Raw genomic sequence first — 72,089 nt, forward strand, 5'->3', positions numbered from 1 at the left:
CAACTTATTCATCCAGGTCAACATGAAGTTCTTGCTTCAGGCCCCATTGAGGATTTGATAGCTCATCGGGAGCATAGGTGATTTGCCACCATATGTTGTTTTGGATGGTAAATATGCCATTCTTTGGCTCTCCTTTTTCATGTATATTCATTTTCAGGTACCGCATCTCTGGATCGTCTTTGCTTGCAACTATGGATCAAAGTTCTCAGGCTCCTTACTCTGATGTCTTATCAGTTCAGTCTGGGGATTTGGCTAACAAAGACCAGAATGGTGGATGTAGCACACAGGTCAATGAAGAGACATTCTCTCAGGTAGATGATGGAAGTGGAAGAGTAAACCAGACTGTTGATGTAGCAGAAATTATCAGACGTTGGACGCATGCATTACAACGCATTCATAAACATTCGCTTCAGCTGGTATGCTGTTTTATGTTATTTTTGTTCACTCAGCTATGTTAGCTTGTTTTAAGAATTGGTCATTAGTGATATGCTGTATCTCTTATAGTTTAATGTCTATGTAGTGTATAATTATGAGTATGATATTTGTTTAAAGTTGTGGTATTGTAAATTGCATTGACCAGTTAGATATTATGCAACATGAGGTTTGATGTTGAGGCGTTGAAACTTGTATTGGATGTTATTCTTTTTCTATGGACAGAATCTTTATTAGTCATAAGCAAATCCGTTCACTTAAAAGTTTTCCATCCTTGGGAGATGTGGACAAGTTATTGGTTATGGTATAGAATCACAAACGAGCAATATTTTGTTTGCACTTTCTAAATTTTATTTAAAAAGTATTTGTAAATTCTAAATTGTGATTCACGGTTTTAAGGAACTGTGGATTGAATGTTGCTAATTATCGGTGTTCAAGTAAGGTGCTAGTATGCAATAATGGATATTACTATTGTTTTGCAGGCAAATGCTAATGATGGAGAGGGTCCTGATATTTTACGAAGTGCACAAGATGGTAGCACAAGTGGCCATGCTGAGTCATTGGCTACAAGTCTTGCTGAGCATCAGCAACACCTGGCTAGCTTTCAGGTAATGTAAAAGACATTGGACATTAACTAGTTCCTTACAAATTCATACTGTTAATCTGATCATAATTTCGAGCAAATTTCAGATTTCTAGTCTGATTAACATCTGGGGCACTTGTTTCTATCTTGTTTTCTATACTCATCAGGTAGGTTCTTAATCTAGTTAATTGTTAGGCTGATGGTTATAGAAACATATTAATACTTGGCAACAGCAAGCCGGTTTTTGAAATCTTCAAGAACCTTAGATATTGCTTAGATTTCCTTAAGTTACCATTTGCTTGGTATTTGGTAAAGAATTTTGTGAGCACAAAGATGAAAATCTACCTTTTGACAGCCCCAAAATGGGAAATTCTCTTCCCAAACGCTGAAGGATGGTCAAATGTTGATGATCTAGAACCTCAAAATCTGGAAATTTGTTTAGTTTATTTAAGTGTTACTTCAAATTATTTGGAGATTTGAGAACCCACTGAACAGCAATATATGAGTTTGTTCTCCTGTTCTGTTCTGTGCTTTGCTTCGAACATGCATGCCTGTTGTGAGTTTACAAACATGCTACCACATATGCCTCTAGCCCTCTACTAAACCATAAATTTCTGCTATGATTTCTAAGTAATCTCTAAACAGTCACACTAAAATATGTTCCTCATAAACCTTGATGCTGTTATAGATTCTAAGTTATCTCTAGAGGAATTCTTTTTTTCAGCATCCTTGTTGATTCCTCATCAGGGATTTAAGTGGTAACTGTCACTTGACGATACAGTTGCTATTTTTCAGTTTCGGCTCTTTCTGTTGCCAATATTCATGGCCTATATTTACCCCAATTGCATTTATTATATCCACAGACTTGATAAATGTGGTAGACAATGCATTCGCGAATACAATTTAAATCCTGCACCTGATACTAATCTTACTTTTTAGATGACTTTTAGTCATTTCTATTCTAATTTCTAGTACATTTCAAAAGCACAGGTGCTTATTAACCAACTAAAGGAAGTTGCTCCAGCAATTCAGAAGTCAATATCAAACTGTACAGAGAAAGTAAATGGCATTTCCTCAAACTTGCCTTCCATGGTCAAGCATCATGGTCAAGCTACCTCACCTATTCAAGCTCAGAGCAGTGGAAGGACCTTGGTAAATGTTAAATTGGTGAATCATTTCTTGCAAACATTGAACACTTGTGCTTGTAGAATTTATGTCTCATTGTTAAGGTATTTTCCTGGATAATGCAGGAAAGTAGCTCTGATGATGTTGGTGACATCACTCCAAAAATGTCAAAGGTTCAGCTTGACAAGATTTCTCCTAGTTCTCCAGCTTTAAAGCTCCCGCAGTTATTCAGCTTAAGCCCAAATTCTTTGGTTAAAAGTGGAAACATGCAAAAGCAGCATACTTTAGCTCCGCAGACCAACCAAATTGAAACTGTCTGAAAGCAGCTCCCTGGACCAGCCTCTTGCAAACAATGGCCTTGATAACCCACCGCAAGGTTTGCTGCTTTTCATGTTCTGAAAACATTTAAATGAGTGCTTGTGACTGTGGTGATTTAACTCCTTTAGTGGAAGATTCTGATTCTCAAATTCACTTTGCAGATACCAATGATTCTTTCGTTCAGAACTTGAAGAGATCTGTTAGGCAAGCTGCACTATCTGTGCCATCCCACGATTCAGAGTCATCACGGGACAGTCAATCTGATGAAAGCTCGGAACATTTCTTTGTACCTATTTCATCATTTAATTTTTATCATGGGGGACCAGAGAATAAAGTTGGCTCCATAAGGAGTAAGAAATTATTTTCAACTCAAAAAGACAATTCCTTGCTTGATAGCCGTGCAAGCGATGGTCGTATTAGGAGTAACTATGATGACATATCACGCATGTTGAACAAGTTGGATTCTCTTAACGATTATGATCCAGTAAACGTATTTCTGTCAGCTGCTGCTTCTAGTACTTCAGCTTCTGATGGGCAGAGGTCTTTTTTTGACTTGGAAGAAGCACAGGATGTCTTTTCTCCTTTTCTGATGGACGCATCCCTCTTATCCGATTCTTACGAGGATTTGCTCGGTATGTTGTTTTATTTGCAGCCTATTATTATTATTATTATTATTATTATTATTATTATTATTATTAAGACATCTGTTTAATATATTATTCAGATATATCCACTTGCTGGGCTATTTGTCTGGCTTGACAGTCAATTTGAGCTGGACTTTGAGATAACTTTAGTAATCCGAGTCAACCAATTCAGATTATCTTTTAAATAATAAATTCTTTTATGTAAATTAAAATTTGAAAATATATAATTATTAGATACAAAAATTTTAATAGTAAAACAGTTTTTCAGATTGCACTTGAGGAGGCCAATATTTTGTGTTTGGACACCATAGATACCTCTCAGCTAAGTTAATCGGACTTGGATATGAGTATTGGACATGGATGGGCTTCAGACCCTAAACTCTAAAGCTTTTTCATGAATTTAAAGTGATCTAGGAGTCATATATCCCTTCCCTTGGTACGTGTTAGATATGAATATTTTAAAGAAAATGAAGAAGTACGAACAACTTAGCCAGCGTATAATAGGATTCTTTAAAGGGAATTTTTTTCTTTTGTTTATCTATTAATTACCACATATCTGCCAAATGTATTATTATTATTATTTTTTGACAATTATTATTATTATTATTATTATCATTATTATTATTAAGAAGAGGGTATGTTTGTGCAGCTCCACTTTCAGAAACAGATACTGCCTTAATGGAGCATTGAGACTGGGGTTTGGACGATTTTGTTGGGATGGTTTTGCTTTCGGGCTCCCTCAGTTAGGGATGTTATCTCCACCACTCTGTCATTGATACCTTGGTTTGGAAGCAGGCCGCTGCCTCCACTGGAATCTTTGAAGTCTTCTCGGCATTATTTTGTAAGTGTAAGAAAAGTTTAATTTTGGTCACACTGAAATTATTTTAGTATCGTATTCTTTTAAATATTCTTCATAATATAGATCATTAGATTATTGAATTTTTTTAAACTTTTAAAAAAATATATATTAAAATGACCCTTTAAATAAATGAACTGAAATGTTAAAAAAAAAATATAAGAAGTATACCACATTTAATTCTACAAAAAGAGTAGACCAAAATTATTACTGTTGAGGGGAGTTGGGTCTCGGACTCTTAACGATGGAGGTATTATGCTCGAGATGTTTATACTCGGTTTTATTCTCGAGGTTTTGTCTTCTGATCTCGAGGATAACCCGAATGGGGTTTACGGAGTTGATTGGGAACGCTTAGGGTCCACCAAGAAAATGTTTTATCATTTTGGCCTTGACGAGGTTCAAACTCGAACCCTTAAAGGGTCTTAAAGAGTAAGAACACAACCACTTAGGGGCTTGGGTTCGAACCTCATCAAGGCCAATATTTTAAAACATTTCCTTGATGGACTTAGGCGTTCTTGATCAACTCCGTGAACCTGTTCGGGTTCTCCTCGGAGTTGCGAGACAAAACCCCAAGGCTAAAATCGAGCATAGACAAGCACAGTGTCTTCATTATTGAGTGTGCTAGACCCAACTCCCCTTACCAATTACCATGAGAATATAAATATCAATAAAAAGAAATTTAAGAAATGAACGTAAAATTTAATTTTGGTTACAAATGAGGGAGAATACTAAAAGTGTTGTATACAATTAAGCTACGTTACAAATGAGGGAGGGGTTGAAGTCAAGTATATGGTTAAGTTGGTGTTTTTAAAATATCCCATATATCTTTATATTATACTAAAGTATTTTAGAGCTTTTTGAACAATCTACTATATTATACCAGAGCAGTCGCAACCAATTCTACACTATCATATCACTTTTATATCATGACATAAATTCTAGATAAGCAAGATAAAATTTAAAATATACTTGGAAAGATAAATCTTAATATCAGTGGATATCTCGTTCTTATGTTCATGCAAAGAGTCGGTAATTTTCTGGTAAGGAGTAGACATGGTAACGTGGTCTATAAAATTGGGTTCATTGTTGGTGGTAACTAATTCATGAATCTCAGCCAAGAGTTTTCTTTATCTTTTTCGCAGCTCCCTGTGGGCATAAAAACATCGAGAAAATGAGAAAACGGAGGCAAGGCATGTAGAAACATCGGTACAACATCAAAGGAAACAAAAAAATTTCTAATTCTGGAGATGATATGTTGTGCGATAGCCAGGTTCCAGTGCAGGCACTGCAAGCCTTGTTTCAGGCTTGAACGCATCCATAATATCCTTGAATGATGCTTTATCATCAGGGAAAGAATTTGCTCATTTTTATATTTGGTTTCTCCCAAAATTCGATTCTCGTGGTGGCAAAACATCAGTCGTGTAATAGAAGGAAAAACATATATATTCTATTATTTTTTATATATAAGCGTCAACTTTAAATTAGCTAATTAATATATATGTAAGATTAATATATCATTTTCAAAAATAAATTTTTTAGACCCTCAAGTAATATAATGCTACAACATATTTTTTAGAATATATGAATAATATAATATATAAAAAACACTAACTTAACTCTTACTACTATTTTTTAACTCTAATAAACAAACTGTTGGGAATTAACCTGTATTATGCAATAAACAAGTAAACTAAAATTAGAAAGATCAAATACATAGAAAAATTCTTTAAAAGAGGATAAAAAATCATAGGCAAAAAGAGATTTCAGTATAATAAAGGAGAATATAAAAGATGGAGAGAATTAAAGGAAAATCCAAATTCACTAAAACAAAAACCCTTCAAAATAAAGAACATACTTATCTCAATCTAAATATTTTTGTTAATTAGAGTTTAGGTGAGAAACTAAAAATAGAGTTTAACTGGCAGAAGAAAACTAAGAAAACTTGGATTGCATGTCGCCACGTCATGACGTGGCTTAATGTGTTGTTGGGATGTGAAAGACTTTTGCGTTGTCGGAACAAAGTTTTGTTGCTCGTTGGGTTGAGATGACCATCGCGTCATTAGGACGAAAGAGTGCTGCTTGCTGGGATGTCACATACTGTTTGGTCAAAATAAGAGACATTTTCTCACAAATCTTCACATTGACTCCTATTTGACCAACTCCCTTGCCAAACCTTATTATGGACTTAATTTGATCTTCATCAGATACTCACCTATGAAAAATAAATAGAATGTCGGTAATGACAATATATCGCAAAGAAAAGAGAAATAAAAATAAAGAACACAGATTTTTACGTGGAAACCCTTTCGGGAAAAAAATCACGGGAAGAGGAGAAGAAAATTCACTATGTCGAATTTAAACGATTACAAGAGGAATAGACTATATCTATTTATAGGCTTATAAAACTATATTCTAATAGGAGTGTAGTAAGATTGAAACACCTTATTCTAATTAATATCAAATAGATAGAGTTTAATAAGGTTTTAAAAACCTTATTCTAAAATAAAATAAAAGAAGTGTAGTTCTATAGGGATTTTACTTTTATTTTATTTTACCATTGTATTTTATTTAAATAAAGATTCGGGTCACTTAATTCTAATAATCTCCACATTGACACGAATTCTCAATGAACATGTTCTTCATCGTGAACTCTCAAGGAACAAGTTCTCCACTTCTTCCATAAAATCTTTTAAGGGTTTAACTTCAACAATGAACACCAACCAAGTCTAAGCAATGCTCGAACTTGGTTATAGGAAGTGACTTAGTCATCATATCTGCAAGATTTTCATGAGTACTAATTTTGCTCACAACAATATCACCACGAGCAATAATATCACGAACAAAATGATACCGAACATCAATGTGTTTTGTTCTCTCATGGAACATTTAATCTTTTGTAAGGAAGATGGCACTCTGACTGTCATAAAATACTGTACTGATTTGAAAGTCTTCATTGAGTTCACTAAAAAGTCCCTTCAACCAAATAACTTCTTTACAAGCCTCAATAATCGCCATGTACTCAGCTTCAGTGGTAAACAAAGAAACTGTAGTTTGCAAAGCAGCTTTCCAATTGATTGCACAACATTCGATTGCAAAGAAATAACCAGTGAGAGATCTTCTTCTATCAGGGTATTCAGCAAAATCAACATCAACATACCCAATGACTCCATCTTTAGTTCTTCCAAACTGTAAGCAAACATCAGTAGTACCTCGTAAGTATCTTAAAATCCACTGAACTATTTTCCAATGTTCTTTATCGGAATTTACCATGTATCTGCTAATTGTACTGACAGCATACATGAGAGATCCCACTGCACTACAGTATGAAACATGTAACATGCACTCAATCTCATCATCTGATTGTGGAGACAAAGCTGATGAAAGTCTGAAATGGGCTTCTAAAGAAGTACTAACAGGCTTAGCACTCTGCATATTGAACTTACAAAGAACTTTCTCAATATACCCCTTCTGACTTAGATACAATTTGCTTGCTTTTCTATCTCTGAGAATCTCCATACCAAGTATCTTCTTTGTTGGTCTCAAATCTTTCATCTCAAATTCTTCACTTAGTTGGGCTTTAATCTTTTTTATTCATCTCAAATTCTTCACTTAGTTGGGCTTTGACCTTTTTTATCTCTCCTTTATCTTTCGATGCTATCAACATGTCATCAATATAAAGGAGTAGATACACAAAAGAACCATCACTGTTTTTCTTAAAGTAAACAAAACTATCAAAGCTACTTCTTTTGAAATTATGAGAAGTCATAAAGGAATCAAACCTCTTGTACCACTGTCTTGGAGACTGTTTTAAACCGTAAAAGGACTTTTTCAGCAAGCAAACATAATTCTTTTTTCCTGAGATTATAAAACCCTCTGGTTGTTGCATATAAATATCCTCCTCAAGTTCTCCAAGCAAAAATGCAGTTTCTACATCTAACTGCTTAAGCTCCAAATCATGCATGGCCACAATACCAAACAAAGCTCGAATCGAATTATGCTTCACAACTGGGAAGAATACATCTGTGAAGTCCACTCTTGGAATTTGACTGTAACCCTTTGTAACGCCCCAATTTTTGGGAATCCTGTGAATGTTGGCATAGGTTTAATTATGTTAGTGGGCCTCTAGAAAGCCCAAACTTAAGATAGAACCCGACAATTTTAGTTAATTTTTGTCCCATAAGAAAAAGGGGGTGAAATTATGAAATAGAACCTATGTGAAAATGTTTGAAAATGCTATAGGCTAAATTGAAGTGGCCAAATAAATAGGAGTGCAAAATAGGAGGATTTGCATGACAAACCTTCCATTTTACATGAAGTGGCCAACCATCATGTTGTTTTAGACAAAATGTACACTTGATATCCGTAATTTATGGTACAAATTGACACAAATTGATAATAGGTTAGGTAAATGTTCCATGATAATAGGTTAGGTAAATGTTCCATGATAATGGGTTAGGTAAATGTTTCATGATAGTGGGTTAGGTAAATGTTTCATGATAAGAATTTCATGTCTTTTGTATTAAAGAATTAAATGGATGAAATATGAAGTTTTATTAAAAGAAAAAGGGTGAAAAGAACAAAGTTTTGTCCATCTTTGTTCATCATAGCTGAAAGTTAGAGAAGAGAAAGGAGAGGAGAAAGCTCTTGAGTATTCGGTCATTAGGAGGAGGAAAATTGAAGGTAAGTTCTTGGTACCTTGCTTCTATTTTGAGGTTCATGAGTTCTTCTTGATTCTACCTTAACTCTTGAAGTATATTTTGATTTTTAGTTGTGTTGTGAGAATTTAGTCATGAATTAAAATGAAGGAAATGATTGTTTTTTCATGTTCTTTTGATGAAAAATGGAAGATAGGTGAAGTTGAGCCAAACAAATGAACATGCATGTGCCTTAGATGCTAAAGGGAAAAATCAGCTAACATGTTGTGATTTAAAATGATGAAATGGAGATTATACTTAAGTAAAATCATAGATATGTGATGATTGATTGGTGATATACATGTTTAAATAACAAGCATGCAAGTTAGGTGTGAAAGAGTGATTTGGTGATAAATCTGCTTGGGACAGCAGCAGTAACGTGACTTTGGAAAATCACCATAAATTGTGGGAGATGAGTTATAAGCTGAATAAATTATGTAATTAAAGCTTATTGAGTCTAGTTTCTAATGAAATAAACAAGAACATATTTTGAAATCTGTACAATGAGAAATTTGATTCGTAATGAAGAGTGGTCAGATTAGTCAAACAGTGAAACATGGGAAACTTTAAGAAAAATCTGGTATTGATTGGCCATACCAAAAATTCTGAAAATTTTATGGATAAAAGATATATGAGTCTATTTTCAAGTAAAACTAACGGCACTTGATTTGGAGTTTCGTAGCTCCAATTATAAATAATTTAGTGACTGTTTCTCAGGAAGACAGCTTGCAGTGAAATTATGATTATGTGGTAAACATTGACAAAAATTTGTTAATGAGTTGCTTATTGATTTCTTATAAGCTTACTATGATCTGTAGGTGTGGTTGGCCGAATATTGTAAGGGGTTAATACGTAGTTTGTATTTGAATAGTTAGATTAACGTGTTAGTAATCCAATTGTAGGCGGTTCGTGTGTGGATCTCGTCAGCATATCGTCGCAAACAGGTGTGTAACTGACACCCTCTCATAGACTAGATTGGCAAAAGCCGAAAAGCCGAAATGCCGAAAAGTAGGTATTTTGGGAATTTACGAGTGTGCGAATGCTCGTAAGATAGTTGGGTTTGTATATTTGGTAATCTAAAGTAATAAACTGCAGTACGCGCGATTTCGTACATTTTGATAATTTGGGCTTAATGGGCCAAAGATCGGGTTCATGGGCCAACGGGCCCAATTCAGTAAGTATGTGCGGTAAGTGTTCTGATAGTACGTAAATAGTTAGGATATGCATGAAAACCCTAAAAGTAGCTAAATTACTATAATACCCCTATGTATGGAAAATTACTGTTATACCCCTAGGTGCAAAATTACCGTTATACCTCTAGGGTTAATTTTGACTGAAAAGCATGACGATCTGATTCTGTATGATGTATGCCATGATTATATATCTGTTGCATGGGGACATGGGTTATATTATGGAGGAAGCGTTCTGGTGGCTATGCCACAAATATCTGATCTAGTGGCTCTGCCACATATATCTGTTCTGGTGGCTCTGCCATGATTATCTGTATCTGGTGACTCTGTCATATTATCTGTTCTGGTAGCCATGCTGCAAATTCTGTGGTGTGTAGCGGTTGGGTGGGTCGAGTTGTTTCCCCACACGGTGTAAGGTTGGTATGGGGGTGTATACGGTTGGATATGGTTGGGTTTCTGCATAAACATGTAATATCTGTTCTGTTCTGTTATGAGCCTATGGGTTTTATTCTGAATTCTGTTCTGGGCTAAGGCCAACTTATTATGTTTCTGTGGGTTGAGCTGATTTAGACTATGATTCGGTTATTTTACACATTGAGTTTCCCCAAACTCACCCCTTTTATTTTCATCCAAGCAGGTAATCCCCAACCATAGTGGGCTTGGAGCTGTAAGGGAATTCGGAGTGGCCACCCGTTCTGAAAGTTTGATTTTCTTCTGGTGAACTGAACATCCTTTTATTTACGTTTGAAGTTTTGGGTTTTTAAATGTAATAAGGCCGCTTAATTATTTTTTATGGTTTTAATATGTATTACTAAGATAGGTATTACTTATTTTAACTGTTGAAATTGGATAGCTTTAGGGCGCGTTTTCAAAAACAACAATTGATTTCAAAATAACACGACAACAAGCAAAGCTTCCGCAATGAAAGTATTTTTCAAAATTAATCACTTTTCTTAAAAATGACTTAATCAAATTAGTTTCCTAGAAATATCCATGACGTTAAGGTGTGGCAATGGCGGTATGCATGTCTAGGATTGGATCCGAAGGGAGCTTGGTACTTAAGCAGTCCGATGGACTCACCACCTCTTTTTCGGTTTCCTACCTGGTGCACAGCTTCCATTCACCTTAACCCTTAATGAATTAATATTTTGAACATCAAGTACGATTTTCTGGACTTAGAATGGAAATTTTTTTTTAACGTTTTTGATGTGGCATGCTGGATCCGGCCATAACTTCTGGGCCGGGTTTGGGGTGTTACACCATTTGCAACAAACCTTGCTTTATATCTGGGTTCTTCAACTCCTAGAGCACATTCTTTCTTTTTAAACACCCATTTACAACGAATAACCTTTTTACCTTTAGGAAGTTCCACAAGATCCTATGTTTTATTTTTGTGGAGTGATTCCATCTCCTGTTGTATAGCAAACATCCACTTTTCTGAGTCTTCACAGCTAATCGCCACAGAATAATTAGATAGCTCTTGGTTTGCATCTATATCTTTAGATACATTTAAAGCATAAGCAACTAGATCAGCCTCAGCATACTTCTTTGGAGGTTTAATTTCTCTTCTAGTTCTGTTTTTGGCGATAGAGTATTGTGGTGAAGAAGCAACTCTATTCTAAATTTTTGTACTAGCTTGAGGTTTAATTTGATGCTTCACTGCTTTTGATTTTCTTTATTGGAAGAGTCTTTAAGAGATAAGTGAGATAGCATAGCAGTTTCACCAAAAACAACATCTTTGCTAATCAAAACTTTTCTATTTTCAGGATACCATAACTTATACCCTTTTACACAAGCTTTATAACCAAGAAAAACACATTTAATGGATCTCGGTTCCAATTTTCCATTATCAACATGAGCATACACAAGACACCCAAAGATCTTTAAATTAGAATAATCAGCCGGATTACCAGACCATACCTCTTGTGGAGTCTTTTTCTCAATGGCAACGGATGGAGATCGATTGATAAAAAACATGCAGTAGAGGCTGCTTCGGCCCAAAACGACTTTAGTAAGTTGGAATTTGACAACATACATCAAATCTTCTCCATGATCGTTCTGTTCATTCGTTCTACAATGTCGTTTTGCTGTGGAGTATGATGAACTGTCAAGTGTCTCACAATCCCTTCTGACTTGCACAGTTTATTAAACTCATCAGAACAGAACTCTAAGCCATTGTCTGTGCGAAGGTATTTTGTTTATTTTCCCATCTATTTTTCAATCATAGTTTTCCAACACTTAAATGCGGAAAACACATCGCTTTTCTTCTTCAGCAAGAACGCCCAAACTTTTCTGAAAAAATCATCAATAAAAGTTAGCATATAATTAGCTCCACCTCTCGAAGGCACTCTTGATGACCCTCACAGATCAGAATGAATATACTTCAACGTTCTCTTCGTGTTATGAATTCTTCTGGTGAATCAAACTCTCTTTTGTTTCCCAAAAACGCAGTGCTCACAAAACTTCAGTTTGCAAATTCCTTATCCATCAAGAAGACCTCTTTTGCTCAATTTTGCCATGCAATTCTGACTCATATGCCCTAGATGCATGCCAAAGTTTAGTAATATCATCATCTAATAAGGAAGAAGAAGCGACAGCTGCATCACCAGTAAAAGTAGAACCCTGCAAAACATATAACTTGACAGTCTTTCTCTGCCCTTTCATCACAACTAGGGAACCTTTGGAAATCTTCAAAATCCCACTTTCAGCTGTGTATTTGTACCCTTTTGAATCAAAAGTACTTAACAAAATTAAATTTCTTTTCAATTCTGGAACATGTCGCACGTTACTAAGTGTTCTGACAACTCCGTCAAACATCTTAACTTTAATTGTTCCAACACCTGCAATTTTACACGAAACATTATTTACCATCAAAACAACACCTTCAGACATTGTTTCATAAGTTGTAAACCAATCCCGATCGGGACTCATGTGGAAGGTGAAGCTCAAATCAAGGATCCACTCATTGCTCACTTTAGAATTGTTGACAGAAACGACTAGAAGTTCACCATCCGCTGTAGTTTTCTACAACTTCAGCTTCACAAATTTTTTTTTGTTGTTTTCCCTTTTGATTCACAACTTCCCTTTTGATCTTATTCTGTAACTTATAACACTCAGATTTAATGTGCCCTTTCTTCTTATAGAAGTTACAAGTTTTACCTTTGTTTGAAGACTTCGATCTACCCTTAGATTTACCGCGAGGATTCCATTCTTGTATCTTTCCAAGATCATCATCAGCATTCAGATATTGTCTTCCACAAACAATGAGACCTTTTCCTTGAGAGTTAGGTTTAACCATAAGATACTTCATCTTATCATACGAAGTCAAAAAATCATAAACCTCATCAATTGTGAGAGACTCGTGGCTATATAAAATCGTGTCTCTAAAGGTTGAATAAGACAGGGCAACGAACAAAGTAGAATCAACCTTAGATCTTTCTTATCATACTGAACCTACATGGCCTTCAAGTTTGAGAGAATTTCTTTAAAGCTGTTAAGTGTTTATGCACAGACGCACCTTCCTCCAAACGATGAGCATAAAGACGCTGCTTCATATACAACTTATTGGTGAGAGTTTTCGACATACATATTTGTTTCAGCCTCTTCCATAATGTAGCCGCGGTCTTCTCCTTCATCACATCCTGCAAAATTTTGTTAGACAAATGCAGATGTAATTGTGTTAACGCCTTTCGATCCTTACGTTTTTTCTCTTCATCCGTTAATATTGAAGGCATATTATCTATCCCTAGCATGGCATCCTCTAGATCCATCTGTGCAAGAACTGCTTACATATTAATCTGCCATACGCAAATCTGGTGTTGCGATCTAACAACAAAATTTCATACTTCAAAAATGTCATTACCGTGATCGAGATGAATAACTCGAAAGCTTTGATACCAGTTTGTGAAAATAAATAGAATATCGGTAATGACAATATATCACAAACAAAAGAGAAATAAAAATAAAAAATATACAGATTTTTACGTGGAAACCTTTTAGGAAAAAAAATCACGGACAGAGGAGTAGAAAATTCACTATGTCAAATTTAAATTATTACAAAAGAAATAGACTATGTCTATTTATAGGCTTGTAAAACCATATTCTAATAGGAGTGTAGTAAGATTGAAACACCTTATTCTAATCAATATTAAATAGATGGAGTTTAATAAGGTTTAAAAAACCTTATTCTAAAATAAAATAAAAGAAGTGAAGTTCTATAGAGATTTTACTTTTGTTTTATTTTACCACTGTATTTTATTTAAATAAGGATTCGGGTCACTTAATTCTAGCATCACCAAATCCAATCAATGCTCAAACTTTGAAACAAGAAGGCTCTTTGTCAACATGTCGGCTGGATTGTTTTGTGTGCCAATTTTAAGAATCTAAACATCCCCTTGAATGATCACCTCTCGAATAAAATGATAATAAATGTCTATGTGCTTCGTTCTTTCATGATGCATTTGATCTTTGGTGAGATATATGACACTTTGACTATCACAATATATGACAATTGCCCCTTTTTCACTTATCAGTTCACTAAACAGTCCCCTTAACCAAATTGCTTCTTTTACTGTTTTAGTATTTGTCATATATTCTGTTTCAGTAGTCGAAAAAACCACTGTAGCTTGAAGTGTAGCTTTCCAGCTAATGGCACAATTCCCAAAAACAAATAGGTAACATGTGAGAGACCTTTTTTGACTTTAAGTCTCTTACATAATCGAATCAACATATCTGACTAAACCTTTTTGAGTTCTTCCGAACTCTAAGTACATGTTAAAAGTACCCCAAAAATATATAAAAACCCACTTAATTGCATGCTAGTGTAACTTACCGGAATTGACCATGTATCGACTAACAACACTAACAACATGTGATATATCGAGACGAGTGTTTACTATTGCATACATCAAACTTCTGACTGTGCTTGAGTAAAGTACTTTTGACATGTACATTTCATCTTCTTCATTGTAACACTCTTTACCTGTCTCTGTCACCAGATTAGGGTTACAAGATGCTACTAAACAAAACCAAACAAAAATGAGTTGTCACAATTAAATTTTCTTTAAAGATAATTTATTAATCAAACATATAATCAAAATCATGATAATCATACATTATCGGAGTTAATTTGAGTTTACGGAAGTCTTAAAACAATTCAAAACGAAGTAGGGACTAATTTGAAACATTCAAGAAAAATATGGCAGGAATACAAAATAGGGGTCACATGGCCGTGTGATAGCATGATGCCGTGTGGTGCAAGGACACACTCATATGTCCTCAAATCGTGTATGGCACACTTCGTGTGGTAGACAGTGTCACAGATCGTGTGTGCGCCTAAATACTTTCAACAATAAGCCAAATTTAACCAAAAATCTCTTAAACCACAAGCCAATGCATTAGACCCTTGAACAACATGATACAAGACACTAAAACATACCAAATTCAACTTAATTCACTCAACCTAATTGTCTAACCAATATGTCTCAATTGGCTCGACAATTCAATCATGAACAACAACCATTCATTACCATTCATGCCAAGATTTTTCATGCCTAAATATACTGATACAATCATCATTTCTTTCACAAAGATATCAATAAGCAAAGTTCAATAAGTGACATAAAACATAAGAATCTATTTTCACAATTTAAGTATGTCTTATTTAACCATGCCTTTAATTATTTCATACCATCCAAGCCATTCACTCCAAACATCAACAATTACCAACATTCAATATCAAGTCATGTTATTACCTAAACATACATATAATGCCATTCAAATATTAGCTAACAACTTCAACTTACTAAGTGTCAATTAGGTACCAAACACTTGATACATCAAGGGTACTTAAAATCTTATTCATAATTAAAGTACCAAAACATGATCATTAGCTTGCAAGTGAACATCCTATATACATGTCAAAATATCATATATCTTCCTTTCAACCAACTAATCTAACTTTCTACAATTTATCATCCAAACATTTCAAATTTACTTAAATAAACCCAACTTTATCAACCAAGTCTTTTATTCATACCATGACATCATATTACCTATGTAATTGCACATTCTAAATGCCATTTCAAATACCAAATGCACAATTCAATCCATCCGCTATATGCATATGTTTTAAACTAAGCATATTCCTTGCCATACTCAAGTCAACAATATTTTCAAGTCATATCAATATACTAGTGAACCAAAACAACTTCTAAGTACATGCCACACATAACTAAACCTAATACGATCAAAAGACTACAAAACCAACACCGAGATAGTGTGAGTTTCTTAACGATCCATCTGACACGTTCCGTAAGTTGACACTACAGGGAAAAAGAAAACAAGGGAGTAAGCATTACAAATGCTTGGTAAGTTTATAGATATTTAAAACCAAATAACTTACCTCAAATTATAATTATACCCTATATGTTACTTAGTTTGGTAAAGTTTGCCTATCATGGCAATTCAAATACCAAAAAGGTGAGTTCAACATTAATCATACTATATATTAATCCAATCATATAATATTTCAATTCACTTAATTCAACATTTCATTATCATTCATAAAACAAACAATCATTTAATCAATTCATTATCTTAATCACATCATACAACTTATTTACCTGTAATACATCCCATTTCAAATTAATGTCAAACATTATTTTTCATTTCATAATTTGAATTTTCAATCAAATTGATATTAAATTATATAAACTTCATTCCCATTTCATATCAATTCATCTTTATACCAAATATATATATCAATTGTCAATTTAATGTCAATTACTATTTCATTTCAGAATACGAATTATGAATCACATTCCATCTCAATTTCCAAATTTATGGATTCATTGAACATAATCAATCAATGTTCCCAACTTATTTCACAATTTCATATTCCATTCCATTTCATGTCATTTTTCATTTCAAATATCAGATATTTCGCTTTTACCATTTATTTCCCTATTAACATGACTCAGACTCGGACGAATACACAGATCCAACCAACACAGCAGTTTGACACCTAGTGCCACATTAGATAAATCTGAACCAAATTGGCACCTAGTGCCTCATCGACTCATAGTCGAAGTAACCCTGAACTCTTTATATGCTATAGCATGCCAACTATATCCGACTCTACCCAAACGGTTCATAATGTATTCATTACTCAATTTATTATCAATCAACATCTCAATTCACATATATTTTCATCATTGAATCAATCAATTAAACATATATACATACATACATACATACATACATACATACATACATACATACATACATACATACATACATACATACATACATACATACATACATACATACATACATACATACATACATACATACATACATACATACATACATACATACATACATACATACATACATACATATATACACATTTTTCATATATATTCAATTTAGTCATTATCACTATCAGTTGGTCTAAATAAGATCAATTAAGTTCATTTCATCTCATCATCTCATAATATATTCTATTTCAATTTAATTTAAAGTCAATTCCGTAATTATTTCAATTTTCAATTCATCGTATTCAATTTAATCCTCTCACTCACATTTTTGTACCAAATTATAAACAATTAAAATTTCAATTAAATATAATTACAATTATAATTCTAAACACATAACCAATTAACAAATACATATCGTATGAACTTGCTTGGTTAAGACAACAACAACAACTTTTTAAAAGGACTAATCAGGAATTTTTGTTATTTCCTCGATTTTCTTTAATTTGGTCCAATTTCCGATCTATTCAGTAATTCAATTCAATTTATCAATTCCAAACATTTTATATCATCCTATTATAAGTATATACCATTTTAATTTTATTATTTGAATGCCTACAAAACTTTTGTATTTTATTCAATTTAGTCTCTAAAACTGAACTTATCATATCTTTCGAATTTGAACTCCAAATTTTGAATCCACTTCGATTATGTCCATATGTAGCCTCCTATTATCATAATTTACAGAAATTTCATACCAATTTCAATATATTCACAATTTAGTTCCTAACTCAAAACTAACAAAATTTACTTTCATTTCTAAGTTTCCAAATCTACCATTTTCTATTAAAAACATTTAAAATTCATCAATGACAAGTTTTAAAATCTTTAACAGATTTAAAAATAAAGATACGGATTAACTGAACTAATTGTAATGATATCAAAAACATAAAATTACGAAAAATAGACCTCAAAAATACTTACATGCATAGTTGAAAGCTTGTCGAAGCTCTCTAATCTAAAAAATGGTGTTCTTCAATTGGAAGTAAAGAAAATGAAAGAAGATGATTATATATATATTGCTTTTATTAACTTTAACCTTTTTATTATTTTATTATAACTTAATTTAATATAATATAATTAAGAAAAATGTGAGCACTAACCGTACAAACATTTAAAAGATGTTAAATTACTACATTAGGACTTAATTAATTATTAATTAAGTCATTTAACTATTATAAATCAATAGCGATAAAGTTTTACGATTTTTACGATTTAGTTCATTTTTCTTAATTAACTATCAAAACATTAAAATTTTCAAACGAAACTTCAACTCACCTGTATAATAGCTCTGTAAATATTTAATAAAAATATTCACGGGCTCGATTTACAGAAACAATGTCTCAATACCTTATTTTCCAAAACCACTTGACTTTCAGTACGCATCACTTATACCTTGACTAGCGGACTAAGTAATAAAATCTATTAAACCACGGTTCACTATTACACTATAATTAACTCATAAATATTAATTAAATATATCTATAGACTCTTTCGTCGGAATTGTGGTCCCGAAACCATTGTTTTGTCTATTAAAAAACAAGCTATTACATTCATTCTGTGGGGAATCTGAAATTGAGAGTTTAAAGTGTGCAACTAAACGAGTGCTTACTGGTTTTGAATCTTGCATCTTAAATCACTCAAGTATCTTAATGATGTACTTTTATTTCGATAAAAACAATTTCCTGAAATGTCTATCTCTTGAAATTTTCATCCCCAACATTTTCTTTTCTGCATCTAAATCTTTCATCTTGAACTCAAAGTTAAGTATAGTTTTAAGACGATCAATTTCAGATGAATTCTTAGCCGCAATCAATATATCATCAACATAAAACAAAAAATATATAAAAGAACCATCATAAAGATATTGTAGGTAAACACAACTGTCATACTTACTTCAAGAAAACCTAATACTCTATGAAAAAGTCGAACTTTTTATATCACTACTGAAGAGACTGCTTTAAATAGTACAAAGACTTTTGTAAGAGGCAAACATGATCTTCTTTACCATCAATTTTTATTAAAATTTAATAAAATCAATCTATTTTTATATTACAACCAAATTTTAACTGTATATTTTTGTGTGTATGTGTGTGAAGTTTAAGATTGAGATTTATTAAAATCATTCTATTTTTATAAAATTCTAGAACCTTAGATGATCTTTCTCCTAAAAAAATTTCAAACCTTTAAATATTAGACTCTTAAACCTTAAACCCTAATATACCATTTTCCCTAAAATAATAATTTTTTTAGTGTTAGTAGAATAATAAAATTCTAAATTTTAAATTCTAAATTCTAAATTCTAAACCCACTACATCATAAACTATAAACCCAATTGGAAAAAAATGGATAATATCACATTTGGTACTTATACTTTCATATAATGTTTAATGCAATACTAGATTTTGAAAATGTCTAATATTGTATCTGAGCTATCAATATGTATTTTATTATGGTACATGTATTTTCATAAAATATCCAATGTAATACTTGTACTTTGAAAATGTCAGTGTGGTTTTTGAACTATCAATATGTGTTTTATTTTAGTACTTGGTGTTAACACCGTTAATGAATTGCTAAACCAACCATAAAAATTCAACACGTAGAAACTTTTTTTTCCAAATCAAGTCCACATAAATAATATAATGTGATTTTTTTAAAAAAAATCAAATTAAATTAAAAAACAAATGACTCAGCGTATGATTAATAAAAAAGAAATAAATGTTAAACTTACATAAGAAAAAAATGCCATATTTTTTATTTTAAATGGTAATATTCTCCAAAGAGTTTTCCATTTCATACAATATTTTAATTAATTTTTAGATAATATTTTTTATTATCTATGCAAATGTGTTTTCATGTAAGTTTAATATTTACTTATTTTTTATTAAATATGTTTAGTTATTTTTTTAATTTATTTTTTTCATATAATGTTTATAATTCATGTGTACTTGATGATTTAGAAAAAGATTTCTATGTCGAATTTCATCGGCTAATTTAGCAATTCATTAACGTTGTTAGCAACAAGTATCATAACAAAACACATATTGATAGTTCATATATCACATTAGACATTTTCAAAGTACAAGTTGGATATTTTATGAAAGTACAAGAACCAAATGTGACATTATCCCAAAAACCAAAAACCTTAAAAGTAGCTATTATCATTTATTAATTTTATTGAATTTGTTATATTAATAAAAAGGAAACTGCTCGCTAAATCTAATAAAACAATCACTTCTAGTGTCTTAAGGCACTTAGCTGAATTCAACAAAGTTATAAAATAGATACCTCAAGAGAAAATTGCTCGCTAAGTCTAACAGAAAAACCACTTCTAGCCTTTTAAGACACTTAACTAAATTTTGCAAAGTTACAAAGTAGGTATTCCAAAGTGGATATTGCTCATTTAGTATATTCATACACTTCCAAGAGTAGTGATCATGTGTAATTTGATGATTGGCATTTCTTGCCAACCCTTCACCCATTTATTAATAATATGCGTGTACTTATATTTTAATTTTAAATTAAGCAAGCAATGTATCTTGCCAGTACCTCGCTCATATGCAAGTAATCTTATAACTCTTTACAAGTACGAGATTAGTAAAAAATAAATAAATGAAAAAGAAAGAAAAAAAAGAAGCGCCGAGCATACAATATAAACATACAATATAGAGACTTAATTATTTATTTATTTATTTCGAATACGATCATTTTATAACATTTCTCTCGATCGAGAGGACAATTGCTATATATATAATATTATTATATAAGTCTCATAAAAAACCCACCAATCACATCCTAATAATCCTATGACAACTTAACTAAACTAAACCATCATGACCAAGGGTTAGGGGATAAAGAGAAGAAGAAGAAAACAACAGAGAAGGGGACTCTTCTTCCCCAAGCTTCATCTATTCCTAATCTTTCTCTCAAGTCTCAAGCTCCCTATAAGAAAACCCATTTTTTAACCATACATCGGTCACCACCATTGGCTCTTCACTCTTTCTTAAACAAACGAAGTGAATCGACAAACGTCATTACAACCTCAATCTTATCTGATATTTACATCAACATAATTAATCAACACCATATCATAAATCATAAATCTATTTGAACAAAGTATGGTTATTATTATTGTTTGTTATTTTTATTTAATTAATAACACTAATTATGATTAAAATTTTATTAAAGAGAATTAATATGGTGTTAGAAAATAAAAAATACATAATTTTAGTGAAATCATCTTACAGTCCAACAGCCTTTCACCGAAAAGACACGTTAAAAATTCGCTAAATTTTTTTAGGTTTAATGATAAATTTAGTCATTAATATTTATAAGTTTTATCAAAATGGTCCTAATTGTATTTTTGAGTCTTTTTTTTACCATCAATTTTTGTTTCTTTTTTCAAATTGTTTCTTTTAACAAATTTGATAAAAATACCGTTCAAAAAGTTAATTGGATGATGTAGAATTTTATATGTAAAATATTTTTAATAAGGTATAATTTATTATTTAGATAATTCGATAAAATAATTACATGTTGATTTATTAATTATCTTTTTAACATCTCTCAGCAATCAAATGAATGCATTCATTTTGAAAACTTTTTTTAGATAATTACATTTATTTTTTTAAATTAGGATTTAATTTTTTAATTTCATTTATGATTTATTTATTTTATTATTTTTCATATTTAATTATCTTATTAAGTTATTTAATTAATAAATTACATTTCATTGAAAATATTCTACATCATCCCTGTTAAATTTTTTAACGGTACTTTCATCATGTTACAAAAAACAGTTTGAAAAAAAAAGTTGATAGCCAAAAAAAGTTAAAAAATAAAATTAAAATCATTTTGATAAAATATATAAATATTAGTGGCTAAATTTGATATTAAGGTTTTTTTTTTTTATTTGTTAAATAATAAAGTTGGTAGTTGCATGCATGCATGCTAGCCAAGTACAAAAACCCATCATCCACCTCAGGCGCGCTTCTGCCCTTCCTTTCTTTCCTTAATTCTTTCTCCTCTAATTTGCCATTGAAGAAAAAAAAAATGAAACCCCTGAGATTTCAAGTAAGACCGTCCCAGATTTTATTAGCCCTAATTACTCAATTCCCCTGTGGAAATTTCAATTATAATTAAAAATTTTCAAGTTTCAAACTTTCCCCTTCCAAAACCATTAATTTACCTCAATATTAAGTCTTAACCAAAAAGAACAAAGAAGTGTAAACCGAGCAAGAAAATCCCTGAAAAATCAATACCCAGAATTATCTTTCTTAATAAAAACCATAAAATATATATATATTTTTTTCATTTTGTTGGTTGTAAAACCAAGACATTTGAGGGAAATGCCAAGCGTGGCTGTAAAACTAAACAGTGTATTCTTCAAGTTCCTTTTCAAACGGCGTTTGCAGAATCGGGTCCAAACCCCTCTCAACGAATCCCACAATCAATACGGTATTACAACCCGACCCGAAGAATCCGTTTCCGCCTCCAACCCTTCTTTCACCGACGGTGTCGCCACTAAAGACATCCACATCGACCCTTTCACTGCCCTTTCTATTCGGATCTTCCTCCCTGAATCCTCCCTTTCCCCTCCCGAGCAAACCGGCCCGAAAACCAAGCCTAAATCTTCCCAACAAGTTTACCCCATTTCCCTTATTCAACGGAGGAAGAGTTACGGCCTGCTTAATATGGAAGCTCCCAGAAATGATATGAGAAGAAGCAGCTTCGAAGGTTTAGATTTAAGATCCGATAATAATGCTTATCAAGGTTACGCACCATCACCTCAAAACTGTAAAAAGTTACCAATAATGTTGCAGTTTCACGGCGGCCGTTGGGTAAGTGGAAGCAATGATTCAGCAGCTAACGATTTCTTCTGTCGAAGGATAGCGAAATTATGTGATGTTATAGTTGTGGCGGTCGGTTATCGGTTGGCGCCGGAGAATAAGTATCCGGCGGCGTTTGAGGACGGATTGAAGGTGTTGCATTGGCTAGGGAAGCAAGCGAATTTAGCAGTGTAGTAAGTTGATGGGGAGTGGGGCTCGTGGTGTTGGAGCTGAGTTTACAAAGGCTGAAGTTCAAAGACATATTGTGGATGCCATTGGGGCTTCCGTGGTTGAGCCATGGTTGGCAGCTCATGGAGATCCTTCAAGGTTTTAAATTCCTTTTTTTTTTGTACTTATATAAAATTTTGATCTCGGTTGCATTTGTTCTTGCTACTGATTGATTTGGTTGAAAAAGGATTTTGTCAAGTATAATTTGATGGTGGCATGAATGAGATGTTTTGATCATTGATTGTGCTTGTTTTTGTTATATTTTATGTGTTTGATGTCATTTTAACTACTGATTTGATATGAATTTGTTGTTGTTTAATTTATTGATTGCTGTGGTTAAAGATATGTATAATTTGATCCGAGAAGTTTGAGTTTATAACCTCAAATTTGTAGGTAGTTTTGATCTATATCACTCAAATTCGTTTGTGAGTGTCAAAGATAGATATGTGTTCGACATGTATTTGGAGGGTTTTAAGACCATATCCTCATTCTTATGTTAGGATATGTGTCGGATGAGGGTCTCAAATCAGGTTCTTTAAGAGAAATGAAGAGTCAGATTTATTAAGGTGATCGGTTGTAGATGTGACACACATTCATTTGCTTTCATTATGGAAATGTGCCTTATAAGCTTGAATTTGAAATGAGGTTTGGATTATAAACGTTTTGAAAGTAATTTAGATTGGATTTGTAGGGTCCTTGTGGGGTCATATTCCCATATCCATATTTAGATATATGTCAAACACGGATATCAGACGTGGATACTTCAAAAAAAAAAAGAGTATCAGAAAGAGAATAGATACCTTAAGAATCTGCCATTGGTTTTTGGCTAGAGTTATTTCTTCCATTAGGTTGGGTGCTGGTTGCTCAATTACTTATCTAAGGGACCTCTTTCGTTAATAGCTACGATTTCTAACTAGACTTTCATGTTTTTATCCTCTCATATCGTTCATGCATTTGAGTCTTCTTGAATTGTGAGCAGATTCATATACTTACCTTCGCTTGAACATGATATTCAATACTTTTTGTTGAGTCATTTATGCCTAAAGTTTCTAATTTGCATTGTAAATTGCCATATCTTTCTTTTCACATGTTATTATTGAAGTCCTTCAAGAGAGTATATGTTCAAGAGTTTGAGTTAGCTCTTAATGTCTTGTTGACAGTAGATTGTATTGTTTTCTCTATTGTGTCTTTCGAGTGATGTTATTCCGATTTAAGCATGAGTGTCAAATATGGACATGTTCCAGACATAGCTATGTTAATTTTTCGAAGTTTTTCACATATTTGTGAAGTTCTTGGTACGTCATATCCTTATGCCTGTGTTTTGATAAACATCTGACATGGGTGTTGGATACTAGTACTTTATGAAAAATGAAAAATTGAAATAACAGATCTGATCAATAAACTTCTGATCATAATCTCTGGCGTTAGTCTAGTATGTAGTTGTCATGCAGGATGGAGGCATCCAAATAATGGAAATTCATCGTTGAGGTTTAGGATGAATCTATCTGAACGAGCCAAGTTTGGATGAGCTAAAATATTTGCAAATTGTGTTTGCGCTGCTTTTCTCTAATGTATTTTATCCCTCTTTTCTATCTTGCATCCATACATTATATTTTTATTTTACCTAATCTTGAATTGTGACATTGTTGAAACAGATGTGTTCTACTTGGGGTAAGTTGTGGAGCGAACATTGCAGATTATGTGGCTCGGAAAGCAGTCGAGGCAGGCAAGCTTTTCGACCCTGTCAAGGTTGTAGCACAGGTCCTCATGTACCCATTCTTCATTGGAAGTGTCCCAACAGTCTGAAAAAAAGTTGGCCAACACTTACTTCTATGACAAGGAAATGTGCACGCTTGCATGGAAACTCTTTCTTCCTGAGGAAGAGCTCAGTCTGGACCACCCAGCTGGCAATCCGCTCATCCCGGATAGGAGTCCACCACTGAAGCTCATGCCTCCGACACTGACCATTGTAGCAGAACATGACTGGATGAGAGACCGGGCTATTGCTTACTCAGAGGCTCTACGGAATGTAAACGTTGTTGCAACTGTGTTGGAGTATAAGGATGCAGTTCATGAATTTGCAAACCTTGACATACTTCTAAAGACCCCTCAGGCTCAGGCTTGTGCCGAGGACATTGTAATATGGGTTAAGAAGTACATATCACGTCGAGATAATGAGTTCTCGTATTAATTCAGAGGTTTCAAGTGAAGGGAAAAAAAATTGTGGCAGTGCTATTCGGTTGAGAAAGAAAACGATGCATGATTGCCTGTCGGTTGGTCAGTCGGTCATAAGATTGGGTTAATGTATTGCATTTTTTTTTCTTTTACTAACCCTTCTGATAGTATGTACCCTCCGTCTAGGAGTTTATTGGATGGTCTATTTTGTTGTTTTTGTATAATACATAACTTTTCCAACGGAAGATTGGTGACCGGTGGGGATGCGATTACTTATTTTGGAGTGCTGCACAACACGTAGGGATGTAGTCAGGTAATAATTTATTTTCCCCTGTGAATTAAGGTGTAACTATTTATTTCTCAGTTGATTGTATAACAATGGGAACTTCTCCTTGCAACCATCAAACTTGTGACATATAGATCTCTTTGCTATACTTTTATCTCTTGGTAGTGGAAAACTGGAATAGTCATCCAAACTCCTTCGAAATGTGGATTTCTTAATTGATTCATATTCTTTATTTCTTGTAAGGCATTTAGATTTTGACGCATATTCAAATACGTGTAAAATCACGTTTTACATGTATCCGTAGGATTAGTAGAAAATTGAATATATCTTCGTAAGATGCAAATGTGTAGGCAACACTTTCGTAACATGATGCGTTTGCAAATTATACCCAGTTGTCTCCAAACATTAATGTTAGTTTAGATAATGGATGATTAATTAAGGGTAAGGGCAGACCAATAAGTTCTTTAATATCAAACCTACCTACGTTATCCTGATTATTACAATAGTATCTGTCAGCTAAGAATTTATACGTACATAAATTAGTAAACATTAATAGAAGATTATTTGTCTTATAAACTTTTATATAATAACTTTTAAAAGTAACTTCTAAAAAGATCTCTCTTATAAAACAAAGACAAAAATAAAATAAATAAAAATTATGTTAAGATACATTTTTTTTCACATGGGTTAATCGGGGAAGGGTCGAAACCCCCAAAAACAGAACAGCCAATTTCAATATGAAAAAAAAATAATTAAAAAAAAAAGGCTAGAAAAACCAATCTCTCACTCCTCCTCTTTGCTCAAATTGAAATGCCAAAACTAGGTTTGATCATGGCAGTCACAAAAAATTGGGCCCTGCCGTTTTAATAGTACAACAAAAGAGTTCCTTCTTCCCCGCCAAAAGCTCATTTGCAAAATGGATGAGGGATTGGATGTACCTGTAACTCCATTTTTGAGGACTCGACAATGTCAGCTCATGTAGAGTTAATGGTGTTTTGTAAGTTTTCGAAATGTGAGTTCAATTTTAGTGTCTGTGCCAATGCCTTCGTCTTCCAAACCGAGTTGCTCCTGTCCATGCTTGTAAGATACTCAATGCAAAGGAAATGATCCCGATGGCACCCATGGCGTACAATACTTTATAGGGTGCCAGTTCCATACCAGAGAGATAAGAGTAAATTCCGGCAGTTAGGTAGATCAAATTCAGTCTCACTTCCTTACCCATGATGCGTGGAAGGGGCACTTCAGAATTTAACAATGACTCCGAACTAAAGATACCGTGAAGAATCAAACAAATGCAAAGGAACGAATCTAGGAACCTTGGGAAGCTCTGATGCATCCCTATTCTCTGCAATCGCAAAATAGGTCCCACAAGATGATAAAAGAAATTTAAATGGATGCATTTTTGTGAAAACTCAAAAAGGGAAAGGCATTACAATTGGCCAAATCCGATACCTGCAACCAAGACACCAGAGAGGGAACAAACATTAGTGTAGCCAAAATATGCAGCACCAGTAAGCCATGCCGAAGGTGGAAGATATCTTCTTGTGTCTGAATATAACTTGAGCTGTTTTCTTTTGAAGGGGAACCAGGTTTGGGTTTGAGTTGCTGAGACAAATAATTGTCTTCAGTTTTGTAATCGGATTCTTTTTTTCGTGCATGGCTGCGCAATGAGGCTGTCAAAGAACTGTTACCAAAAAAAAGGAGTAACACTTAATATCACCTTAAGCATGCCTGCAAATGCATTCAGTATTTACCAAAAGATGCAAAATAAAATGCATGCAGAAGCTAGTGGGTTGTAAATGCTAGAGTCCCGACAATCCAGAGTATGTTCAAATCTATGGAAGAAGTTTTTGAATACTACATTGAAAAGGAACCAATACAATGGGAAGGATAGAGTTAACAGGAACTTACTTGCACAGCGAACTATGACAACACAAAGCATGAGATAAGAGCAGTATGAATAGGCCAAGTGCGGGATGTACGAACATAGACAAAACAATTGCCGCAGATATTGGAACAAATAACGGATTGGCTCTTAGAATCCTTACAACCTATTTCCAAAGTAAATCAAGATCAAAATAGTATTTATGTAAGGTATTGACTGTGCACATAAAATTAAGACAAATGGCAATAAATCTTTAACTACCAGAAATACTCGTAATCAATATATATGAATTCAATTACCCATGCTTACAAGTCTCATATACAAGTGGTACCTTTCCATTATGAAAATTTGAAAGAACAATGATTCATGCAGGGTTGGAACTTGGAAGTGGAATGGTTGACATGGTCCCCATTTAGAGGCACAGAAAAGCAAATATACTATTTAACCAGAATTATACTTCTAAAAGTTTTGGTATATGCAATATGATATTAAATCCAAATAATTTGAGAGATTGGAGCCTGAGAAACTAAGTCAGTATAGATAGTTGAGGTGAAGAGTTTACCTTTAATGAAAAGAACCTCGAAGAAAGATTCATAAACCAGTGAAGAAACAAAAAGCCAAAGTTTCCTTCCCATAGTTGCCACCTGGAATCAATTAAACCTTTTATATAACTACAAGGTAGTAAATCAAAAAAGCAATGAATCTTATATGCTTTCTATCTATGAGAAATCACACAACTCTATCAAAAAGAGATAGAATTCCAAAAAATTATAACAGAAATTGGAAGTAAAATAAAAGATAAACCTGTTTAACTTTTCATTCTTTTTTTTCAAATATATAAAATATTTGTTTGTTCACAAAATATATCAACTTGACATTCAGGTGATGGTACAACAAGAAAGGTAGAGTTTACCAACCTTGTTTTTATGAAAACATGTAAATATGCAGCCACGTAGAAGACCAACTGGGATACCAATATCAGTAGAATAACAATCCCATTCGCCAATAGGTAGCAAATTATCGACACAATGGTGAAGCTAGAGAATGGAGGAAATGGTTGAGATACTAGAAAGGAAAATAACAAGGAAAGCAAAATGGGGACAGCAACAAAAGGCAAAAACTGGAATGGCATTCTTAAATTGGACTCCACAGCTTTCAGTATAGAAGGAATCGGCCTTGCATGTGCTTGTCGCATCAGAGCAAAAAATACAACAGCAACACAGAAGCCAGCTATCTGTATGAGGAGTTCAATATCATATAAATATCATGGAGTGCAAATAGAATATAAATCAAAAAACAGTTGACGATGGTGCATATGTCTGAAAATCCACTACTATAGGCTATTATATAACATGCTTCCAATAATTCATTTCATGCACAGATCTCTCGGACATCTAATTCTCTTGAGAATCTCACCATGAACAGCTTCTAGTTACAGATCCACATTGTTACATTATACTATTTTCATAAGAATCTATAGGAAAACATTGGCATTTACAATTGTTATAGATAGAAGACTACAGCACAAAATTTCAGTGCCAAGGAACACACCGTGAGTTATCAAAAGTAAAGAACCAGGTAATACCATTTGAAATACCAGTATGTTCATATTGCACAAAATCTTCACCCAAGTGAACTCAACTAGAGGTCATAGCATTTCAAAGCATCATTCAACAAATTACTTTTTTTTAATCATCTTTGGAACTAATAGAAGCTAGCATCTAAATCCAAAACCAAGAAAGAAAACAATTAGCATGAGGATTAGATTGGAGCACCTGTGAAAAATATAGAAGCCAAAATCTGCTAGCCGCAGAGGTTACAGAAACAGCTATGCTTGCCTTATATGCACAATGAGGGTCAAGCTGCAGTGGTATCAGGAAGAAAAAGAGCTTTGAATTTTAAGAACAGAACAACTGAATTTTGAAATGAAAGTAACACTTGCATGCAAGAAAAGATATGGCTCACCAGTAAAAAAACAGTAGTTTTCTCTGACCCAGTAGAAGTCCAAAGTGCTGGGGAAGAATCAACAACAAGAGTCTCGCTGTACAAATTAGGAAATACATGGAGACCTGATGTAGGATCCCAAGCAAGTGCTACAGGTGGAAAACAGCGCAGTTTGCACAGCTCTGGATGGTTCAGCAGAAAAGAGAGTAAAACTAATGAGTACAGAATCATGAATCGAAAAGAATAAGAAATATTAAACTATTTAAAAGCCAACATGAAAACATTAACAATAGAGTATATCCAGCAATCATAAACCATAGCAAAAGTTTGCTGGCTTAATAGGTGGCATAAGAATCGGTGACCAAACAAGCTTCTAGAATCTCAGAATTGCATTTAAAACAAAAAAGATGTTAAGATTCTTACTATTGTTTCCATTATCGCCAGCTTCATCAAGAAGTCCAGAATCTTTTATTCCACAGCCTGCAGTTTTCAAAGAAAAAGTAACAGGCAAAAGGCCTAAGCTAATTGCAAATGACATATTGAAAGCAAGGGGGTGGTCCTCCTTCAAGAAGATATCCTGCACATTGTTGAAATAATAGACCAAACAATTTTCAGTTGTCTTTGAGGGTGAAACTACAGTAAACAGGTTTTGTTCAAGTTTCCAAACCCTAGAAAGCTATATGGCTGCATTTCAGATATTCACCTTATGGGAGTGTATTGATAGAAGCATCGATACATGAGTAAAGTCGATTTCCCCTTCATCTGGATTAAAGAACTGCCCAACTGCCATGGAAGTGGCTGGTGGAGGCCTGCCTGAAATAGTCTGAGCACCACAAAGTCACTGCACACAATTACTCAAATTATTCTGCACTATACGTTAAATGAGAGAGCAGCACAGCCATTTAGAAGTCCAGGAACAGAAAAGAAAATATGAAAAGCCTAACATTTTGGCATACAAAAAAATATGCATCATTCACATGCATACTAAGATTTGGTCTTCTGAATTGGCTCAAGTTTGATAGGCTCCACCATAGGTTGAAAATTGGAAAAGAAAGAAAATAGTAATGACTAAAAGGTGTTGCCACACATCCATCCTTTTAGATTTCACAGTTTAGCTTTCTATTCCTTTACTGTAAGGGAAAATGCTTTTCAAATATAGATAGCTAAGCACAAACCTATCAAAAGTATCTGACGGTTTCATGATGTATTCTCATAGAGGTGAATCCTTAAGATGAATAAGCATAAAGAGACAAACAAATTTCCAGAAACAACCCTAGTCCATATATAGTTGATGTTGTAAAAGGAATGTTACCGGACGAGGTGCAACTGAGATAGACAGGAATCTGAAGCCATGCATTTCCTCAGGACCCAAATGAAGTAAAGCAGATGGAGGTGCTTGCTCAGTCTGACTTCCAGGCTCAACCTGGTAGCAATGAATTTAAAAAAGAGTGACAATGTCTACCAAATTACTGTTAAAATCAGAAGGCTCAATCAGTTGCTGATCCTATGCAAACAAATTTACCAACAAAATTTGCTATTAAAACTTTGAACTTCCCTAAGACTATTTCAGTTTTACACGTAAAAGAAGCAAGAAACCTGCAACAAACTCGCAATAAGTTCACAGAACAAACAGCAGCCAGGGCAAGCGATAATATATTTCACCAAATAACAATGTCAAAAAGTACAGTGCTTCCTACCTGCCGTGGTGCCGGTCCTGCAGGAATTTGAACCATCTTTGACGTCACTTCCAGAACCCTTTTACCGGCAGGCAAGTCTGAAGAAGATTTCCCTTTTTGGGGCCATAGATGAATTCGGACTCCAGAACAAGGGGCAAGGTTCGTCACAAATATGAAGTGGCTTTTTCCATTTAACCCCTACATATAGAAGTAAAAGTAAATGTAAGTGAAAGCATTGTCTATAAAGACATAAAATACAGGAAAAGGTGCAAATTATTATTTTTTTTGCCTTTTTTGGGGTGGGGAAGGGGGGCTGTCAGGGTGTCAACAGATTAACAAGCTGAGGCTAAACAAGCAACAGTGGAGCAGTTTAGTAAAGTTTTGCATCTTAGAAGTAATTTCTGCCTCCAGGAGATAAAAATTTGGGCAATAGAAGGGTAGACATTGCTTATGCAAAAATGCATTCAGATGTGATATAAAGCTTACCAATTTCTGTATGTCCAACCACCGCCTTCTTCCATCCATGGCCAATATGGTGACAGTGGTTGTCTGAATATACAAATCCCTCTCAAGGATATCATCATTCCAGTGAAAACTGCTAGGACAGTCAGACAAGGTATGCACTTCTGAAACTGCAACATGACATAACATGTCATAAATTACAATCATCAGGAATCATGTTTTACCTATCATTTCAAGAAGCAGTTCTTGTTCAACCAAATGTTAGTAAATTCTTCTCTAGAATAATTATCATGCAGATATATTTCAAGAAAAGAATTCCTAAGTTTTCATAAAAAATTAAAACTGTAACATTTATGTCCTAATGGACAGATAATACCAGCAGTGTCTTTTACGTCCTTAGCAAGAACCTGAGCTGACCAAGGTGACTGAGGCTGCATCTTCCAATTGAAACTTTGTGGTATTCCACTATGAAGCATCTTTGTGAATATGGCGAGTCTTTTTTGAGTATCAGGAAAAGGCTGCCCTGTTCTGGAGTCTACCAAACTAAGCAGGGTATGTGAAGCCTAAATGAAACATTTACATTCAAATGTCAAGAGCAGAAGTGCTATTAAAGGCTGAAGCAATGTGACGATTTTGGTCACACATCATACCAAAATGGAGGTTCCTAGTTCAAATCCCTCTCCCAACCTAACTATCCAAGAGAATAGAAAGAAATAAGAAGTGTAGAAAGAGATATTCAACTTACTTGCACAACGAGTTGATTACACCATAAAATAGTTTGATGTTCCATGGATAGCCATACATTTTTCATGCTTGTACTGCTTATCATAAATCCATGAGTGGGAGGAACAATACCATCAAGGGATTCTAATTTTGAGCGAACCTGCAGTCAGAAACGAAAACAGGATACACACGTGCACTGGCAGTCAAGATTCAACATTTCAAACAAGATACAGTTACAATTAAGTCATAAAGCACCCTTTCTTTTTATTCAAGCAAAAATCTGATCCAAACGACACAGCAGAACAGAAATTGGAGACATACTTGATAATCATTAAAACCACCAGAAACGGAAACAACAACAACATTAGATAGTTTTGGGCCAGACACATAATGCCCTGTCCGAGTGGTTTGAACCTCATATCCCTTTCTCCATTCTTGATTTATACTTTTATAATAGTCACCCAGGGATGGTTGCAAAGCCAGAGGAGGTGATCTGGATGGAAATAGCAGATTATTAAAGGAAAAAACAAGAAAATTTATACAAAATGATAGACAAGAATCCCAAAGATCTCACTGGTGAGTGCTTGAAAGAGTTAGAATAGTCTCAACAGCTGATCTCCTGAGACGGGGGTGGATTGTTGCAGCTCTAGCAACAAAACCACCCATTGAGTGGCCAATCAATATGACACTTTTAGGCAAGCTACCAGTTGTTGCAGCACCATCACTTTCACGGGCATCATGGGATTCTTTGTATTGGTCCAGAATCTGCAAGGATAGACTTATTATCAATGAACCTTCAATGATAAAATTAAGCAAAATAATTCAATTCTTCTATGGCCAGGTAAGACAGTTTCAAACAAACAAGCATGTCAATATTTGATGTAATAACATATTGCGTCACCATTTTACTCTCAAAATAACATTTTTCTTTGCTCTCATTCCATATATATATACATATATATTATTATATAAAAGAACCAGGCATACTTACATCTTTCGCTCATGCAACAAAGATTCAGTCAATTTATCTTGTCAAGGAATTTATCACTTCGAATTACTGAAAGCAGATTAAGTATAACTGTGACCTCACATAGCTATGTACAAAACATTCAAGGTTCTGTGCCAAATGGCAATACTTAAAACTAAAACTGAGTTCACACACTCAGTCAAATAAAGAAGTTCAAATGATAAAAGCAATACCCTGTGTATAGCATATACTACATATTCAGTGTGCTCTTCAAGTATCCGACCATCCATTGCAGAATGTTCACCTTCAAGATCCACAGCAAACCAGTCTAGCCTGTTAGCATATTGATTCGGTAATTGAATGTCAGCAATTTCCGCATTCCCTCCCTCCTTATAAGCTAGATAAGCTTCTCTATAGAATGTACGTTCAAGAGGACCTCCTTGATAAGCTCTATCACATTCAGCTGCCAAAGACCTCACCTGAAAGACAGACCAAAACTTGTGAATTGTACACCATTTGAAGCCATTCACAAACAGAATAACATACTTATGAGTTCCTTTTGCATCGACAACAACAAAGCACGCTAATACTAATGACAGTTGTAAAAGAAGGACCTTGCCTGTTTGTAGCTACCACCATTGCCCGGAATAAAAAGAACGGGAATTCCATTGAGCTTCTTTAAGTGTTCTGTAAAGTCAATCTTTTTCCAACCTTCATGGTACAAATACAATCCGTATTTCGCAGACGACACACCCTCCGTGGTGGATATCGGGATATAAGTAGGATACATATAGGTCATAATACAACCATTTGATATGGGCTTCAATAAACCATACAAAGCAGCTACACCAATCCATATCACCGCAACCACAAGCATCATTCCTCTCAAACTAGGCCTAAACCCTCGCATTCTTGAATCCTCGTTCTTATTATTATTCCTTCTTCCATTTTCCATGTCATTCAACATTCACTTCTCACCAAAAAAACAAAATCTATATACAAATGTTAAAAAATAATCAGCCTTAAGAACACCATATTTTAATAAACATGCAAAATTTAAACTAGAAACAATTAAATATTTTTATTCAGCTTAATTATCGGCAGATCTACTTCATAAAACAACTTTTCAACTAAATTAAGCTACTTAATTAACTTAACTGAAGCTAATTTGAAGAAGAAAAAAAAGTTAGAAAAACTAGTTTGACAAGCTAAAGATTGTAAAAGCTAAAAGAAGGTTTCAGAAAATTAAGTAAAAGTTGATCTGATTTGAAGATAGAAAGTTGAGGAAAGCTTTGGAGAAGTAGAACGAGAAGGGAAAACCTGATCGGAGAAGACGAAACTGAACGTCGTCGTTTAACCTTCGAAGTGTGACGAGAGAAGATCGTGAAGTTGAAGCGAGTCAAAGACAAAGAGAGAGAGAGAGCTTTAAGTTGAAACGAGACGACAATGGAAAGATGTTTCTGAAATGTGTATTTGAGAATTTCCGATCTCGCTGGGTTGGTTTTTGGATCTGGGCCCCGTTTAAGTGCCGGCGGATCTGGTTGTTTCGGTTTGATCCGGATCAAAAGGTTAAACTGTGCTGGGTTAATTGTTGGATTGGGGCTGGTGAATCACAAAATCTTTGTAAAAAGTAATTAATAATATTCTATCCAAAAAATTAAATTTCATGAATGGAATTAAAATATTCTAAAAATTTTCATCTCCAGATATTAACTCACTAGTTTCTTAAACCTTGTCCCTTAATTTTATATATATTTTTTATTTTCAATTGTGGGGATAAGGATGGAAAAAAAGACAAACTGTTTATAAAGCAAACATGGGGTTAATCCTTGGATTCTTACAAAGAGCGCAATTCTAACGAGGGGTTAATCCTTGGATTCTTACAAAGAGCGCAATTCTAACAATCGTGATTAAAATTCATTATGAAATTAGCTAAAAATATTTCGGTCTCAAATCACATCAAATATATATACTAAAGTAATATTAGGGTACAGATTTAGAAATTTAGGTTAGTGTCATAGTTACATGTCTATCAAATAGCATGTATAGTTTACTACATGTGTATATACTTTTATTTAGGTTTAAGTTGAGAGAATGTAATTTTGGGAAAAAATTGTACAAATTCTTTAAAAGATTTAAATTATGTTAAAGTTCATAAGTTAAAAAGAGTAAATTTCACGAAAGATTATACAATTTATTTATAAGATATAATTAGGTTAAAGTTTTGGTCTAAGATGTCAAGTTGATTTCAGGAATATATCTTTGCTTGTGATGACCTTTTAGTTGCCTAGGGAGTATTACTTTGACACTGAAATCGTTCAATATGTATGGGATGTTAAATTTATTGTCCACATTCTGATTATTTCTCATAAGACAACCGATAAATTAATTTGAAACTTCATTAAGGGGTTTATAAAGTTAAATCAGGATATCATGTTGCCAACCGGCTATTTACAAGGTGCTCCAACTCTAAATTGGAAGCTTCTTTTGAAGTTAAAAATTCCGCCGAAGGTTAAAGAATTTATGTGGCGGGTTTTACAAGATGTTCTTCTAAGGCTAGGCTTTGTGCTAAGGGAGTGGATATTTATGTCAATTGTTCTATATGCTCTAGTGTGGAGGATCCTTCTCATGCTTTACTGTCATGTCCTAATGCTGTAAATTGTTAGTCTCTTTGGCACCGTATGGATTCTATACGTGATTTTTCTTTGATCACCTTTTTTTTAAAGGATTGGTTGAACATTATCTGAAGGTTGTAGTGGAAGAGTTCTGTGTGATTTGTCGGTAGCTTTGGTGGGTGAGAAATGAATTGATTTGGAACAATATTGTTGTGCCTCCATCGACCATCATGTACAAAGCTCATAGTTTCTTGGTTGACTGGCTAGAGGCTCAAACAGTTTGTACAGGTTCTCAACGTATTATGGATGGCACCGTTGATAACTCTAGCCTTCACCAAGGAATGTGACGTTGTTGGGTTGACGCTGCAATTTTGAGTACGAGAAAAACGAGGTGTTAGTATTGTTGTTTGCACCATGGGTGGTAAGTTCATCATTGCTATTGTGGAATCGACAGAGGGCTTCATTTCACCGAGGGCCGCTGAAGGTCTTGCACTTAGAGAGGTTTGGAGTGGGTTGTTGCTAATAGGGTGGATGGAGGTATTGTTTTCACTGATGCAAAGGAGGTGTATGTTGCCATGAACTACACAGAGGAGTACACTTAGGAGGTTTTGAGGTGGGTCCCATATCTTCATGGTTGAAAAATCATTGCAAACACCATCCTCAGAGTCGGCTCCCCTCAAGTCGATGCCCACTTTAGCATTTCCAGATGCATGCTTTTCATGCAACCTAGAAATGATATCCATTGGATTCAGTCCAGCATTCTCTGCCAAGGTTCTTGGTACCAATTCAAAACTTTCACCAAACTTAGCAATGGCATACTGATCCAATCCTGTTTCCTTAGAAGGATAACTCTTTCGGTCTTCTCGCCAACTCAATTTCAGTAGCAGCTATATGACTATCCCTGCACATTGCCTTACATGTATTCACACAATCATCAACGGCTGTTTCAAGATCATCCAATATACTATCTGTACTTCCTCGCAAAACCACGGCGACAACTTTGTTATCACCTTCTTCACTTCTTACAACAATGACCCGAGAACCATCGATTCCCTTAACCAATATCACTAATTAAGGGTGAGTATCAAGCAAAAAGCGATTTAGCTTTCTTTGCTTTATGATAAGAGGCATCTCTTCCATCAACATCAGAATCAAGTGGGGTAGTAATGGTAACCTTCCGGCTCAAGTCGTGACCATCAGAAATATCATCTTCTGCGTTTGCATCTTCTACAATAATTTCTTCATTTAAACTCTTTGCTTCATTCATACTCACACTTAATTAGTTATAATATATCAATCTCAACTTTCTTATTTCTCTATATAGATCATATTTAATTGAAGAAACCTTACAGCAACTAAGAAGAGGCTAACCCCTAATTTTTGCATAATGAAAACAAGACTGGCAAAAAAGAAACAACAGTAAGGGTTTCTTTCATCATAATTTTTTTTTATAATCCATTCTAAATACCTTAAAAATAATTTGTGTTTTTTTTTCAAATTTAGGCAAGTTATGAATCCTTCTAAATACCTTAAAAATTATGTATTTTCTTCATGCTGAATGTGCAAATGCAATGAAGAAATGTGGAGATCAAGCCAAGGAAAACTTAAATATGAAATTAGAAATTAGAAATATATATATATATAGAGTAGCTATTTTCATGTTTTTTCCATTTTTAGATATTATATTTAATTTAAAATAAGACAAAGGCGTATTACATATTGTACCTTCTTCTTTTTTTTTATTCTTTTGTGTTTGAAATATCAACAATTTGTTTCAATTTTCTTTTTAGACTTTCTCATGTTATTCCTTTTTAGATGCTTTAAATATTAAATCACTATTTCACTTTCAAATTTAATTTTTTTATGCACTATTTATGATTTGGGGACCTAAAATTCAAATGAGGTTCAAATCTCTTACCCATGACCCAGTAAGGCCCTGTCAGTAAGATGCGTGCAGGTCTCGTAGAAGGAGTTTATTAGGGGAGCTCGCCACTACGTGCAGGTCTCATAGAGAAAGTTCGCCAAGAGAGCTCGCAAAGATGGTTCGCAGTCCCAATTCACATATGCTAAGGAGTTCGCAGGAGAGGGCCACAAAGTGTAGTTGGCAGAAATAGTAGTACATGTGTTTAACATGTCTTGAATCCGCTCAGAACATCAATTTTATAAATAGTAACATATTTAAGTACTCGATTGTTTTCTTCAATTAAACATGACAAAAAATTACTGAGCAACTTTATAAACCATTGATATAAATTATTTGTATACAAACTTAAATGTATTATTATGCCTTCCATTAACCATTGTTTTATTCACTGTACAATCTTGGTCAAATGTAACATCTATTCGAGAAATTATTCCTACCGGAGAAGAGAGAAAAACTATTTTTGATTTAGAGATTCTAATTGTAATTTTACAACAAGAATCATAAGTTTGCAGTGGAAATGACAGAAAAAAAGAAGCAATATTGAATTAATTTAGTATACCTCAATTTTTACAATAATGATCTTTTCGTATATTTTATTTACGTTGTGTTTTATTTTATTAGAATAAAATTGTTCCTTTTTTCTTAATTTAAAAAGAAAAAAACATTTTCCATTTGATTTATAATATTAAATTAAATAAAGTAATCATTTTTCACAATTATTATTTTATTAGAATTTATAAATCCAATATATATATTAATTCTAAATATAACTACTGGAAAAAACTATGGGTCACATAGTATTGAAACTACATTTAATTTTTTTTAAATAACTAATTTATTTAATTGTAGAAATGCATGATTGATATTAAATAACATCTAAACAATTAACATATAATAATTTAACTAATTACAAACTACTACAAAAATTGGGAAAATGAGAAAACACATAACCTTATGTGATTTTTTACAAAATTAATTAATAATTAAAATGAAAGTGTTAAAATGAAAGTCAGGATGAACTTAGTAAAAATTTAATTTTGGTAACCTAGACTAAATAGTTTACACTTTAAATTATATATTTTCTATTTTGGTATTTAATTTTTTATTTGTGATAAAGTAATGAAAATGATAGTTGAAAGTGGGAAAAAAGTTTAGAAAAGTGAGAAAATGAGTTTTCAAGCTTTTTTCCCTTTTTATTTGCTTAGATCTTAAGACTCTCCGTTTTTCTGTTCATTTCTGATCAAACGAAGCAACATAAGAAAAAGGGAAATGGGAGATCAATTGGCGAGAGGAGAAGAATTCGAGCAAAAAGCAGAGAAAAAGTTAAGCGGGTGGGGTTTGTTTGGCTCCAAACATGAAGACGCCGCCGAGCTATTTGATAAAGCGGCCAATTGCTTCAAGCTCGCCAAATCATGTAATTTTTTGCAAAGCCTTTCTGTAACTTTTTTTTTTAAAAATCATGTTTGTTTTCTTAAGAAAATGATGGATTAAACTTTATCTAAGAAAATGGAATTTTCAAGATTTTCTGATTAGTTTTGCGATTCCGAAACTGTAATATAAAATTTATAGTTATTTCCTTTTAACAAAAGTTTTCTGTTTGTTTATTGAGAAAATGTTGGACGGAGAATGGTTGGAAAGAAATGAAATATTCGAGATCTTTTGATTAATGTCTCTATTTAGGCGACCGGAATTAGGATTTGGTCGCAATCGATGATATTTATATTATTATTCTTCGTAATTTTTATTTGTTAATTGTATTGTATTTATTGATTAACTCCGATTGCGTCATTGCTTTAGTTCAGTTCAGAAAACGTGAAAATTAAGGTTACTTTAAGATTGGAGTATTGATTAATTACTTTATAATTCAATTTAATTCCGATTGCGTCACTGTTTTGGTTCAGTTAGAAAATGTGAGAGTTTGGATTTCTTTAACATCGGATCATTTATTAATTACTTTATAATTCAATAGGTATTTGAAATGTGCTGAAACTGTATGCTTGGCTCTAATTCTTATCCTCTTTTATGTTTTTCTTTTCTCAAGGGGACAAAGCTGGATCAACTTATGTAAAGTTAGCAAATTGTAACTTGAAAGTAAGCCCTTCGGTTCAGTTCTTAGTAATTAACTGTTATTTAAGATTTAGTTTAACTCCTTTGTTTTACATATCTATAGCTAGAAAGCAAACATGAAGCTGCTCAAGCTTATGTTGATGCTGCTCATTGCTATAAGAAGACAAATGTAAAGGGTGAGTCTGGAGTGCATGGTTTGATCTAAAAGTTCTGGAATTTTGACTTGATTAATCTGTGACTCAATTTTGTTCCTATGCAGAGGCTATATCCTGCCTGAAAGAGGCAGTGAACATGTTTTGTGATATTGGAAGGCTCAGCATGGCTGCCAAGTATTATAAGGTGTTTTTTATCCATTAATATGCGAGTCTTTCAAGGGAAAAAGGAGTTTGTCATTCATTGTAATTGTTTATGTATATGTGGTTGCCTTTCATTTTGGTTGGGTTCATAATTTTTTCCTAATTGTTCATTAGCAATGTTGCCACTAGAGTTAAAGCTCCCAAGCATCTGTGCTTCTCATAAGTCTCGTTTAGCATTCTTGTTGGTACAACTTATAATGCCAGAAGTTATGTTTCACTGCAAATTTGATGCTAAATGGTAAAAAGTTTAGGCTTCTGTGTTTTAAATCTTGGTTTGACAATGCAAACTAACATGCTAAGAAAAATGAAGCTTTTTTGGTTTGGAAGCTGGATTTCGAATAAATTGATTATTATCTTTACATCTCTAAACCCATATTATTTTAAGCATATTTGTTTTTGACATTTTGATTCCTTACAACACTTTTTCATTGCAATAGTGAACACTTGGTAGTTTCTAAATCATAATGTTTCACCACATGTTTTAACACCTTTTCCAACACATGGTTTTATAATCTAAGGTTTTTTTCCCCCACAGTGAAATTAAACTAGCCCGTAGTATCGTTGAACATACATAACCATAACTTTTCATGATGTTATTTACTGTTATTCATAGACATGGGTGCTTCTTTTATGTGCAGGAAATTGCTGAATTATATGAGTCTGAACAGAACACTGAGCAGGCCATTGATTATTATGAAAAGGCAGCTGATTTCTTCCAAAATGAAGATATATCAACCTCTGCCAACCAATGTAAGCAGAAAGTTGCACAATTTGCTGCTCAGATAGAACAGTAAGCATGTTCAACTTCTTGTAGACACTGTTCTTGCAAGTTTTAGTCTTCTACCGTTGTCAATGGTTTGTAATCATTGATGGTGTTTTAATTTGCTAAGGGCTAGATTAGCATTGTTATTGAAAAATGCTTTTAAAAGTGCTGTGGAAAGTTAAAATATCCATTTTAGACACGGTATTATAAAGTAAAAAATAAGTTAATTCAAATTCCTTAATTATACATGAAATATTAATTTTACATACTTTTAAGCTATTATTATAAATTGTTTGTAAAATCTAATTTGAATATGTAAATTATATTTTAGATATTAAAATCACATATAATCATAATTCTTGTTAATAAAAATTTCACGGAATTATTGACTTAAATGTAAAATATCCTTATTTCCATATATATTATTATTACTACCACGATGCCATGTTTTCATTATTTTGGTACTAACAAATGTTCAATTTAGTATATAGTACAAATAGAAGAAAATTATGGTACCTCATTGTTAATATTATGACATACGAAATATAAATTTTAGATACTTTTTAAGTAATTAACTTAAATTGTTTATAAAATTTAATTTGAATAAACAAGTTTTATTTAGAACTTATAGTTAATATAAATGAGGGACAAATTTATATTTTGACACCTAAATTTGCTTTTGAAAAGCCAAAACTTAGAAAAAAAAAAATTTGGCTTAGCTTGAAAAGCTATTTGTTTAGTATTGCTTTTAACTTGAAAAGCTGGTTTGGGTTGAAAAGTGCTTTTTAGCTTCAATGCCAAAGACATCCTAAGACAGTTGCATAAATACAGAATGACAATTTTCTTAACAGCTCTGCTTATGATATTTCTCCAGATACCAGAAAGCTGTTGAGATCTATGAAGATATAGCACGACAGTCACTTTCCAATAACTTGCTGAAGTATGGAGCTAAAGGACATCTTCTAAATGCTGGCATTTGTCAACTGTGCAAAGGTGATGTTGCAATCACCAATGCATTAGAGCGGTATCAGGTTGAATTTTGGCCCTTTAGAAATGATAAAACCTTAACCTTTTAAACTTAGTTTGGTTATATTAAACTTATGTATTTTATGCATTTCATTTCTTCAGGAACTGGATCCAACTTTTTCTGGAACACGAGAATATAAATTTTTAGCTGTAAGTTATCCCAAAGAAATGCTTATTTCAGTTTATAATTTGTTTTTGGATCACAAAAATGTGATTCTGTTCTGTTCTTTTGCTGCTTAAATATGATTGATCAGTGGTAGCATGTTTTACCGGTTGTTTTATTTTTCCTCTTATCAACCTTAATGTGCATTGACTAATGATATATCCTATCACTGCCTTACCTCTGGACAAAAAAATTCTTAAGTGTATTATATAATTCATTTTCTTTAAATGATAATAATTTTTCAGAATCTAGTTATTACTCCAAAATAGAGGTCTTACAATACTGAGCTTCTGCTTTTTGTGACAGGACATTGCTTCTTCCATTGATGAGGAAGATGTCACGAAGTTTACAGATGTTGTCAAGGAATTTGACAGCATGTCTCCATTGGTATGTCAATTTCCATTTCAAATGTTTCTTGGATGAACTAGTGGACTGGAGGTCAAATGAATTAGACCTTCAGTGGTGACTGAACTGGTTGAACTTGCTTGTTCGCTTAAATGGGATTTTAAATATTTAAAAAAAATGATTTTAATGCTAAATGAACATTAAATATAGTAAATAATTAATAAAGATGTATATTTGACTTAGTGGTATTTTCTTTAATATCATCAAGGTTCAAATCTCATCATTTAAAAATGAAAATAAAAATATATTCTAAACTAGTTCTCTACCGTTTTCTTTTGCTTGATTTTTACCTGTTGAACTTTCTTTTTACTCTTTCAGCTAGTGAATGGTTTCATAATGTACTGGACCATTGGTTCTTGGTCCAACTGGTTCAACAGGCTGGTCCATCCAAACAACTCTGGGTTGGAGTAATGTTCAACCCATTGGGTTCTGGTTGTGACCCCTGAGATTACAAACTCTAATGTGCTTGCTGTTTCCTTGAAATATGCTACAGGATTCTTGGAAGACTACCCTTCTACTCCGTGTGAAGGAAAAGCTGAAAGCTAAAGAAATGGAAGAAGATGATCTTACCTAAAAGAGGTTCATGTAATAACAGTTTTGTTTTTTCTTTTTCTTTTTATCTTTTTCAAAATTGATGATTGCTTTGTGTTATGGAGTCTTTATCTAGTCATACTCTTTAACTGTCCCATGTGACAATCTGTTTATGAGATCTTTTTCTTGTTTGGCTTTAAATTTGAGAACTATTATGCTGATTATTGGGTGAAGTTGGGGTTTGTAATCAAAATACTGCTGATCTTTGCTTTGATGTGTGAAAGGAGGGAATCTAAATGGAGAATAATATTGAAAGTATATAAGCTGGTTTTCAGGAAATATGAAAGAGCTAGGTAACCCTTTTGGATCAACTACCCTTCGATGTCATTGAAACGAATTATCATTGTTCTAGAGAGAAATCATGAATCCTACATCAACTGTGTACTAAATTTCGGTAGACTTTTTTGCATATAGATTGTAAAGCTTAATTGAGACAAAACAAGTGATACTTTGCAGGCAGGTTGGTGTGGATTATGATGGAGTACTAGCAATGTGTTATTGAGAACAGTGGGTCTTCTTGGTCTTAGGAAGGAGCTGTGAATTTCACATTTGCTATGAATCGAGTTTAATTGGGAAAATACGAAGGTTCACATTAGTTTTAACTTGTGAAACGCCATTTGTGGACAAGATAACTACGCTTGATAATTTGAAATAGACATCATCATTAGACATGATAATTCAAAATAGACAATATCTTGCAAATTGGTGTGGTATAATTCGCAAATCATGCAAGTACAGCATGCTGTGTTGTACATATGTATGATGTTCATTTTGTCGTCTAGCTAACCAAAAGTCTACAGTTTGATAAATTTCAATATGCAAAAGATTATGGATTTACCATTTATGAGCATGCTGCTTAATTTTTAAGTTACGTTCGGGAAGCATAAACTCTCTCGAGCCAGGACGTTCTACAAAAGGAGGGATGCGAGGTTGCAACAGATATTGGCAATTCTGAAATGTATGCTTCGAATCCTACGATAGAGAGGAAAAGAGGAGGACAGATCTAGTAATGAAAAATCAAACTGGATTGAGCAATCAAAAGTTGGTTCGAGATTAATTTGTTCAGTTTGGCACACACTAAAAAACTAAAAAAGAAAAAATGTTTTTCAAATTTCGAGTCTTGCAATTTATACGCATTGTTCAACTAAATTGTTTCAAAAGTTAATCTCAGTCAATTTATGATACGAGCCTCCAATGGATGGCTATGTGCTAGGACTTCAGATCACCCTAAAAAGTAACGGTTCTAAAAAAATTATCAAGTTTGAGTATTCTAATACTTGATTTAAGTAGCTTGAGTTTAATCTTATTTAATTATTATCGAAAATTTTTAATCAAACTTGAGTAAAAAATTGATTTTGAAGTCTAGTATAGTACACAAATTTTGTGTTGAAAATATTACTTGAAAATTTTGAAGACAAATCAAATAATTTATCAAAATAAAGTTGCAGGATGTAATTTTCTTACAAAGAAATCATTTTATTCTCTTTCTTAACGAAGTTTTGATCGAAAGGTCATTGAGACTTAAAATTTTAAATAAGTTTAAAGATATTCTTAATCGAAATTGCTTTAAGATATAATTTAGTTCAATTTCAAGCATCTTTGAGATTTGATCTTAAATTGACAAATTTGCTTTAGCATCGTTGAGACTTTAACTTGAACATGAAATTGCAAAGATGCTTTGTCACAAGCCAAAATATATATAGTTGTGACAAACATGTAAAACATGTAAGATTCCTCAAAAAAAAAAATCTAATTTCTTCTTATTATTCCCTTTTTATTCATTGTTAGTTGTTTATTCTTTTTATTACTAAATAATTTCTGTAACATTGGTATTAGAGTCTTGATCTTAGTTTGTCACCGAAACAATGATATTTATTGAAGAGGATGCTATCGAGATGCAAAAAATACTTCACTAATTTAAAGTTAAGTTAGATAGCATTTTTAATCAATGGAGAATTGACTAGAGAGATGATTTGGGTGCAGTGCAACAAAATTAAGAAAATGAGAAAACCAAGGCAACCCAAGTGTTTGATGAACTGCTAATAAAATAGTGAACAAGGTAACCATTATTGAGAAGGTGTTTGAGAGAATCAAAAGATCATGTAATCCTATCCGTATGTTCAAAGAAAAGTTCAACATAGATTTTGATAAAATTGATATATATACTATAACAATTCCCCCGTAAGCAAAGCTACCCGAAGCACTAGATTACGTCCGAAACGATGCAAGTACGAGAAAACTGAGTCAAGAGATTGTTGGAGTGCTCTGAAAGATTCTAAAAGTTCAAATAAGGGATTGGATCCTTATAGAACCGTGTATAAGATTCCGGATGCTCTTGAACTCTCCACACTTATATAGCATTTAATGGGGTAGTTGGGAAAGCTCTAAAGGACATTGAAATGAATCATAACCGTCAGATCAAAAGCAGCTTACCTATATAAGTAGGGGCTCCATTCCTCATTTGTACAAGTTAGCTTTTCTTGAGTAATATACTTTATCATTCTCCTACATTTTCTCTTATTCTTCTAATTGCTCTTTTCCTTGTGTGCTTGTCCAAGCAAGAGTTTAAAGGCTGACTTGGGCCTTTCATGAACAATCAAGGAAGTTCTTGTGAGCAACAAGAAGTTGAAGGGAGTGCTCGTCCCACAGTCAGATTTGATTAGAGTATACTTGGATAAAACAGTCAATTTTGATATTAAAGGTAAAAACATCTTACCTATAAGGTCTATTAATGTCAAAAATATCTTATTTGTTGCTACTATAATACCCATAGTTCGACTCCGTCGTCGAACTCAAACAATGGAATGTTATGAACAAAAAGGACACTTAAATGACACAATTATAAGTAGATTCAAGTTCACAAACAGTTAATAAATAATCACAAAGATGGTGAAAATTTCATCAGATATATATATATATATATTCAACTAATCCAAATAAAATAATTAGTATAGATTGCATAATCACTAAAATGCTCCAAAAATAAAAACAATAAAAATTACATTTGTAAATGAAAAAAAATAAAACAATCAAAATTATAGAAATGTAATCGAATGTTGGGGAACTGGGATTACCCTGAATATATTCACATATGACGAAATAGTTTTAGAAAACTAGTTCTCCACTTCATTTTTTACATTTTCTCTTCCACTGCTAATTTTATTTATTAGTTAGACTCACAATGAGTAATATATTTTAGAGTTGTGATCTGTAAATTAATTATAGTTCTAATTACTGGCAAAGAAAAACAAAACAAAGAACTCCTGCTAAAGAAAAAAGATATTTGCTATGTTAAAAAAAGATGGAAAATAAGCAAATGACATTAAAATAAACAAAAGAAAATAAAAACACCATTTATAAAACTAATAACAAGAGCTTTATTTTCCGCCTGATCTAAGAACAGTGAACGAATGAAAACAGATTTGCATGCAGTACATTACATGCATGCAAAACCATTAAAACCCTCCATGAAAGGGCATATCATTTGTGGAAGCTTAAAAGAGGAAGCATCCGGCGACAGCGGCTACACCACCAACGACGGCTGAGGCCTTGACAATAGCGGCACCGGAAGTACCTGGTTCTGGTGCGATATCGCTGGCTGGAGCGTCGGATAGAGAGCTATCTTTATTAGGGACCTCAGCTTCTGGTATAGGAGGGGATTTGGAGGCATTGGGGGATTCAGAAGGGGACTCCTCTTCGTCGCTGCTGGTTGGGGCGGAGCTTCCGTGGCTTTTGCTGGAGCTGGATGGGGCAGGAGCGGGAGGAGATTTGGAGCTGCTTGAGGATCCACCGGAGGATGACTTGGGTGCGTCGGAGGATTTCGTTGGTGATGGTGGCGAAGGAGGGGAGCTGCTGCTGCTACTAGAGCTGTTGTTTTTGCTGGAGCCGCCGCCGGAGGAGGGAGATGGGGAGGATGCGGAGGAGTTCTTGGAGGAAGGAGGAGAGGGAGTAGGTGACTTGGAAGGCGGAGACGCCCCCCCTTTAGATGGCGATGAACTTTTAGGGGACGGCGACGGCGCTGAATCCCCCGCAAACGCCACAACAACCGCCATGAAAACGAGGGCAGCAACGAGAACTTGACCTGCCATTGTTATTTCTTTATCAGTTGCAACGATTGGTTTCTTTTTTTTTCTTCTGGGAAACCAAATTTAGGGTGTTATTGAAAAGCAAATTATGCAGTAGTGTCCCTAAAATTTAAATATAGGAAAAGAAAAACACTTGAAATAAAAAGCTTAAAGCTTATGAATTATTTCAATGGTGATCTGATTTATTTGGTATAAAGTCAGTGATATATATAGTAGCTTGGAGAGCTTAGCAATGGCTTAGAAATGCAACACTTTGTTTCAGTTCAGTTGATACTTGACCGAGTTTCATGGGTGTTTTTGTTGGGGGGTGGGGGTGGGGGGAAACTGAACTTTGCCAAAAACAAGCATTTACTTTTTCTACAGGTTATAAAAATTTAAAAAAATTAAAAAAAAAAAGAGAGAATTTAATCTTATATGATTTTTTTAATTTTTTTATATAATTTATATTTGCTTAATCGAGTTTGGTAGGAATTAAAAAAATATTTATTTATTTAATATAAAAATTAATTATTAAAAAATCTATTTTCATAGCTTAAAATTTTTTTTCTTATCCAACTTTTTTTAAATTATTTCATTAAATATTAAAATATATTTTATATTAATATATTTAAGGAAATTTAAATAAACTCTTTCTTAATTACTAAATCCTAATTTTGATGCTCAATATGAGATTAAATTTAATTAGATCAACCTATTGATGTTTGGTTAAAAAGTTATTAATGAATGCCTATGGTGGATTTTGTAACGGGTGCCAATAGCTTAAGTTTGACCAATAGTATTGGAAGGGCTACGAATAAAGTTCGCACTATACCGAAGGTACAGTTAGAACTTGATGGCCCAACTGTGGATAATAACAGCTAGAGAATTCAGTTAGAGATTCCGAAAACGTCGTACAAATCAACCCTTTTAGGGGCTTCATCAAAGAAGAATCATGATGGTTTTCTGGAAGAGGATTTTACACTTTTGGATGGTGATGTTGTTACTGAAGTGATTGAGGGTGTTCCGTCAATTATGTTCTCTAATAAAGTGCATGAGTATATCCAACGACAAATGGCCAAGACAGTTATTGTGAAATTGCTGAAGGAAGGATTTGTTTTAATGTTTTGTTGAATAAAATCAATTTACTGTGGAATCCTCAATGTCAGATCCAACTCATGGATCTTGAGAATTATTTTTATCTGGTTCATTTACAGGATGAATCTGACTATAATAAGGTATTAGTAGGAGGACCGTGGGTGATTTTTGGCAGATACCTAACTGTTTAGCCATGGTCACCAAATTTTACAACAAGTCAGAGTGGTTTTGAGTCGTAGGCTGTTTGGATAAATTTACCTGGACTGCCTGAAGGTTATTATTCAGATTTCCTCATAAGGGTGATTGGTCAGACAGTAGGTCCGGTGGTGAAGCTAGATGTTCATACGGACTATGCTCGTAGGGGACGATTTGCGTGGTTAGCAGTTTGTGTTGATTTGAGGAAGCTGTTGGTGTCGAAGGTTCGAATTAATGGTCGTCTTTAGTGTGTTGAATACGAAGCTTTACCAAATATTTTCTTCCAATGTGGTATGTACGGACATATAGTGGACGTTTGTCCTAGGATTGAGACAACTTCATCAGTGGTGGAGTCAGGTTGTGCTTGACTAGTCATGGAGAAATTAGGTCTTGAAAATAAGGTAAAGAATGAACCCTATGGGTCGTAGATGGTGGTGGAGAGACGGAGAGGGCGTAATCGAGATTTCAGTAAGGGAAGAAATGACATTTTTAGAGGTCTTGCTGGGGGATCTCGCTTTGAGGCGCTGGGTGTTAATGAGGGAGAGATTTTCGCAATGACTGACGAGATTAATGGGAATGATAAGGTAATGGCTGAGGAGAAGACTAATGGTGAGAGGGATATGGGGTTAGCGTTTCTAGGAAAATGTATTGAGACAAAAGAGAAGTAGGCCAAGCTAAAGGATAAGGGGAAAAAAGTGGTGATGGGGAGTGGGCCAAAGTCAACCTTAAAGGTTTTAAAGCCCAATAATGGAAGCCTGGGTATGAATATTGGGAGGGGTGCTTTTGATAATGGATAGAAATTGGCCCAGGTGGGTGCCACTGACAAAGGGAAAGCTATAGTGATGGAAAAAGTGGAAATTTCAACTAATTTAAATAAGAAGAAACATATAACAATTCGTATTTTGAAGAAAGAAAAAATGGGAGTTAATATTGACAAAGAGAATGAGATTTTTATGTTTGGTAAAACGAGCTCTCCCGTAGAGCAACAGTTGCGTGCTAACACTGCTCGTTATAAACAGCAAGAAAAACCACCTGATGAGGCTCTTGGGATCTAGGAGCAGCAATCGGTTGATCTCCAATTAGCAATAAAAGGGTTAGTTTGCGAGCTTGAAAGGAATCCATAAAAAGATGTTATGGTGTCAGATTCTCAAGTTGTTGAGGAAGTTATGATTATGGGCAACACTGATGGCATTGAGGTAAATTGTCAGAATTTATTGTAGTCCTATTTCGGGTTTGGTTTATAAATTTCCTTATTTTTATGAATACTAAAATAATTTATTAGAATTGCCAAGGAGTGTGACACCCTTGTTTTTATTATTTTGTTAAAGAATTCAAGAAGGAGTTTTTGCTAGATTTGTTTTATCTATTTGAAACCCAGGTTAGTGGAGCTAAGGCTGATGGTATAATTGTGAAAATTGGATATCTGAATTCTTTTAGGGCGGAAGTAAATGGTTTTGCTAGGGGAATTTTGTTATGTTTGAATGAGGATTTAATAGTGGATATTTTGAATATTCATTCTCAGGTAGTGCATGTTAAAATCCATAGTACGATGAGCTCGGATCATTTCTTTTGTTTTATTATCTATGCTAGCCTTTATGTTGCGAAGGGAAGGGAGTTGTGGCATTTTCTCAGCTCTTTGGTTGTTTCGGTGGAGGAACATTAGATGCTTGCCGGTTATTTCAATGCTATTCTTGATGAATGTGAAAGAATAAGTGGGACTTCTATTTTACATGTAAGTTGCAAATGATTTAGAGAGTTTTTGTTCAACAATGCTTTGCGAGATTTGGGTGCTAGTAGTACCAAGTTAACATGGTGTAGGGGGTTTGTTACAAAGACTTGACAAGGCTATTTGTAATTCGGAGTGGGATTCGTTTTCACTAGATTGTTCAGTGAGGAACCTTCACAGAATGAAATCTGATCATAGACCGATATTAATTTCTTTTAAGTCGAATGTTAACAAAGGTTTAAGGCCTTTCCGTTGGCTTGCTAGTTGGATGTCTCATATGAATTTTGGCAACTTTGTTAATAGTAGTTGAAATGCTGAGTTAGCCGTTGGTGATAATCTGGAACGCTTCTAGGAATTTGTTAAGGAATAGAACAAACAGGTTTATGGGAATATTTTTGTATGCAAAAGAAAGATGATTTCTTAGATGGAAAGGGTTCAAAAAGTCCTTAAGGTTCGTTATTCTCAATCACTTCATAGATAGAAGCATGAACTAAGACAGGAAATTGAGGAAGTTTTAGCTTATGAGGAGTTGTTGTAGTTTTAAAAATCCAGAGCTGAATGGTTAAAAAATAGGGATAGGAATACATCATATTTTCATAATAGTATGTTGGCAACACAAAAGTGAAATAAAGTTGAAGGTTTTCTAGTGGATAATAAATGGTGTGTCGATGAAGATATGTTGAAACAACATGTGGTGCAATTCTTTAAAGAACTTTACATAATGAATTATGTGATCAGTGGTGTTTTCCCTTGTCGAGGTAAATTTCTTGTGTTATCTTATGATGAGACGATGGCTCTTATTTCAGTGGTTTCGGATAAGGAAATATGTAGAGCAGTGTTTAGTATGGCTCCTTGAAAAGCCCCAGGTATGGATGGCTTTCAGGCTAGTTTCTTTCATGCTCAAGGGGAAATTTTGGGACCATCGGTGTATTCTTTTGTGAGAAACAGTTTGGGTAGGCTGTGGTTAGGTTAAAAATTGAATAGAATGTTATTAGTTTGTATCCCGAAGACACTGGCTCTGGAAAGAATCACTCAATTTCGACCTATAAGCTTGTGTTCAGTGGTGTATAAGATTCTTACAAAGACAATTGTTAACAGACTAAGACCTATGATGATGAAATTGATAAGTCTAAACCAATCAAGCTTTATTCTAGGTAGAGACATTGTCGATAATATTATAGTGGCACAGGAGGTGGTGCACTCTTAGAAGAACTTTTGAGGTAAAAAATGTGGTATGATCATGAAGATAGACCTCGTAAAAGCTTATGATAGAATTAGTTGGAATTCCTACGAGATACTTTGTTAATGGCAATAATTCTTGAGCAATTAATTAATGTCATATCATTGTGTTTCCTCTTCTTCACTCCAGGTATTATGGAATGGGACTCTAACTGATGCTTTCCAACCATCACGTGGTATAAGGTAAGGAGACTCTTTATCGCCCTATCTTTTTGTCCTTTGCATGGAGAAACTTGGGCACCTTATTGAGAAGGCGATTGTGAACGGGAGTTGGAAGCCTTTGTTCCTTTCAAGAAGAGGGTCTGCTTTGTCTCATATTTTCTTTACTAATGACCTTATGTTGTTCTGTGAAGCTAGTAGGGATCAAGCTGTTGTGGTTATTAGTATTCTGGAAACTTTCTATTACTTTTCTAGGAAAAAAGGTTAACAAGTCCAAGTTGCAGGTTTTTTTCTCCCCTAATACTCCTAGTTTGGTTACTATGGTGATTTGCGATAGTGTGGGATTCAACCGAATGGATGATCTTAGATGTTACCTTGGTATACCATTGTTTCATAACAGAGTTACTGTGCATACTTTCAACTTTGTTGTAAAGAAGGTTAGGCAAAAACTGTCTGGATGGGATGCGAGGAAACTTTCGTTAGAAGGACAAATAACTTTGGTTCGGTCAGTTCTTCTTGCTATTCCTAGCTAATTTATGTATATTGTTCGAGTGCCTCTTTCTGTGTGCAATGAAATTGAGAGACTTGCTCGTAATTTCATTTGGGGAACAACTAATAATACAAGGAAAACTGCACTTCTTTCTTGGGAAGATTGTTGTCGGCCTTTGGATAGTGGTGGATTGGGTTTGCGGAAATTATGTGATCAGAATAAGATTTTCTTAATGAGACTTGGTTACGGTCTACTTGCGAATACTGATTCTCTATGGGTTCGAGTGTTACGGAAGAAATATAATGTACAATGGGTGCTTCCAAACTCTATCTCTCAAAGCAACTGTTTATTCATATAGAAGTCGTTAACTCGGGTTTGGCTAAAAATTGTGGATAATATTTTTTGGTCAATTGGCGATGGTTGTATGACGAATTTTTGGAATGATGTAGGGGTTAGGAAGATGGGACCCTTGCGAGATATTCTTAGAGAATTGGATCAACCTTTTGCGTATTTGTGACTTAGTGACTGAAAATGGTTTTGGGATTGGGATCGTCTTACTAATCTCGTTCTACGTCACATTATTCAATAGATCGCAACGATCATACCTCCATCTGATGTGGCAGAACAAGATTGCTCGGCTTGGAAGCGGATGGAAAATGATGTATTCTCACCATCAACGACTTACAAGAATCTCTTTAGTTTAGTTTCTGATGATGCTGCTATTTGGAAGATGATTTGGAGAGTTTGGGTGCCTCAAAGGGTACGTGTTTTCTTATGGCTTTTATGGCATAATAGATTATTGACAAATAATAAGAGAAGACATAAGCATACTACAGTGGATGGTCATTGTTCTTTGTGTATTGATAGTTTGGAGATAAGGATTCATGCTTTTTGGGATTGCGCTTTTGTTAAGACTATATAACGAATAGTGGTTCCTCAGCAAGCCCATGCTATTTTCTTTTCTTTTTCAATGAGGGAATGGTTAATTTGAAATTTTCAGGATCAAGGTAATCTTAATTGTGATGAAATGGAGTGCCAAACACTGTTTGTAATCTTGTTTTGGCTATTTTGGAAGAATAGAAATGAGTCTGTGTTTTTTAATATTCACAGGAATATCGAGGCTATTATGGATACAGGCTACATGTGGGCTAGGAGTTATCAAGATTTAGATGTGCAAATGAAATCTTTGGGGACCATGAGGAGTCTTTCGAGTTGGACTCCTCTTGCAATGGGTTGGATAAAAGTTAATTCAGATGAGGCTGTGTCGAATTTGGAACGAAGGGCTTCTATTGGGAGTGTTCTTAGATATTCAAATGCAAATTGGTTATGGGTCTATACGATGAGTTTCGGTAATGTGTCAGCCTTTAAAGTTGAAACAAGAGCGATGTTGGAAGGATTATTCTTAACTTGGGATAAAGGATTTCAAAAAGTTGAAGTTGAATGCGATAATGCTTTGTTGGTTAAAGTACTTTTGTCTGGTGGAGGAGTTAGTAGTAATTTAGTGGAACTGCGGCTGTTACATCAAGTATTACATCAGAAATAGGAGATTCGTATCCAACATATCCCTAGAACTTTTAATCGTGTTGTTGATCACATGACTAAATGTGCTAATACAGGTAGTTCTTTGATATGTTTATTTAGAACCCCTCTGGGTTCAGTCATGAACTTGTTGGGAAGAGATCGCAACAGCTCTATTTCCTCTTGATTATGGTTTATCTAATGTAACAGCTTAATGTTATCTTTTTCTACAAAAAAAATCCTATTTTCGATAACTCTAGTTATAATAGACTTGGGTCAACTCTAATTACAGTAAACCTTGTCTAAAGGTAATTTTATGGGCAATATGATCAACAGTGTCAATTGCATTTGGCACTATGCATGTAACATAAGCTCCCCTTATTGGTAACTTTTTGAAACAAAATACTTGGATTGTGATATTTGTTGATGGTTTATATATATTGGTTCATTTTTAAAGCTTAATCCATTTAAAATAATATGTGTTGAAGATTAGATCAAATTGGATCAGGTAATTGGATTTTTTTTAATTAAAAAGATTGGTCAGATAACATGGAAATATATTTTAAATATTTGTGACTTATCTTGGACTTCATTAGGATATTATTGTTGTTGTTGTTTTTATTGCTAATTTGTTGGGGAGAATGATTATAATTGATCTAGTATGTTAGCAAGTTGAAAATGCATATATTCATGAGACTTGTATAGGGTTTGTACTGAGAGTTTTAGTAATTATCTGTTCACTTAGGAATCTTACTTTATGAGTACATTTTTGTAAGTAAACAAGTGAGTCACTTAGTTTACAAACTAAGTTTTTCATGATAAAACATAGATGAGAGAAATTTGGATATTAGATACAAATTAGGTTGTTATATTAGAGTGTGATGGGACTTAAATCATTGAGTGTACAAGGTTAAAAGATAGTGAATTATCTCTCTAGACAAGTTCTTACAGACATAGGGAACCAAAACTGTGTAAATAATTGCATTGTGTTTATTGTTGTTCTTTCATAGTACCAATCGCATTTGTCATTGCTCTTAGCATTATTCTCTTATTCTTGCAACTACAGACTGTGTTCTTTCAAATTGGTATCAGAGCCTCTCAATTAACATAGCAAGCCGTTTTCCTAGTGTCAATACTTGCTTGAAATGGAAGGATCATCTATGCTTCGACTTTTTATGTTGGATAGTACTAATTATAACATCCAAAAAACCCTCTTAATTGTAATAGTGTTATTTTGGGTAAATATGAGTCGAATTTTTCAGAATAATTAAATTATGAAATATTGAAATTAGTAGAGAAAGTAATAAGAGACTAGAGAAATGTGAAAAAAGTGATATATTGAGAGATAGTAATATGGGATATAGACTAAATTGTAAGATTTTGCAAAGTGTATGTGTCAAAGTGAGAAATTTAAACTATGAAATGATTAAATTGAATTGATAGATGTGGAGTGCATTTTTTACCAAAAATGAGTGAATAATTATTGATATTTTTAATTAAAGAAAAATAATGAAAATGTTGTCCCTATGATAGACATTAGATCACATGGAAAATTAAAGATTGAATCCAAGCCCTTGAAAGTGGGATTTGATGGAGAGATTTTATGCCATCATACTTTTATTTTATCTCATAAAGAAATATTGACAAAAACTTATGATCCTTAGATTTGCTTGAATATATAGAATCAATCTTAGCCATAGAAAAAAAAAAGGTGATGGATAAGTTTTTATTATTATGTTGTAATATTTTATCTTATATTGTTAAATTTGAAAATAACACAAAAGTGATCAATATCTCCACCCCTGGATTAAAATCATTAAAGTTAGATTATTATATTATATTAAAATATTCTATTTATTATTTTAATTAGATATTATATTGAGACAGATGAAGAACTTTTCTTCATCATTCGTTTTCCCTCTCTCTTGCTACTTCTATTTTCATGGAAGGAAATTTTTCTTTTCTTTACAAATTAGTCCTCCATCACCATTAATACCCATAACCTAGTAAACTTAATTTTAATATTGAAACGGTGTGCTCATGATAGATGAGAGAGAAAATCAAGTTTAGGTAGAACTCAGAAGATACAAGAAAGAGGTAAAGAAGTGGAACCAAGTGGTTTAGACAAAGATAAACAAGTAGCAAAAGATTGAAGAGAGGTACGAGAAGGCATAAAAAGTTCAATCAAGTAAGTCCACCTAGATTTCTATCTTACCAAATTAAATTTAAGTGTGAATTATGTTAAAATAGTTAAATTGATTTTTATATGTTTAGTTCATACATGATTATGATACTATTTAATGTGATAGAGATTAAGAGAAGTGATAACATGATTTGAAAATTATTTACAAAGTGAAGATGTTATGTGTGTGACTTGACGTCAAATGTAGTAGTAATTGTGGCATATTTTCACATTTAAGGAGCTTGTTTTCTAGTACTTTATTATAATTATTGCATTTTCAATAGTTAGTAGTTAGGTAGTAAAAGTTAATAAAATAAGTGTTTTACACACATTTTATGAGTGTTGGTGACCTATTAGGCCGACACAGGCCTTAGGTAGTTTTAATCTATTAATTTGAGTGTGCAAGATGCTGAATTTAGGGCCCAATGGACATAGGAACTTGGGACAAGTGATGCACAAGCTTCCTAAGCCACTAAAGTACAACACAGACTCAAGAGCTCGTATTTTTATCATCATGTCACGTCATACAATGTCATGACATGACATAGGACCAACGTGGAGCCTAAACTTTTCAAGGTTATTTTCGTTCGCACAATCAACCTTATACAAAGACCTAGGATGTGCTGAAGACTTAATTAAGGTTTCTAGTACTTCTATAAATAAGACCTTAAGGGTTTGAGGTTATTCAGTAGTCTTAGACGCATCCAAAAACCCTCGTAGTTTAAAAGTAAGATTTAGATTTAGATTTCTTTTATTTTCTTAAACACTTTGTTCTTTTCTCTTTGAATCCATTTCGATCCAAGATTTTTTTTATCCAATCGAAGTTATTTAGTTTACTTTCTTTTTCAAGAGACGAGATTCGTTTTCCCAATCGAGAGATTCGGTATTTCGCTCTTAATCGATACAAATCAAGATTATTCTATATCTATTTTCTCTTTTGATTTATTCGTGCTATTTACATGTTTATATAAATTGAGTTTGAGATTATGAATACCATGAGTAGGTAATAATTGGTTAGTTAATAGCTAATTCACCCTAAACCCCGAATCCGAAGTTAATTATGATCCCTGGAATGAATTAATCTTCCTAAATGATTTAACTGGTTTAGTTGTTTGTTTATTTATCTTAGTTATTTAGTTTCTGATATTTATCTCTTTTATGATTTATCGTGATATAAAATTTAATTATTACTATTTAGACTTATTATTGTAAAGAGGTCTTCAATAGATTTAATTCATCCTCTCTTGGGTACGATCCTTGAAATACTTTTCTGTGTTCTGTTCTAACACAATACTATATTACAATTTGACCCATATGCTTTATTTCTTATTTTTTTAGTGTAGTATATTTCAATCAAACGTTCACACGTTTGGCGGTAGTCAATGTGATAAAATTTTGTAGTAGATAGGACTAAATTGTAAAGTGTATAAAAATGACTATGTGAATTGAAATAAATATATGAAGGGGTTTAAGTGAAGTGTCTCTATGAAAATGAATCAAGTGCATAGTGTTGATGTATTGATTATTGAAATTTATGTTAATAAGATTAACATGAAAAGTGTGTAAAAGTTTTATTTGATATTGAATTTATGAATGAATTTGATACAAATATTATTATCATTGCTCATGTTGGAAAGATTAAAACTTGTTGGATATAGATGGCATGTCATTAGTAATTTTTAAGCGTGCTAGTGAAAGTGGCACTTCGATAAGTTAAAGTGATCGTGGCTCTTCAGTGCAACTTCATGATTTTTTCACTCATGACCTTGCACTTTGGTTTTCTATCGTGATTAAGCACATTCATGCTTATATTTCCAATTATATGTTGCATATCTTGCTTGTTCTGTCAAGTCTACTATGGGCCTACATTCAAATGGTAAAGAAATTGGCAAGTGGAATAGTAAGTGGAATTTTAGAAGTAATTATGTGAAAGCTAAAGTTATAATGTTTTTTTTAAATTGATTTATTATTTTACGTTAACTGTATTTACATGATAAATTAAATAAAGTTAAGGTAAGCTTGAATTCTCTAAGTACTTATTTAAGCTAAATTGTAGCTTAACGCATTATTTTCCAACGTATAGGTAGAGACTTGAGCCGAAGCTCTAAAGTGAAGATATCATTTCAACTCATCACATAACATCTCAAAGCTTGGAAGAAATTATGGCTTTAATCTTTTGTCAATAGATTATGGCATGTACATATGTTAAAACAAAGCATGTGTACAAGATTTCTAGTGAAAATAATTGAAGAAACTTGTCATTTTAACCTTACAAACTTAGTTAAATTTTGTTTGAGTTATATGTTGTATTATATAATGTTTTGATAGAGATTTATGTTGTAGAATATTTAGAAGTGATGTGAAATGATTGATGATAGTTTAGACTTGGTTTTAGATGTTTCAAACATGTTTAAAGTAATTTGTCATCAATATTGCAACATCAGAAATTAGTGTCACAACATTGGACATGTAATTAGAGTAATCTGCCCCCAGTGTCGCAACACCAGAAACTAGTGTCGCAACATTGGAGCATTCTACCTTCAGTGTTGCAACACCCATTTCCAGTGTCGCAATATTGGCCCTATTTACCATATTTTGACTCGAATATGCCCCAAACGACTCCCAATTGCAATCAAACTTTAAAGGTAGCTTAGAAATTACTCAAACTACTTCATTTAAACCAAAATATTTTAAAATGAAGTGTTTAATATGATGTCAAGTTAAGTGGTCCTAGTGCCCAAATGTGGCATCCATTGCTCAAGTTATTTGTTCAACCCGTATAAGGGGTGTTACACCAATTATACCTACTAGAAGAAAGAATGAAGGAATTCATCAAGTCAATGGATGAAAAAACTTGGCATGTTGTAATTGCTGTGAACTTACTTAGACCACAAAGGAAGAGAAATTAGCTAATGCTAATTTTAAGGTGTTAAATGCAATATTTTGTGGTTTGGACTAATAAGAATTCAAAAAGATATTCAAGTGTACAACTGTCAAGGAGGCTTAGGATATTCTTGAGACTACCCATAAAGAAACTAATACCATAAAGTAATCAAAGATGTAGATGATAACCATTAAGTTTGAGACTCTAAGAATGTGGAAGAAGGAAACTATTGGTGAATTTTATGCAAAATTGTGTGACTTATCAAATCAAGTTTTTGCTCTTTGAAATGAGTACTCAAATTCCAAACTTGTGAGAAAAGTACTTAGAGCTCTTAAGTAGAGATTTTTCATCAAAGTCGCCAGCATGGATGAGGAAAAAGACATATTGATAGCATGAGAGTAGATGAGCTTATTAGATCTTTGTAGAATTTTGAGCTCAATCTGGATGAGTCTAGAAGAAGCAGATCTAAAGGAGAAAAAAGTATAGCCTTACAAGTGATAGGAGCAATTCAAACTGATGGTACTACTGCTATTGAAGAGTTACAAGAGCAAATATCATTGCTAACTAAGATCTTTAATAATGCTTTCGAGAACCAAGCAAGGAAGAACAAAAAGCTTGAGATTGTCAAGAACTTCATTTAAAACAAAAGCAAAGGTGTTTTGATCAATGAGGAATTCATTAAGGAGAAAAGTAAGAGTTCTCAAAGTCATGGCACCCTTTACCCAGTCTGATCAGTGTTGTCACGATGACACGTTCTTTGCAAAAATTACAAAAAAATAATGATCAAAATCAGTTATTCATATAAAGAAAATTGCTTAAAACACTTTACATCATTTTGAAAGCCTTAAACACGTTTTTAAAATTATATTGAATAATGTTCTAGGTGTTTGGATATAACAAAAACATAAATTTGGTTTTCGATGACCCATGCGACTTAAAATGCACGCTATTAGAAACAAGAGAATAAAGTTCTTAAACTCAGTGCCAACTATACACATTTATTTTTTTATACAATCATTTAAGAGGTCTTAAAAATCACTTTAGACCATTCCCAAAGTCTCATTAAGAAATGAGAACGTTTGGTCATCATTCAAAACCATTACGAAGAATAAAAACACTAACTTTAGGATTCAGGGGGGCATGTATAGATACATAGTCCATATGTATCAATACCTTGTCATGATATTATAATAATTTAACAACTAACTTGCTAAATACTGATACCCAAGTATCTATACTTCAAGGGACCTGAAAATTAACTTAAAAACACGTCAAATCAATTTCAAACATTATCAAATAATATCAATAAATTCTCAATATTTTATAACATTGTCAACTCAATCTCATTTTGTAAATATGTTCAAATCTATTTCAAAACTAAAACTTGACTTAGAAAGCACTAAAGTAACATATGCATCATTGAAAACTACATCAAATTTACAAACTTTAGTATTGAACAAACTTAACCTACGTAAGCCACTTTAATATAATGCAAATGAAAATACATTTGTTACTTCCCTAAGATGTGACGTGATTTGGGTCAAAGCAAAAGCCAACACTTTCTTCTCTTGAATCTCAATCTATGGGTTTAAGTTAACGAACGTTAAGCAACAGAAATTGCTAAACCAAAACTAAAATCAATACTCATCTATTCCTCCAAATTATTACTACTGACTCTAGGCATAAGTTTCAGGTGAACCAATTTCGAAACCCAAACTTTGTATCATCAATTACTATTATTTTTGTTGCACCTAAATATATAAGAACACATTTAAAAATATAACTATTCGATCTAGGAGTTCATGTAATACTGGAAGCTGCAACTTTTGGGGGATAATTTTATTTTTAAAATTGGAATCTGTTGTTTAATTAGCTTAGTTCATATGTATTCTGATGCAGAATTATTGATCTTTTCTAAAACAAAGAAAGGCTACACTCCTTTAAATCAAACACAATTATTTATTAAAGTCATAGAAATTATATAGCAAACATAAACATTTAAGCAAGGGAAGTGAAAATCTGAAAGCAAAGTCCAGATTTTGAGTCCCATAGGAACATCAATTATTTAGTGGCAATAGTAGCATATCTGAAAAAAAACAGTGATCTTCAAAATATATCCCATCTCAGCTTGCAAACAGTGAGTCTGGGATGGCTTGTTCATCATGGCAGCAAACGAAAGCAGTATGTTTCTCCATGACGCGGTGGCATTCCGGGCACCTTATGCTTTCGGGTGCCTTCGTGGTGGCCAGAAACTCAAAACGGCAGCACGGGTGAGCCACATTGTGAAGCTGATCATGGTACTCTATGAATGACAAATTAAAACCTTTCTCTGCAACATTCCCTCTCCATTTAACATAGTCAACCAAGGTAGGCAAAACAGTTGTGGAATGGCCATTCACAAGAATATTAGACCCTTCACTAAGCACTGCCCATCCACCTTCTCTGCCATAGCTAAGCAGCTTCTTTATTCCTTGCACTATTGGGTCGAGGTCATCGGCTCGGCCTAATTGAATCTTTGAAAACATCATACTTTCTAACCTGGTCCAGAAGAACCACACCATGGCCGGGTCTTCCCAACAATGGCTAAGCTTCCTCTCTTTGATAATGGCTGCCACTTTCTTCACTTGCTCCCTTTTGTTGCTTTTTCCCACATAAACCATCTCCAGAGGAATGCCAAATGCGGAAGCAACCGTGCGTGCTGAGGCTACAAATTTGCTAATCCACTCGATATCGTCCCCTCCGTATAAGAAAATGTATTTCCCATCTTTAATCTGATCAAGGTTAAGTTCAAAATCTCGTATTAGTTGCATGTAGTATGTATGTATGCAAGCATATACGTATGAGTAAATTGTGCATGTATGTACCCAGTCGAGGATCAACGGGTCAATGCCGTCGATGAGTTGGTTGAGCTGCCATGTTTCTTTACTCCAGAGTTTTTCTTCTTCGTAACTAGTGAAGGGGAATGCAGCGCTTCCCCAAATCCACATCATGTGGATTGCATTTTGGGACAGCACTTTGCCTCGAGGATCTAGGACCACAAGGATTGGCTTGGTCCTGAAGTGCCAAATCTCCTTAATGAACCTCAAGACAGGCTTCTCAATGAGCAAAGGGTCCTCCACTGAGTACCACGGCATGCTGCTCCTTAGGGCCTCGAATCTGGTTCGTGTTTCCTCACTCAATGGGACACCAGAATGTTCCACAACCGGGATCCAGACCACCTCATAGTGGCTCTGCATCCCTGCTTCATGCATCCTGGTGTCGCTGTATATCTGCTCGAGAATCGCAAGCTCGTCTCCAGAGAATTCGAGGCTTGAAATTAGCAAGAGCACATTTCTCCTTCTCAGAACCTCTAGGCCAACCTATGCCACAAGATTTTGAGACATATCCGACAGTAAGCGCCAAAGATGGAGGAGGAAACTGTTATAATTCAGTAAGGCAGCCAACCTTTCTCCTTGTAGCACCGTCAAGAAGCGGCAGTTTATCGTCCCCGGCATAAATCAAGGCCTTTAGATGTTTCATGTTGTCTATGTGCGCCACATTCGGATCAAAAAGCTTCAGAAGCATGTGGAAAGTGTCAACATCTTTCTTTTCCTCTGCAATTTAACAATGATCAAAATAATGTCCATGAGTAGTTATTTTCAATCAATTTTTCAGGTTTTTGCAATTGCATTATCTAAGAACATCCGGTCCTGTATATTTCAAGGGGCTAATTACTAACCGATATGTTGGTAACATAAATTCAGCTGCTTCCTTAGATGTTCATGTATGTTCTGGAGTTTGTGAGCCAACGTCGACAACTCCCAGGACTCTGTTGCCAAAACTCCATACCTGAAATTCAAAGCAAACCGACTTAATCGAACTAATTATAATCTTCAAAAATCATCGCCATGCATGATTAAGCATTTCACATAAGATGAACCAGCAAAACATACTCATGACCCATGCTAGTGAGGCTAGAAATTTGAGTTGCACAAGCCACCATGCTCCGGATGGTCCAATAGACAGCGGTTGGGATAAGGGTCATGGCAGAGGCTAATGCCGGTGCGTCTGGTGAGATGTACATCGAGGGGAGATCCTTGAACTCGACAACACATCTGGTTACATCCATCATTGTCCGAATCAAAGTGTTGAGCGCATTGAACCGGGGTTTCAACGGAGCTGTGTGCTCCAGAAGTGATGGCAGTTGCTTCAAGATTGCCATCGACTTGGCAAGCTGGTTGGTCGAGTAAATCTGAGCAAGAAGCCAGAATTCTCCATAGTTCAAGGCAAAGGCTGATAGAGATAGCACCAGCTTAGCATCCCACGCATAGCTTGATAGAAAACTGAAAATCGCAGTTGTCGTGGTGTGCGGGTCGGAACCTCTCAAAGCCTTGTAGGATAGCTGGCAAACAAATTCAAGATGTTAGAACAATTGAATAACAAACACAGCATATGATTTTACTAAATAAATTCACAAACCTCGCATGCGATTCTATCGATGGTAAATGTAAGAGCTTCAAGCATAGCTATATAATTTGCTTGCTGAGCCTTTTCTTCCATTTCGATTTGAACCTGAGTACCCTGCAGTAAAACAAAAGGTAATGTGACCATTTTTCGATCATTTGTTTAGGTGCCTCATATGTTATACCTTGATGATGAAATTGACATGCTTGGTGGCGCGATTCAGGATGTCTTCGACCAGATAGAGAAGAGGCCGAACATCAACATCTCGGCCATCGGGTGCATGGGTGGCCAAAATTTGATTCATCATCACATGGTCATCCGACATGGTTAACATGCCAGCGGTGCGGTCACCCCTGATGAGTGCATGAGTAGCACTAGGACTCTTCATGAGTGCCTGGCCAGCACCAGGAGTGGCAGTACGTAGCTGAGTGGTGGAAGTAAGATGGTCATGGTTGTGGTTTGCTGGAGCTGCACCATGATCATGGACCTGCGGCTGAGCAGCAGCAGGCGCAGGAGCACTAGCGGGATTGTGGAGGGGTCTGGGGATTGATGGGTGAAATGGACCAGGGTTTGTCAAAAGAGCCATTGGAAAATATTACAGAAAAAGAAGGTATGGTTTGCAGAAGTGAGGATGGGGCTCTTTGGTACCATGAGAAGAAGCCTATATATAGCCATTGAATAAGGAATAAAGCTTGCATGAATCTACTTCCTTGCTTCGAATCCAATTAAATTGTGAACATGATGCCTGCAACTTTAAAGCTATCTTACCATGTCCCACCTCCTACCACCTGTCCATTTTTTTTTTATATATATAATGTCTTTGGTAACTACAACTATTTCAAAAAGAAATTTTTGTAGCACTTATTTCATTTATAAGCCTTAAAATTGAAACTTTATTTAAAATCTCGAAACAAGCCAACACACATTGATATCTTGTATTACTTTATGTCTGGAACCTTGCTTTTAGCTTTGAAGGTTGATTGATCTTAGTATCCTTCAAGACTCTATGTCGGGCATAGGATAAACTGAGTTTGGTAGCAGCAAACATGAGATGGGCTATGCTGTTGTTTGCTTCTTTACTTGATTCAGTTCTTTTACGTGTGGCAGTAAGATATTTGATTCTTTGCTCCTTCATAGGTAACGTCAAGAAAATCATTGTTTAACCAAATCTAGCATTCCTAGTAATATTTGATTTTTGCTTTTAATATTTGTTGGCAAAAAAGAAGTCATGTTCTGATTTAATTTCTTTAGCTACAGAGGAAAGGATAGTGAATTGCAAATATTGGAATCCAATTTTGAAATCTATTTGAGGTTTATTTATATTATTTAAAGTATATGATTTAAATTTAATAATAATAATTTTATTTTTATATTTGAATTAAGGATAGTAAATGTTTAGAAAAATCATATTCTAACATATCTAAACACCAAAGCAAGCTTGATTCTTTTGGGATTTTGACTACCCTAATGCTCAAAAACAGAGAGGGGCTTATTCAATATTGTTTTAGATTTTAGTAACGAGAGCCCCGTGATGGAAATTACGAATCCATGATAAAAGAAGATTAAGTAGACAGGCAGAAAGTATTTACTCTGCCCTTTACTGGATTCACCTAGATGAAAATGATTGGAATTTTCACTAAACTCTTCAGAGGAAATTTTGGGTAAGAGAAAGTAGTAAATAAGGAATGATACATTTGCTTTTTTTTTCTTTGTTCAAAACACCTTTTGAATAGTCTTTTTCTTTTCTTTTTTTTTTTTGTAGAGAAAGTAGTAGTGAAGGGACGTCCATCTTAGGAACAGCTACAAAAACAAAACAAAAATAAATGCAGTGCATGGCTAAACGAAAAACTAAACAGAAAAAACAGAAAAAGAAACCGTCCATCGTCAAAAACAAGTCCAGCCTTCAAATTGGGAGATTCACCAGCTTAAGACGATGCATAGCAAAATGGGGGAGCACCCAGCCAAATCCGATAAACCCAAGCCACCCAAAACCAAGAGATAATGACCATTACGTAAATGATGTATAATGAACTGTAAATATTGATAGAGTTAAAAAGAGAATGGCTCCACTAATATAGCACGTCAGCTACTTGAATAAAAAAAATTATTTTTTCAATGGTGCCAAGAGAATGGCGCCACCACTATTTTACATGTTAGACCTTTTTCTGCTTTTTAAATTTAAAAAAATATTATTTTATTGGGTGGCTCCATTTAGAATGGCATTACTAGTGTATTGTACCTTTTTTAATTTAAATATAAAAAATAATATTTTATTTAGTAGAGTCATTCTCTTTGATGTGACCAAATAATTAATATATAACTCTCGGTGACAGATCAATCTAAGTTGAAGAAAATTTTTTTAATTATATTTTGTTAGAGGATAAATGGGAGAGAGATGAGGAGTTTTTTTATGTTTTTGTATTTTTTTTAATTTAGTAACTTTTTAAATTTGAATGTATGTTTTGTTTAAAGATAATCCAGTGGAGCTCCGACACCGGTAAATTTAATGGTTATTTTCAGATGCCAGTTATTTATTCGGTAAAAGGTTCAAATTGGTTATATATGTAACACTCCTTACCCGTATTCGTCGAGGCATTACTAGAGTTTAGCAAATTAATTTTCCGTTATTACAAGTTAAATACTATTCATTTACCGAAACATGTCATGACGTCCTTTAGATGGGCCTCCAAAGCCAAAACATCCGGGACTAAACCGGAATTAAATCGAAACCATAGGAAATTTTTCGCAAAATCCCAAAGTTTTTTTTTAATTTTATAAGCTCAATATAACAATTTTATAAATATCTAACATTCCCTGCAATTTTAAAACCAAGACCAATCCAAACCAACCAATCCATTTCAACCAATTTGATACCAAATCATACTTCTATTTTAATTATACCCTTTAGCATATTCATCACTCTTTACTTTAATACATGTTCATTAAACAAGTCTTAACATTTATTTAATCATCAAACCATATACATGCCATATAAATCACAAAGAAAATTTACAAAAGCTACCAGAGATAATCTGGATAGTGTGATCCTCAATGTTGATCTGATCCTCTGTATATTTTCACGTCAATCTACAAGAGTTATTGAATACGCTCAAGTAAGCTTAGTAAATTCATAGACATAAAACATAAATCTTACCAAATATTCATACACTTATACAATATACACAATTATTAAGTTCACCTGTCAACCACAATCATTGATGAGTTCCTTGTATAAACTCACTACCACTTATTCATTTACTTTAATTCTTTTGGGCCCATTTGTCACATAACATTATTAATTAAATTAGGGAACGGTTACGGAAAATTGAGTACTTCACTTCCACCTTACAATAGTATAACTACAATCTTGCGTATGATCACTTATCATTTTTCGAAGCCATAGCCCTGCCACGGTCTCACACGGATCTCATTTATCACTTGTCACTTGTCACTGATCAGATAAGTGTAGCTGAGGCTACCACTTATCACTTGTCACTTGTCACTGATCAGATAAATGTAGCTGAGGCTACCACTTATCACTTGTCATTGATCAGAAGTACTCAAATCCGACGCTCCACTCAATTTGATCATTTATTCGATTTTTGCATTGTTATTTTATTCTCAATTCATCAATAAATATATCTCATCATACATTATATAATTCATAAAATTAACACTAAATCATTAAATTTTAAGCCATATGAACTTACCTGGGTTGATTTGCAAAATTTGTGAAAGTTCAGGGACTAATAACTAATTTTTCTTTTCCTCGACTTGCTTCGGGTTCTCAATCTATCATTGTAAAATCATTCACCTATTAGTATTGACTTCACCTTCACTCTATTTCACATCCTTAATTTTTATAATCCGCTTATAATTAACATTATCTATAATTTCACTATTTATTTATGTATATTCAATGTTGTTCATATGTTTCATAGTCACTAAATAATTTTTATCTTGAGCTACAGAACTCCAAATTAGGATCCGCTAATTTTCTATGAAACTAGACTCACATATCTTCTTATCATAAAATTTTCAGAATTTTTTGTTTTGCCAATAAGTAAATTTTATTCTTTAAAGTCACCCCTGTTCTGTTGTCTGACAGTTCTGACCCTTCTTCACTAAAAAATAATTATCTCCTGGTACGGACTTTGGATGATGTTCCCATTTATTTATCTTGAAAATAGACTCATCCAGGATTTTAAACATATAAATTTAAGCCCCTAGTTATTTTTCTCCAATTTGTGATGATTTTCCAAAGTCAGAAAAGGAAAACCCAAAATCATTCAAACCTTGTCTCACAGAATTTATTATATCTCATGATTTACAATTCTGTTGCTTACATCATTTCTTCTATAAGAAACTAGACTCAATAAGCTTTAATTTCACATTTTATTCATCCTCTAATTTGATTTCTACAATTTTTTGTGATTTTTCAAATTTAGATTATTGCTGCTGGCCAAACCTGTTTTAGTGCAAAATGTTGATTTCCAGTTTGCCCCAAATTTCACAGTTCATACAATTTAGTCCTTACTCAACTAACCTCTCAATTAAGCTAATTTTTCTCAATTAATACTTTACCTAGACATTATAAGTTATTTAAAAACTATTTAAATTCAGAATTTCCACATAAAACCCTAACTTCAAACTCTTTTACCATTAGGTCTCAAACATTCACTTTCTATTCAATTCTTTCAATAAAATCAGCATATAAACAATTTAAAGCTCTAGTTCCATGCTAAATCATCATATAGTTCCAGAAAATATTCATAGAAACTTTCAATTTTTTTCGTAGAATAAAAAACTAATGAATTCAACAAGTGGACCTAGTTGTAAAAGTCATAAAAATAAAAAAAAATCAAGAAATAATCAAGAATTGAACTTACTTGCAGTAAAAATATGAAAAACCAGCTTAAGGGAACCATTCTATAGTGTTTTTTCTAACGAGAATGCAGAAAAATAAAGAGAAATCTAGATAATGTCAATTTAGTCCTAGCTTTATTAAGTTACTTAATTAGACTAAATCTAGATAGTGTTTTTCATATTTATCGTTTAACAAAACATACATTCTAATTTTTCCCTTAATTCTCCTTATTTTCTTGTTTATTTCATGCCCTTGCCGTCCAGCCCGAATAGACCTTGGGTTTATTTTCCTTTTAAACCCTCTTTCTTTTATCATTTAAGCTATTTAATCATTTCCCATAATTTTACATTTGTTACAATTTAATCCTTTCTGTTCAATTAACAATCGGAATTTTAAAATTTTTTGACAAAACTTTAATACTAACTTATTAACACTCCAAAAATATTTATAAAACATTTATGGCTCGGTTTAAAATTTTGAAAGTCTCGATACCTTGTTTTCGATTCTAATTATTTTAATATTTATTTCTAGTATACTATTCACTATTTCAAAAATTTTCCTAACTTCACATTTAACTTATACTCACTAAATTAATAATACTTTCTACTCATTTTTCGGATTTAGTGATCTCAAATCACTATTCCGACACCACTGAAAAATTAGGCTATTACAATGTAAGTGTTTTCATTAGCTGTGGTAGGACAATAACATGTTCAAATTGGTTATGCAACCACGGGTAGTGTAACACCCCCTACCCGTATCTATTGCCGGAATAGGTACGAGGCATTACCAGAGTTTACTGAATATTTTCAGATAATTCTGAGTCATTTATTATTCATATTTTGAAAATAATCATAACGTCTCTTTATTGGGCCCCCGAAGCCCCAAACATACATTAAAAACCAACCGGAATTAAATCGGGATCATAAAAAAATTCGCAAAATCTTAAATTTTATTTTCATCTAAGTACTTACTATTTCAATGCTTCTTATAATTAAACATGTTACCATTCAATCAATAGCTTGACACTTGTCTAAGCGTCAAGCCACATCATTGTTAGTATACTTGCACATATTTCATATAAATTCAACATTGATATACTTATTTTCTCGACAAGTCACACTTGAGTTTAATAATTGTCTTTATTTACATAATTTCCTTGTATCAACATATCAAAGATAATCATATATGTACATGTCATGAAACATATCATTCTCTTACCGTTTCTTCATAAGTATATATCAATCATTTCATTATATCAATATTTCATGCTCCATCATTTCCATATATTTTATGTATATTTATTCCGGTAAAGTTTATATCAAACTTAACATAAATTATATTTCATGTACTTATTCTTATTTCGTTTATCTATCTTCATAATTATTTCATACAACTATTTTGTACATACATTTCCGTATGACTAGTTCTTGTAAACATTTCACACAACCATTTTATATAACCATTCGTCATCTGATGCATATTACTTGAATATCAATTGTTCAATAGATGTCATCGCGTCTCCCATCCACGGTCTTATTTATCTTTGACATGATGCCATAGTGTCTTTCAACTATGGTCTTACTCATTTTCTGTCATGTTGCCATGGTATCTTTCAACCATGGTCTTATTCATTTCATATCACGTTGCCATGGTATCTTTCAACCATGGTCTTATTCATTTCCCGTCATGTTGCAATGGTATCTTTCAACCATGGTCTTATTCATTTCATATCACGTTGCCATGGTATCTTTCAACCATGGTCTTACACATTTCATATCAGGTTGCCATGGTATCTTTCAACCATGGTCTTACACATTTCATATCAGATTGCCATGGTATCTTTCAAACATGGTCTTACACATTTCATATCAGAGAGCACACTCCCGCGAACCTCATCCTTGCAGTGAGATTACCAGTCCAGGCTAAATCCCCTGCAATATAAACTCATAGAGTATTATCGGGATTACCAGTCTAGGCTAAATCCCCTGCAACGACAATCACTCTAATGAGCTTGGATCTGAATTACCAGTCCAGGCTAAATTCAGACCCGAATTCGGGTTACCCGTCTGGGCTAAATCCATTTTCCACATATTCTTCGGGAGGGCTATATCAGGATAGGATCACCCGTCCGGGTTAGATCCTTTTTACCGTCAATTCCTTTTCAGAGATCCATCGAATTTTCCTTTCATTCAACCGGGATTTCTTCCCATTTTATCAAATATATCAATGTTTCATAAATTTTCATACAATGAACATTCAAATCATATTCACATAAATAACATACAATCTCAAGCATTTCAGAATATAATTCAAGTTACACGAACTTACCTAGCGAAATTGCAAAAATATCAATATTCAGGGACATTTTGGTAATTTACCATTTTCCCAATTTTCACTCGATCTTAAATTGACAATTTCATTCAATTTATTAATTTGGATAATAAAACAATTCATTCCCTTCAATTTGGTCATTTTGACATTTTTATAAAATTACCCTCTGAAGTTTTACTTTTATTCAATTTAGTCCTTAAGCCTAAAACATGCAAATTAGCCATGCTAGCTGAATATTCATATATATTTTCCTCCTCCTCCTCCTCTCCATTCCACATCCTTAATGTATATAACACAATTGGAAGTAACATCATCTATAATTTTTATTATTTACTTTTATGAATATTCAAACTGTCCATCTGTGTCATAGTCACTAAATTATTTATATCTGGATCTATAGAGATCCAAATTAATATCCGTTAATTTTCCCTGAAATTAGACTCATATATCTTCTTTCCATAAAAGTTTCAGAATTTTTAGTTTAGCCAATAAGTACAGTTTATTCTTTAAATTTACCCCTATTCTGTTGTCTGACAGTTCTGACCCTTCTTCACTAAAAATTAATTATCTCCTCTTACAGAATTCAAATGATATTCCTGTTTATTTATATTGAAAATAGACTCATTCAAGATTCTAAAAATATAAATTTAAACCCCTAATTGTTTCTATCCAATTTTTTATGATTTTCAAAATTTAGAACAGGGGAACCCGAATTCATTCGGACCTTGTCTCAAAAAATTCATTATATCTCATGATTTACAAATCCATTTCTTACACCGTTTCTTTTATAAGAAACTAGACTCAATAAGATTTAATCTAATATTTTATTCATCCTATAATTCGATTTATAAAATTTTTGGTGATTTTTCAAAGTTAGACTACTGCTGCTGTCTAAAACTGTTTTAGTGCAAGATATTAATTACCATGTTATAACACCCTTATTTTCTTTTTCTACACCATTTCTCATCACTTTCTCTTATTTTCTATTCACTAACATATCAAGAACATAGGACCTTATGTAAGAAAACTCTACTATAACATTATTTCCATGCTTTGTTAATAATAACAAAGTTAAAAACATATTGAAATCTTGATGTACTTACATTTTCTTATTGACTTCAATCTTTAACTTGATTTTTCTCTCTCCTCCAGCTTCTATTTCTTGAATCCAACTTGATATTCTTGCTCCCCATCATCTCCTTGCTATCTTTATCTCTTGATGGCTATGGAAATTTTTTCAATTTTTAGGTGAAAATAATGAATTTTTGGAGGAAGGACTAAATTGTAAGAAAAGGAAAACTTTCTTTCTTCTTCTTCTTCTCACGTTAGTTGCATGAGAAAGGTGATCATATCATCCTCCCCTTTCTTTCCTTTCATATATATATATATTAAATAAAATAATAATAAAATAATAAAATATCATTGAAAAATTAATTTTTATTTAATTTATCTAAAATATCTCCAACATCATCATTGTCTCTAGATTTCTCTCTCTTCCAATTGACCATTTTGCCCTTTGTGATCTTTTAAAATTCCATTCTTGAGTCATCATTTAATTTGGTAAAATTGCAATTTAGTCCCTCATAATTCTTCACCTATTCAATTTGGTCCTAATTCATCAATTTTCCTTGGTTTCTAGATCATTCCA

The 72,089-nt window shown here is 33.5% G+C and overlaps 4 protein-coding genes and 2 pseudogenes across 5 annotated transcripts; 3 read left to right on the plus strand and 3 right to left on the minus strand.

Annotated features, from left to right (window-relative positions):
- The window catches only part of LOC107896733 (AUGMIN subunit 6-like), a 6,081-nt pseudogene extending 2,045 nt beyond the window's left edge, over positions 1-4,036 (plus strand).
- An 18,183-nt stretch (positions 4,037-22,219) lies between these two features.
- On the plus strand, positions 22,220-25,864 carry LOC107896734 (probable carboxylesterase 11; annotated as a pseudogene).
- Positions 25,865-26,299: 435 nt separating this feature from the next.
- LOC107896735 (uncharacterized) lies at positions 26,300-34,824 on the minus strand. Of its 2 annotated transcripts, none has more exons than XM_016821999.2 (19): positions 34,656-34,824; positions 33,955-34,327; positions 33,569-33,814; positions 32,943-33,133; positions 32,690-32,861; positions 32,391-32,528; positions 32,022-32,208; positions 31,670-31,815; positions 31,205-31,381; positions 30,820-30,930; positions 30,211-30,330; positions 29,931-30,084; positions 29,529-29,689; positions 29,339-29,425; positions 28,481-28,797; positions 28,126-28,207; positions 27,590-27,729; positions 27,131-27,362; positions 26,300-27,023 (listed from the first exon to the last, which is right to left on the minus strand). In XM_016821999.2, the coding sequence occupies exons 2-19, from the start codon at positions 34,300-34,302 to the stop codon at positions 26,703-26,705; spliced, it is 3,330 nt and encodes a 1,109-aa protein (XP_016677488.1). In that variant the 5' UTR covers positions 34,303-34,327; positions 34,656-34,824; the 3' UTR covers positions 26,300-26,702. The 2 variants fall into 2 exon arrangements, with proteins under 2 accessions (XP_016677488.1, XP_016677489.1); XM_016822000.2 differs by having other exon boundaries at positions 33,950-34,327; positions 34,656-34,821.
- Positions 34,825-38,890: 4,066 nt separating this feature from the next.
- On the plus strand, positions 38,891-43,418 carry LOC107896736 (alpha-soluble NSF attachment protein). Its single transcript, XM_016822001.2, has 9 exons — positions 38,891-39,288; positions 39,916-39,965; positions 40,045-40,117; positions 40,201-40,280; positions 40,936-41,087; positions 41,935-42,091; positions 42,189-42,236; positions 42,556-42,636; positions 43,148-43,418. The coding sequence occupies exons 1-9, from the start codon at positions 39,144-39,146 to the stop codon at positions 43,226-43,228; spliced, it is 867 nt and encodes a 288-aa protein (XP_016677490.1). The 5' UTR covers positions 38,891-39,143; the 3' UTR covers positions 43,229-43,418.
- A 3,321-nt stretch (positions 43,419-46,739) lies between these two features.
- On the minus strand, positions 46,740-47,333 carry LOC107895539 (putative protein TPRXL). The gene has a single exon (XM_016820803.1). The coding sequence runs from the start codon at positions 47,331-47,333 to the stop codon at positions 46,740-46,742; it is 594 nt and encodes a 197-aa protein (XP_016676292.1).
- Positions 47,334-60,736: 13,403 nt separating this feature from the next.
- LOC107896737 (protein SIEVE ELEMENT OCCLUSION B) lies at positions 60,737-65,259 on the minus strand. The gene is made up of 7 exons (XM_016822002.2): positions 63,425-65,259; positions 63,256-63,357; positions 62,730-63,178; positions 62,516-62,625; positions 62,242-62,390; positions 61,662-62,156; positions 60,737-61,568 (listed from the first exon to the last, which is right to left on the minus strand). The coding sequence occupies exons 1-7, from the start codon at positions 63,824-63,826 to the stop codon at positions 60,921-60,923; spliced, it is 2,355 nt and encodes a 784-aa protein (XP_016677491.1). The 5' UTR covers positions 63,827-65,259; the 3' UTR covers positions 60,737-60,920.
- Between the last annotated feature and the right edge of the window lie 6,830 nt (positions 65,260-72,089).

The sequence above is a fragment of the Gossypium hirsutum genome, chromosome A10, assembly GCF_007990345.1.
Source record: "Gossypium hirsutum isolate 1008001.06 chromosome A10, Gossypium_hirsutum_v2.1, whole genome shotgun sequence".
Classification (NCBI taxonomy): Eukaryota; Viridiplantae; Streptophyta; class Magnoliopsida; order Malvales; family Malvaceae; genus Gossypium; species Gossypium hirsutum.

What these genes read in the sequence shown, in the direction of transcription:
- LOC107896736 (XM_016822001.2), top strand. Translation starts at nt 39,144, where the DNA reads ATGGGAGATCAATTGGCGAGAGGAGAAGAATTCGAGCAAAAAGCAGAG. An exon ending in GAGAATATAAATTTTTAGCT is followed by an intron (nt 42,237 to 42,555) that starts GTAAGTTATCCC and finishes TTTTTGTGACAG; the next exon opens with GACATTGCTTCTTCCATTGA. An exon ending in TTGACAGCATGTCTCCATTG is followed by an intron (nt 42,637 to 43,147) that starts GTATGTCAATTT and finishes AATATGCTACAG; the next exon opens with GATTCTTGGAAGACTACCCT.
- LOC107895539 (XM_016820803.1), bottom strand. Translation starts at nt 47,333, where the DNA reads ATGGCAGGTCAAGTTCTCGTTGCTGCCCTCGTTTTCATGGCGGTTGTT.
- LOC107896735 (XM_016821999.2), bottom strand. Translation starts at nt 34,302, where the DNA reads ATGTTGAATGACATGGAAAATGGAAGAAGGAATAATAATAAGAACGAG. An exon ending in GTAATCAACTCGTTGTGCAA is followed by an intron (nt 32,209 to 32,390) that starts GTAAGTTGAATA and finishes TGTTTCATTTAG; the next exon opens with GCTTCACATACCCTGCTTAG. An exon ending in CATGTTTTCATAAAAACAAG is followed by an intron (nt 28,208 to 28,480) that starts GTTGGTAAACTC and finishes AATTGATTCCAG; the next exon opens with GTGGCAACTATGGGAAGGAA.
- LOC107896737 (XM_016822002.2), bottom strand. Translation starts at nt 63,826, where the DNA reads ATGGCTCTTTTGACAAACCCTGGTCCATTTCACCCATCAATCCCCAGA. An exon ending in TTTATGTTACCAACATATCG is followed by an intron (nt 62,391 to 62,515) that starts GTTAGTAATTAG and finishes GTTAAATTGCAG; the next exon opens with AGGAAAAGAAAGATGTTGAC. An exon ending in ACGGTGCTACAAGGAGAAAG is followed by an intron (nt 62,157 to 62,241) that starts GTTGGCTGCCTT and finishes CTTGTGGCATAG; the next exon opens with GTTGGCCTAGAGGTTCTGAG.